At 56.6% G+C, this 69,824-nt stretch overlaps 1 protein-coding gene across 1 annotated transcript; it reads left to right on the top strand.

The window, feature by feature from the left end:
* The first annotated feature begins 19,625 nt into the window (after positions 1 to 19,625).
* Positions 19,626 to 29,337, top strand: ACKR3 (atypical chemokine receptor 3). Its single transcript, XM_040972352.1, has 2 exons — positions 19,626 to 19,655; positions 27,493 to 29,337. The coding sequence occupies exon 2, from the start codon at positions 27,518 to 27,520 to the stop codon at positions 28,604 to 28,606; it is 1,089 nt and encodes a 362-aa protein (XP_040828286.1). The 5' UTR covers positions 19,626 to 19,655; positions 27,493 to 27,517; the 3' UTR covers positions 28,607 to 29,337.
* The last annotated feature ends 40,487 nt before the right edge of the window (positions 29,338 to 69,824 follow it).

The raw sequence follows: 69,824 nt of genomic DNA on the forward strand, positions 1-69,824 counted from the left end.
TCTCCGTGGAGGTCAGGCCCAGAGGGGTGGTGGGGTTCTGTCGGTGGCCAACAGGAGGCCCCAGCTCTGGGGTTAGAGGGTCAGCGGTGACTTCCTGCCACGCACTCACCCCTGACCACAGACACACACCGTTGTCGCTTTGGTGGCAGTCACACCTCAGCAACATGTTTGAGAGAATGAGGAAGACGTCTCAAATGCCTGCGAGACAGCCGCTCGCGCTGAGACCACTGCGTGAAAATGTTAGCTTTTTATGGGTCCCACATTGCAAACCGTACAGTGTGAAAGGTTAAGCACGGGCACCAAATGCCTTGCATGCTTCACCCAGGAAGCTGTGCCCACCTCCTAAGGCAGGCTGCATTCCATGCCCACGGAACAGGCCCAGGGCTCCACCTTCAGCTCTGTGGCCTTGACCCCGGGTCACCCTTCCTTCTTATACACCAGGTCCCCTCCTCCCTGTCCCCCACACTGGGGTCACTTTTGTTTTCTCCACAAGTCGCACCTTTTAAGGGGCTCCTTGAAGAAAGGTTTAGTTGACAGAAGCCTCAACGTTTTTGGCAGTTGCTCACAATGACCGCTCTGCGCTCATCCTTAGAACTAACGCTTGCGGGCTCACAGTGCTGTGTGGACGCCTCTTGTGTCTCGCGTGACGTGGCTCCACTGACTTGCAGTGCCACGGGACAGCCAAATGTCGTCTCATTGCTGGTTCTGTCTTGCGTGTGCCTGGCTTCTTGTAAGATCTTCCCTCAGGGCTGGCTTTGCAGCACATCAGGGGAAGCCACCACTTGGGGTGCTGGCACCCCACAATGCAGTACCAGCCCCATGTGGGAAACTGATAAAGTTGTAGGCTACTGGCTTCTTCCTGGATCGGCCTTGGTTGTGGCTGCAGCCATCTGGGGAATGAACCAGCAAAGCCAAGACGTCTTCAAACAGATAAAATCCCTGCTTTGTCTCCAGTGCTCTGAGATCTGCCACAGTAGTGGGAAAGCTGTGCTCTCGCCAAGGGCTGTTTGAGTGTTTAAAGCATCATTCATGGGCCAGACAAAATTATCAGTTTAAGAATTCACCTGCTACAGGTTTACTGAATGTCAAGTCCTGCATGCATTGCCTGGGCAGAGTCAAAGTGGACAATTCTGCAGGCCTGTTAGGGTCCACAGACTGGCCGTTATCTCCTCCTGGGGCGACACGCCTGGACTTACCTCCTCCTGGGGTGACACGCCTGGCCGTTATCTCCTCCTGGGGCGATATGCCTGGACTTACCTCCTCCTGGGGTGACACGCCTGGCCGTTACCTCCTCCTGCGACACACACTCTGCATAAGCTTTGCTGTGCTGCTGACTCAGGATTTGAGTCTTTCACGAATTCTGGAGAATCCTGCATCATTGCCACTCACTAATGCGCCTTCCCTGTCTCCTTATCCTTTCTGGAGTCAGGCGCAGGTTACATTTATCTTTGGATTTCTGATTTTTCTCTTTTCTTCTTCATTTTCCATGTCTGCATTTCCCCACATCCTTTTAAAAGATCTGTTTATTTTTGTTTGAAAGGTAAAATTTACAGAGAGAAAAGGCATAGACACAAAGAAAGAGGTCTTCCATCTGCTGGTTCACTCCCCAAATGGCTGTAATGGCCAGAGCTGATGCTAAGCCAGGAGCCAGGAGCTTCCTCTGGTTCTCTTGTGGACGCAGGGACCCTCTGCTGCATTCCCAGGCCACAAGCAGGGAGCTGAGTGGAAAAGTGGAGCAGCCGGGACATGAAGCAACGCCCGCTTGGGATCCCGTACCACCACACCAGACTCACCTGCGTTCTGGTTTTACAGCCAGAGCTCACTGAGTCCAGAAACTGTGTTCCTGCAGTTTGAAGCTACTTTGTTGCTTCTGTTTGATGTTCGTGGGACCGTGGGTTTCCTTCCGGAGCTCAGGGAGTGATACGCAGGAAACCCAGGGTCTGGGTGCTGAGAGCTGCCTTTCAGGCAGTGTTTGTGTTTGCTTTGAGCTGGCTCCTTCTGCAGCCCTTTACTTTAAAGTCTCAGAACATTGCTTTTTGGGCCATTAAGGTGGTGGGAAACCAGGCCCTAAAGCTGCATCAGGCCAGGCCTATATTGTTCTGAATTCTCAGGATGGTCATTCCCCATTCACCCCAAACCAGGGTCAAGATGCTAACAATTCCACCGCCTCCCCCTGAGTCCTCCGTGGAGGGTTGGCCTGTGCACGGTGGTCTGCACTGACCCACGGACGCACTGTCTCCCAGTCCTTCCTGGATGAGTGGATTCAGCCGAGAAGCACACGGCCAAGGGGGACCCTGAGGGCCTCTCGGCAAGCGGTGCTGCTCTGCGTGGGAAGAGGCATGTGACTTCTGAGTCTAACAGAGCTGCACATGTTGCGTTCGTCTGACAAATAGCCAACAAAAACGCACACAAACGCAGGCCAGTGTTTGCTGAATAGTGATTTATACTTATGGGGCAAGATTCTTGCCAGCTGGCTTATTAGCTCATTCCCACGGACCTGAAAGAGGCTGTGTCAGCGGCGTGGGCCACGGCTGCTAAGAGCGCACAGGGCCACGTCATCAGTGTGGGCCACGGCTGCTAAGAGCGCACAGGGCCGCGTCATCAGTGTGGGCCACGGCTGCCAGGAGCGTACAGGACACGTCGCCGGCGTGGGCCATGGCTGCTAACAGCACACAGGCGTGCATCCTTGATGCTGATCCAGAGACTTGCACATTGAGCATGTTTTGGTCAGAACCGTAAGTCCTTTGTTTGCCTCTGGAAGGCAGCTCAGGGCGCTTTGGTGTGTCACTAAGAACCTGTCCCAAGCTCTTCTCTTTCTCAGTGGTGATGCCACCTTCCAGCGGGGGTCGGGGACAGGGGAGCTTCAGGCTGGCTTGCTCCCTGTCTGACGGAGGTGTGGTTGAGCCTGACTCCCCTGAGTCCAGTACCAACCCAGTCCCCTGCTTCTGCTCCATCTTTGCCTGCTTCAGGCTCCTGACACTTGGGGTTGTGGTATGGGAAGGGGATGGCTTCCCCCATATTTGGCCTACCCGTAACCCTTCCGTAGAGACCCTTTGCGAATGCTCCATGTGTCCTCTGGGCTGCCAGTGGGCTGCTTGTCCCCAGCCCCTGACCAGCGTCCTGCCTTCTTTGGGTCCTGCCCATGACACCCTGGCATGTCCATGTCCCTCCACCAGACTCCCGTCTATGGGTGGTCTGCTCACAGTCAAACAATTCAACACTAGTTACAGAGGGATTGAGGGGTGCGTCACGGCAGCACCCCGCTCCAGTGGCTGCATCTGTAGGCATGGGAACAAAGCAGACCACAGACGGTGCCCTGTGGCATGTGCCAGGAGCATGCGCCGCAGCTGAGAGGAACAGGTGACCCCTGCTGGGCCTTGCGTGGCTGTGACAGGAGCGACTCTCCTTGTGTGTGGCCTGTCCCCAGGGAGGGGGCCGCCCCAGGATGGACATTTCTTGCTCCGTGTTAGGTAGAAAAAAACTCAGCCGTGAGCTTGGCTCAGCCACTCACCAGGGTGCTTCTTAAAGTGTGTGGGGAAGCGGAGCTACAACGCGACCTGGGGTGTTTGCTGTGGCAGTGACGGCTTTCTTCAGGAGGCCCACCTGCCACGTCACAGTGCCACGGGGGGAGTTCTGCCCCGACTCCTGCTCGTGCTCATGCCGGGACACCTAGATTGGGTTCCTAGCTTGGATTCCCCAGCCACTGCAGGCGTTTGGAGAGTGAACTGGGGGGCGAGCTCTCTCTGCCTTTCTATCTGTAATCTGCAGGCTCTGTGGGCTCTTTGTAGACCCCTTCTGTCTCTGGAGTGACTGCTGACCAGTCACTGCTGACTCAGTGTCAGTTTCTCTGAGTGACTCAGCATCTGACTTTGTCCCCTGCTGTTTATCTGGGGTGACTATGCTGAAAAATGCTGTCCCTTGTACACAAGGCACCGTTTTCCCACAATATGCACTGTATTTTGCTTGGGTAAGAATTAGTTATTATTTGTGTGAAGGCAGAGAGAGGAACTTTCTTCCACGAAGTCACCCCCGAATGTCCAGGACAACCTAGGCTGGGTCCAAGATCTCCATGTAGGTCTCCCACGTGGGTGGCCAGAATCCAGCAGCCCGCACATCCTCTGCGGCCTCTCGGGTATCCTCGTGGGAAGCTGCATTGGAAGTGCAGAGGGAGTTGCTGGGACTCTAAGCACACACTTGGATATGGGAAGCATCTGTCCCAAGCAGTGGCTCAGCTGGCGGTGCCACAACACCCATGCTCTCTGGCCTTTGGCACAAGCACTTCTTGGGGTTCTCCACTCAACAGCAGTGTTTCACTGCCTCCCACCCAGTCCCTCTCTGTTGCCATGGTCCTAAGGAGGGGCCAGCCTGGCAGGAGAGAAGAGGGGCCGGGGGGTGTGCACCTGCTGCACCCAGGCCCTGGGGAGTGGGCAGGGAGGTACCGTGAGCCTGGAGCTTCTCTTTGCCAGGCAAGGTCCCTGTGGGAGATGTTGAAGGGGGTAGGCACCCTGCTGCCCACACATTTGTCAGGCCAGGATGCTGCCCACACAGCTAATAAAGGGGAGGATGCACAGGCCCTTGGGCTGTGAGATGCAAGCTTGCTTGGTGCTGGCCAGGCCTTTAGTGCACAGCTGAGCTCGTCCACTGCTCTCTGCTTGGCCAGGGTTGGGAGGCTGAGGGTGGCAGGCGACTGCACCTGCTGCAGACGACGCAGGCTCTCCAAGGGCTGGAGAATCCAGGGCTCCTGGAATGGCCAGAGAGTGATGTCGGAAGTGCCACGTGAGGGCTGGGCGAGGTTCTAGACAAGGCCTGCCCCTGTCTGGGCCTCGGGCTTCCAGCCTCGGCGCTCCCTGCAGGATCGTCACGAGGACATGTGTCCATTCACCGCGTTCTTGTTCTTGTTTTGGGCCTTAATCAAGCTGTTCCCATGGCGTATGCCTTTGTCAATGGCTGCCGTGGCTCGGGGGCTGCAGCATGCTCCCACGGCCCCTCTCCTCTCCAGGCACTGCTCACTGCCCCTGCCCCTCCCTTCTGATTTTCTGTCACTTACCTCCACTCTGCATGTCAGTCTTGGTGAGAGCACTGTCTCTTCTTCCATGTGGGAGTTTCTGCTTTGGTCCCCCTGCCTCAGTTTCCCTTCATGCCTCAGCCTGACCTCAATCCAGGAGTCCTTTCACGGGCGACATCCTGTGTCCAGTTTAAGGTGAGCACAAGACTCAAGGGTCCTGGTTTGCACAGGATGTGTGGAGAGGTGGTTGGCCTGCCTCTCCGTCAGCTTCTAAGCACCCAGGGCTGCCCCCATGGGTCCTCTACTGCCCTGCCCTGCAGCCCTGACACTTGCAGGCCCTTCCCGGGGCCTGGGTGATGTCCCCCCCCACCCCCGTGGACCTCAGCAGACAGCCTCGGGGTTGCAGTAGGGGCGTCTGGTCAGTGAGCACCGCCTTGCACGGCCCTGAGGCCTGGAAGTGCCAGAACACTGGGCAGGCTGCTCTCGGGCACTCCTTCCACCTGGCTCTGCAGAAAGGCATTGGCTGAGTCGGCTACCAACAGCCTCCAGTGCCCACAGCTTGAGCGAGCGTTCACCTTCCTTCCTCTGTGTGGCAGGAACAAAAGCATTTCAAAAGGCAGGCAGTAGAATGTGTCATGGCGGGTTGCAAACTGCACTGGCTTCCTTTACAGCATCCACGAGCGGTGATGGGTGCCCCGGCTCAGACCTCCCCACCATCTCCTGCTTGGTTGCCTGTGCCCTAAATTCCCCTATCTTGCAGCTGAGACCCCTGCAAAGGACCTAGTTGGCCTGACAAAGCTGTGCTATCGGCAGCGGAGGCTGTAAGTCGGAGGCTCAGCCACTGTGCCGTGGCCTTGACCTCGCTGCGTCTCTCTCCGCCTGCACACAAGTGGTTGGAATGTGGGCTCTGGCCTGGACTCCCTGTCTGAGCCTCGGATACAGAGCCTCGGTGCTGGCGGAGGCAGACCCAGCATCCCCAGAGCAGAATGTCGGTGAGCTGGGGTGATGTATGCAGGTGCAGTGAGACCCTGACTTGCAGGAGGGGTGGGGGGTGTGAGCTGTTAGGGACTGGCCCAGGACGGGCCCTGGCAGGCCACCAAGGGGACAGACTGGGCCCGTCACCTCCTTAGAGTGCTTCTTATTCATTTCTATTTCACGTGGGAAAATTTTTGAGAAAATTTAAAACCAAAAATTAGAATCAGGGGAACTATTAAGAGTCCCCCATCTAAGTTTGGGGTGTGTCTTTCCCATCAGTCCCTGATTCAGCGTCCTTGTAGCTGACCACTACTGCTGCAGGAACCCAGAACGAAGAAAGGAGCCTTTCCTTTGGAGGCGGGGAGGTGAACTGCTGTGAGTTTGCACAAAGTGGCAAATGCTTGCTATGATTAAAAAAACAAAACAAAACATGCAAACAATAAAACTAGAATGCATAGATGACTAAGATGTAACTGGGACAGTGTGGTTTGAGAAGTCTCGTAGGAAGGTGTGGGTGTTGGGAGCCAGCAGGGCGGTGCAACCCTGGAACCGAGACATCGGGGCGGTGGAGAAAGCTGCCGTTCATTTCCGCGCCTCCATAGCAGCCTGAGCTGGGCTAGACTGAAGCCAGGGACCAGGAACTCTACCCAGCTCTCCTCCATGGCTGGCAGGTCTCAAGGACTTGGGCCATCCCCTACTGGTTCCCAGGCACCTGAGCAGGGAGCTGGGCTGGACTCTCACCATTCACTTCCATGTGGGAATCCCACGTGGCTTGGACACCTGCTGTGCCACAAAGTTGCCCCTACAGGGTTTTTATGACAAGTGCCCCCTTGACTGCATGCTGGTAAACACCCCAGCATGCCAATAGCTTACCAATAGCTCAGGAAATCTGCAGGTTTACCCAGGATTGGGGTAGCCATGTTGGCTCCTTCTGATTGCCAAGTGCCCTGCCTGGTGGGTCACCCATGACCCTCTGTTCCTGATGGCTTGCTCACGAGCCTCCTGGGCGTGTTGGCCACAGACTGCCCAGCGCTGAGCGTGCCCTCATGGAGAAGTCCCTGGTGAGGGGCTGAGGTTCCAAGTGCTGTCTCCTCATCCTTGGGACCCAGCTAGAGCACAGAAGGTCACAGACCACAGGGGCTGGGTGGGGTGGGGGCTCCGGGATGCTGCTTGTGAACAGGGCAGTGCCAGCTTGTGCAAGGACAAGGGTGAGTTTGTAAGCAGCCAGTGCCATGCCAGGAGTGCCACATGTGCCCAGGAAGCTGGGCTCCGATCTCAGGGCTGTCAGTTTTGTGTTCAGCTCCTCTTTGCCAGAGCACCCTAGGAAGTGGAGCCTGCAGGGCTGTTTAGTAATCCCTTTGGTGTTGGGCTTTGCTCAAAAGGTTCCCTCCCCCATTGGTGGACAGGTGCAGGATGGAGGTGGCCACGGGACACCCGGTGACCCCAGCCGTGTCCATGCTCTGGACTGGATCCCCGCAGGGAGAAATGCCACAGCTGGTTCTGCTCTCTGCCCCCATCCCTTCCACAGTGCTGGGAAAACAATGGTGCCACACAGGCCCTGGCCTCTTCTGGGGCTCAGGAATCCTGTGTGCCCTTTGCATAGACGGCTGTGGCCAAGCAAGAACCAGGCCTGAGCTGGAGACACAACACCAGCCCTGCCCTGTGTTAGTCTGTCTTACTGGCCAATCAGAAATCCCCTCCCCTAGCCCAGCTGCCCCTTCCACCCTGGGCTCCACTCCGCTCCTCAGCCACGCCCTGTGTGTGTGTTTGCTTTCTCATCTTAAAGTCAATTTTGCCCGTATCTGTGTCTGCACTGAGGAGGCTTCTCTAAGCAGGAGGCAAGGACCTGGAATACACACTGGCCACCCCTCCCCCACCTCACCTGGATACAGGAGGCACCCTACTCAGCAGCCCACAGGGAGGCAGGGCGGGGATGGGCAATGTCTGACCAGAGACTCAACCCACCAACTGGGAGAGGCAGGACTGGCAGGCATGAAGCAGCCCTGGTCATGGGCTCAGCACCACAGAGAAGGCCACCCTGCCTGGGCCCTGCGGGTGCTCAGATGTACCCACAAACCACAGCCTCCATGCATCCAGGGGTCGCTGTGGCTGCCTCTCTTGTGGGGAAGTGGCCCAGAAGAGGCTATGAGCTGGCCAGGAACCTGCCCAGAGCCACATCCCTCCTGCCACGTCCCGTGGTGGAGATTCACAGCGGTCAGCTTTGGCAGGGACGTGCAGGGCCACCCTCTCATGGTGGGGTGTCTCCCCTCGCGTGCCCTGCCATGCATAGGGAGGCAGGAGGTGGTGACCTCTCACCTGTGCGTTCCTGGCTGACTCGGTTTCGTTGTCATGGTGACCGTTCTAAAGGGGACTGCTGCAGCAGGCTCTAACACCACACGGGACTTCACACTGCCTCCCAGGAAGGATGTGCATGACAAGGATCCAAGGACAGCTCTGGTACCAGCTCCAGGGAGAGGGAGGCAGAGAGGAGCCACATGGAGCAGGTGTCCCGATGCCCTCAGAGCCCACTACCTGTCACCTGTAACCGCAGCTCCGCCCCACTCTTGGATGTGCCCTGGTCGCCTGGGCCTTGTTTTGGTTCACATTGGTTCAAGTTGGGTTTTCCCAATAAAATCCACTGGGAGATCCTTACTGTGAAACAGAAGCAGGCTGAGAAGGCCCAGGTGCCGCTGGCCCATGCATCTGCCGTAGGATTCAAAGAACAAGCTCTAGGGTTCATTACTGTGCATTGCTCAAGGCCGTGTCGCTCTCTCCCTCCGGTCACAGCGGGATCAGGCCTGTGTCACACTCTCCCTCCGGTCACAGCAGGATCAGGCCTGTGTCACACTCTCCCTCCGGTCACAGGGGGATCAGGCCCGTGTCACACTCTCCCTCCGGTCACAGCGGGATCAGGCCCGTGTCACACTCTCTCCCTCCTGTCACAGCGGGATCAGGCCCGTGTCACACTCTCTCCCTCCTGTCACAGCGGGATCAGGCCCTCTGGTCACAGGGGGATCAGGCCCGTGTCGCTCTCTCCCTCCGGTCACAGCAGGATCAGGCCTGTGTCACACTCTCCCTCCGGTCACAGGGGGATCAGGCCCGTGTCACTCTCTACCTCTGGTCACAGGGGGATCAGGCCCGTGTCGCTCTCTCCCTCTGGTCACAGCGGGATCAGGCCCATGTCGCTCTCTCCCTCTGGTCACAGCGGGATCAGGCCCGTGTCTCACAGGGGGATCAGGCCCGTGTTGCTCTCTCCCTCTGGTCACAGTGGGATCAGGCCCGTGTTGCTCTCTCCCTCTGGTCACAGGGGTCCGCAGGGCTCAGAGCAGGATGAGGAGACATCCAGGGTCATCCAGGAGACCCAGTGAGGGGCCCAGGATGTGCATCGGAACCTGTGCAGGAAGCAGCAGGTGCATGATGGTGGTGGGTGAGGGACAAGCAGGGTCCCTCCCATCCTTAGGCCCCTCAAATATTGCTTTGCATGGCCAAAGGAGCTCTGTGGGGGAGAGTCCAGGGTCCTGCGCTTGGGGGGGCTCTGGAATTGTTTTGGTGTCATGACTGTGGGGTAATGGCGTGGGGGCGGGACGAGAGGGTCCCTCCCTAGGCAGGGAGGTGGGCAGCAACAGGAGTGGATGCTGATGGCAGGAAGGTTGGGGTGATGTGAGGAAGGGACTGGGCCAAGATATGGGGGGACCTCGGGAAGCTGGGGAGGCATGGACCCTGAGCTACCCCTGCCCCCAATCTCTAGGACTCAGGATACCCAGGACATAAGAAAAGAATTTTGTAGGGGGCCGGCACAGTGGCATGGCAAACTAATCCTCTACCAGTGATACCAGCATCCCATATGGGCACTGGTTTAAGTCCTGGCTGCTCCATCTCTAATCCAGCTCCCTGTTTGTGGGCTTGGAATGCAACAAAGGATGGCCAGCCCAATGCTTAGGCCATTTCATGGGAGACTCAGAAGTTCCTGGCCCCTGGCTCCGGATCAGCTCAGCTCCAGCCATTGCAGCCATTTTTAGGAATGAACCGGCAGATGGAAGATTCTCTGTCTCTCCTTATCTCTATAACTCTGTCTCATGGAAAATTTAAAATTTATTTATTTATTTATTTGGAAAGTCAGATCTACAGAGAAAAGGAGAGACAAAGAGAAAGAACTTCCATCTGCTGGTTCAATCCCCAAGTGGCCACAATGGCTGGAGCTGACCCGAAGCCAGGAGCCAGGGACTTCTGGGTCTCCCATGTGGATACAATGGCACAAGCACTTGGACCATCCTCTGTTGCATTCCCAGGCCACAAGCAGGGAGCTGGATGGGAAGTGCAGCTGCTGGGATTAGAACTGGTGCCTATATGGGATGCTGGCACTGTGAGAGGAAGATTAGCCAGTTGAGTCATTGTGCTGGCCCTAGGCCTTGGCTTCTAAACACGGTTTCCATTAAGTGTCCTTGGAAAGGCAGATTAAGGCTAGGTTAGAGAAAGTGCAAGAAGTGCCAGGAAGCAAGTGAATGCTAAGAGGGCACGGAAGCCAACTTTACAGCCACATCAGGGATGCCAAGCTGCCACGGAGCGGCCATGAATCAGGGATTCCAGCTCGCTGAAGGAAGCTGGCAACCACACAGTCGCATGATTGTAAGTAAACACATGAATAAACTGAGGGTTTGGCAAGAATGAGCTGTTTGTACAGAGGCAAAATATCCTCCCTCAAAATTCTTAGGACAGTATTGTGTGTGGCACACAGGTGCCTGCAGTCCCAGTGGACGCAGTTGGTGCCAGAGCCTGCACTATGCGTGTGGCACACAGGTGCCTGGAGTCCCAGTGGATGAAAGTGCCAAAGCCTGCACTATGTGCATGACACATAGGTACCTGGAGCCCCAGTGGACGCAGTTGGTGCCAGAGCCTGTGCTAGGTTCATCTCGCCGAGCACCTGCCATGCACAGTGGCTGCCACCTGCCTGAGGTGTGACAGCAAAACTGGCAGGGCTTTCTCCTGCTTCCCAAAAGTTTCATGGTCAGCAGAATAGTTTTTGTTTTTGTTTTTTTTAAAGATTTATTTTTATTTTTTTTTCATTGGAAAGGAGGATATACAGAGAGGAGAGACAGAGAGGAAGATCTTCCGTCCGATGATTCACTCCCCAAGTGAGCGCAACGGGCCGATACTATGCCGATCCGAAGCCAGGAGCCTCTTCCGGGTCTCCCACGCGGGTTCAGGTTCCCAAAGCTTTGGGCCGTCCTCGACTGCTTTCCCAGGCCACAGGCAGGGAGCTGGAAGGGAAGCGGGGCTGCCGGGATTAGAACCGGCGCCCATATGGGATCCCGGGGTGTGCAAGGCGAGGACCTTTAACCACTTGCGCCACCGCGCTGGGCCCCAGTATAGTTTTTTATCATTGATCTTGTTAATCTCAGCAGGATCTCACTTTTACTGAGTTGAGAACCTGCAAGTTTTCCTGTGACTTCTCTTGGGTGTGTCCCAGATTCCGACCTCAGCATGAGGCCATTATTGGCAAATACAAGAACTAACTCAAGACAAGCACCTGGACTCCACGACACTGGGTCAGCTCGAGAGTGACTTCTGGTGCAAAGCAGACGCAGCAGGGGCACAGCCAATTAATGCCGGATTGCATCAGACGCATCACGAAAGGGGTGGGCATTGTGGCATAGCAAGTTAAGCTTCCCCTGCACCACCAGCATTTCACACAGGTGCCAGTTCATGTCCTGCTTGTTCCACCTTTGATTCAGCTCTGCTGAATGACCTGGGAAAAGCAGTGGGAGTTGATCCATGAGTTTGGGCCTCTACAGCCAAGGAGGAGAATACGTGAGGCTGCTGGCCCCTGGGTTGCCCTAGTTTAGCCCTGGCCACTGTGGCCACTTGGGGGAAGGAACCAGCAAATGGAGGATCTCTCTCTCTTTTCCTCTTTCTGTGGCTCTTGCCTTTCTAGTAAATAAATCGTTTTTTAAGAAAAGATTGGTGTGCAGTTTCACAGCTGTCAATTATTTCACTTTGAAACTTTCCACTCAACACGACAAAGGGTAACTGAAGTAGAGGTGTGGGAGACCAAGGCAGTGCGTGGGAGCCCGAGTCCGTCCATGGACTGCGTGTCCTGGGGCGGACTGGCCCCGTGCATCATCTGTGGGGTTGTAAGGAGGACACACACTCATGTTAGAGTCCAGGCTAAAGCCCCCGGACGTCAGGGTGCGAGCTGGTCAACCCCCAGAGAACGACAAAGAGTCTCGCTGGTAATGCACACAGCAAACAGAGTTTACTGCGCCAGCATGCTGGGGCCAGACCGCACTTGGGGCACGCAGGCCAGCCAAGCTGGGCGGTCGGACCCCGAACAGCCCAAGACAGAAGCTTATATAGGCCCTTTAGGGCTGGGAAATACATCAAAAGTAACAACCTTAGACATGTTGATTTTTATGGCCTTCAGGCACAGGCAGCCTGTTCTGTTCCCATACCCATTATCTGTAAGGCTCATCCCATTCTCACACCCTGATCTTCCTCCTGTTCCTGGGACCGGAGAAGAATTGTGCCCCTGTCCCCTGCACCTGGGTTCACACAGTTGTAGGACAGCAAAGAACAGATTTATCACTAAAGCAGAATCCTCCCAAAGTCTGGCAAAGTAGCAGTTTTCTCTACACAAAGGAACCTCACCCTGCCCAGCAGTAGCATTTTACCCACACTCTAACACTCACACCTGTGGAACTCACACCCGAGAGTGACCCAGGCCGGAGGGCATGTGCCTGGCATCCGGACACAGGCGGTCATGAGAGTGGGGCAAGGACTGGCAGAAGCCCGAGAGGCAGGCAGCCGAGCTCCGGGCTGGGCAGGCTGCTGTGCACATGGCGGCCCTGTGTCTGTGGGCAGGCTGATGGTTGGAGACCCTGTTTTTGAGAAAGGCCCCTGACCTGCTAATGGTTCAGGAAACTGAGTTTTTGCCCTTTATTCAGAATTCTTTGGTAAGGTGACGACGATTTCAACAAAACAAAAAGGAAGGAAGGGAAGGTGTTTATCCCAGAGGTGACCCTGGGGTCTTGGTCTAAGTCTTTCCGAGCTATTTTCAAACTGAAGTGGACATGAAAACATGTACCTGTTAGCGTGTCTAAAAATCTGAAAGCCGAAAGCTCCCATCAGCTAAAATAGTTTTACCAGACACACTCTGCTAGCCATTCTTTGATGGCCTTCAGGTCTTAGATATTTTGGAACTAAATTGCTTGGAGGCTTTGAAGCTAAAATCTATATATTGAAGTTGGAGAAGTGTAAAATCACAACAGCCTAGAAGGCTGCTGAGCTTCGGAGCAGCGCGCCTGGGGCCTGACCCGGTGCGCCCGGAGCCTCATTAGGCCCTCGGCGCTTTGATGAGCCCTCCTGGCACCAGTTCTGCCAGCTCACTGAGAGATCAGATGGAAGCCCTGTCTTCTGGGGAAAAAACTTTACAGCGAAGTGAAACAGAAGGCAGGCTTCCCTCCAAACTTTCTCTTCAAGTTTTTCCCCCTCTTTTCTTAAAATCTGAAAGCCAAGACTGAAACACATCAGTCTTGAAACAAAGCCTTGTCCACGCGCCCACCAGTGAGAGCCAACACGCGTGGGCATGCAGCCCGATGAAATGACTGCGCAGGCCATAGGGAGGTTCTAGAACATTTCACCCCACCTCTGCACAGGGGCGGCCGTGATCTGAGCTGAATCACAGCCTTTCTTCCCCCCACAGCTTTGGTGTCATTGTGTACATGGCATGCGTCTGCTTTGAGCCCTTGAGGATGGCACAGAGCTGGTGACAGTTAAATGGCTGCTCCAACTCCCTCATTTTAAAGCTTTGCGAAAAGCATAGATTGTGAGTGAACAGCCTGGTGATCTGATTGTGAGCAGCCATGCAGCTGCCGGGAGGAATGGGAAACGGGCCTCCAGCCCCACGAGCACATTCCCACTTCAGCCGACGACTGCGTGATTCCATTACCACGAGCAAGTGCAGCAGGCCCTCAGCTCGACTGACTGCAACCTCAGCTCGACTGCCTGAGCTCCGAGTGTGTCAGGCTGTGCTGGGGGCGGGAGGGGGCCGCCTTCTCCCCTTGTCCATCGTCACACCGAAGCCACAGAGAACGAGTCACCCACCGCGGCACACAGGGAGATTTTTCCATTTTAAGATCGGTTTCCATCCTCAAGTAGTTTTAGGAGTCAGTTGCCAATTTCTGGAAAGGAAGCAGCTGGGGTTCTGATTAGAACCCCCGACTGTCCAGGCCAGTCCTGTGGGAGGTGTGTGCGGGGGCTGGCATACTAGCAATGCTTGATTTCAGAATTTTTGGATAAATACCCAGACATGAGACAGTGCATAATTTGATAGTTTTATTTATTTATATTTTTAGCAACTCTCTCGTTTCCCAGAGTGTCTATGTTCGTCTGCTTTGCCACCAACACTGGACGAGAGGTGTGACTTATTTGTTTGTTTCGATATTAGCCAATCTGACAGAAATGAGGTGGAGTTTTATTGTCACTTTCATTGGCATTTCCTTAATGACCAGTGACATGGAGCTATTCATTGTGAATCTGCTTTTTTTCCCCATAATGGCTTATTTCAAATATTATACTGGCCACTTGTATGTCTTCTGTGGAAACTTCTTGTTCAAGTCCTCAGCCCGCACGTAAACTGGAGGGGACTGTAGAAGCGCCTTGTGCACGCTGCAGGCTTATCTCTTATCAGACATGTGGTTTGCCAATGTTTTCTTCTGTTCCGTGGGTTGTCTTTTTAAAAAGATTTATGAATTTATTTGAAAGGCAGAGTTATAGAGAGAGAGATGGAGAGACAGAAGAGAGAGTCTTTGTATTCCTTAGCTCGCCCTCGTGGCTGCAGCGGCCACAGGTGGGCCATGCTGAGCCAGGAGCCAGGTGCCTCAGCCAGGTCTCCTGTGTGCGATGAGGGGCCCATCTTCCTCCCTTCCCCGGGTGTATCTGCAGAGCGCTGGAGCTGGAGCGGGCAGCTGGGAGGTGAGCAGGTGCCCAGGTGGGATGCTGGTGTGGCACCATTGTTGGCTCTTCGCTTGCCGGGTTGCCCCTCTGCTGAGTGGCATGTGCCTGCTCCCCACTGTGCGCGTGCTGCCTGTCACGTCTGTCCATCTGTCTTCCTAAGATCTGAGTCACAGAACTTCCCCTCTGTGGTTTCTCATAGTATTACAGTTTCAGTTGTGGGTATGTATCCAGGAGAACAGAAACCAGGATCCCGCAGAGGTGGGAGCCCAGCCAAGTCCATGGCAGCGCTAATTCCAGTAGCCACGATGTGGAAACAACCCAGGCGTCCTCCGGGAGATGAATGGGAGAGAGCACGTGGAGTACGTGTGGCTGGATATGATTCCCGCTCAATCACAGAGGGAACTGTGAAAGATGCCACCGCAGGAGTGAAACTGGAGCACACTGCAGCCGTCACGGAGTGGAGTGCCGTCTGAAACTCACGTTCTGCAGGTTCAGGGCCAGGGGGTCGGGGGCCAAGCGAGATGCCACTGCTGCCGAGGTGATCCGATGTAGTGCATCACGCCCAGCACTAGTGTGCACACACACCTAGCCGGCTGCTGAGCCCTGGGAGCTGTTCTAACCACAATAGAATCCAAAGGAAAGCAGCTAACAAGGTCAGAGAAGGAAGGCTACAGCACAGTGGCCCCCGGTCCATGAACACACACACCTGCTTCGGCCTTGGGGTTCTCACTGTCCAGATCGCCCGAGTCGTGTGTTAAGCTTCCTGTTTAGTCCATGTACTTGATCTGACCGGAAAGGCATCATTCAACCTTGGTTTTCTAACTGCTTGGTGGGGACACACAGACACCTTGCCGACGTTCGTATGCCGACTCAGCGCTATGCGGCCCTTTTAAATCCACTTGCTAGTCCCTCCAGCTGTTTGGAGTGGTCGGTGGGGTTTTGTGCATCGGTAACTGTCAGCTGCCTGGAAAGGGGGGGGCTTGCCATCTCCACACGTCCTTTCTTTTGCCTCTTTGTGGTCCTGCCCAGAGCCCCCAGTGCAAAGCTCAAAGGGACCCCCTGCTTGGCCCTCGATGTCAGAGCAGCGTGGTCAATTTGTCAACCACTCAGGCCCGACATGGCCTGCACACCCTGTGTCATGTTCAGGGAGGAGCTCAATGTCGCCTGGCATAGGATGTGCTCAACGTGATCCTGACTCGATCGGAGTGACTGGGAGCCTTTCTTTAAAATCGTTGGTTTCTGGATTTGTGCCTTGGGGCCTGATTTTTTTTTTTAAGGGAATTCAGCTAAGACATCCAATTGATGTTTCACAATGGTGTGTTTTTTTCCCCTTTCTTTTAAGGGCTGTGAGCTCAGGCAGGCCGAGTGTCCACCCAGCCTCTATGGTAGTTACCCCAGGGAGGGCAAGGCCTCAGTGTCCTCAGGAGACTGGGGACAAAAACGGTGCCCCTCGTGCCTGCTGTGAGGGTGGAATGAATGGGTGGGAGCCACACACCTGCGGGTGACAAGACAGTGGTGGACATTCTATGCACGCGACCTTGTTTCAAGGACAGAGAGGGGAGGAAGAAGGGAAGGGCCTGTGAGGGGCTTCCCGTTTCGTCCTGAGGAGCCCCTAGCCAGGACAGACAGTTCTACTAGAATGGGCAAAGATAAGGACCAAATACACAAAGAAGCTGAGCTGTCTGAGTCTGACACCTGTTGAGCTCCCAGCCAGCTTTGTCTGGCCAAACCCAGCTGGGGGAGCAAGCCCTTTGAGGGGGCCCCTGTCCTTTTTTTTCCCCAGAGATTTATTTACTCATTTGAAAGGCAGAGTGGCAGACAGAGAGGGAGAGGCAGACAGGGAGAGAGAATCTTGTGTTATCCAAATGCCTGCCACAGCTGGACCTGGGCCAGGCTGAAACCAGGAGCCAAAATCTCCAGGCAAGGCTCCTCTGTGGGCGGCAGGGACCCAGGCACCCAGGGCCATCCTCAGCAGCCATCCCAGCACACGAGCAGGGAGCTGGATGTCAAGGACAGCAGCCAGGACTCCCCACAGGGAATGCTGGCATTGTGAGCGGTGGCTTAACCCACAACTCCACCAGGTGGGCTCCAGCTCCTGTCTGGTCCAAAAGGGACTCCACCTGACAGCTTTGGGGAATGTGTGGTCGCAGCCACAACCGTGACTCTCATGCCTAGCCACCTGCAAGGCCTGACCCTTTCCAGAGGCACAGTAGGGCAACCCTGAGGTCACATTTGCAGTCCCTGTAGGATGGCCACTCCCACTGTACTGACAGGGAGCAAAGGTCAGGCCCTGGCAACTTTGTGCCCAGGCCAGCAGCTCCGCTAAGCTGTGTGGGGTTTAGACAGGGGCCTGCCGGCCTGCGAGTGTCCCAGCTGTGAGCATTATCAGACCTGGGGGCGGGGACAGCCTGTTCCACCAGGCATGAAGTTCCAGGTGCAGATAACAGCATGGAGAGGGGAGCTGCCTGAAAACCCTCACGGCTGGCAAGATGCCCCTTGGCCTCCGAAGCCCTGGGTGGGCGGGGACCTCGTGGGACTGCAGCAGCCGGCCCTACGTGCTCAAGCAGGGGCGGGGACCACGCTTGCCCTTCTGCACAGGCCCTACACGTGCCACAGGATCACGTCTTGCCAAGAAGCCGAGCCCCCCCCCCCCCCCCCCCCCCCGGGCGCCGATGATCTGTGACTATGGAATCTTAGTGGCTGGCCCATGCGGTCATTCTGCCCTGCGTCTGGCCCCAGGGACAAGGGGAGCAGGTCCCAGGGGGCATCCAGACCACCCAGGGGCTCTTCTCTACACGCATGGGCAAGCCGGGCTCCGGGTCCTGCCAGCGCTGCACCCCTGCTCGGCTGAACGCTTGGGGCCACTGGAGGGCGTTGGCCCCGGGGCCGGATCCTCGGATCCTTGCTAGGGCCGCGGTTGGATGGAAGGGGGCTGCCGCCTTGAGGCCCAAAGGGCTGGGGCCGGGGCTAGTGTCCACCTGCGAGGTAGGAGTTGGGTGCAAGTCCGGACTGGTGCAGGGAGGGGCTGGAAGCTGGGTTCTGGGTGGGGGCTGGGAGCGGGGCTGGAATGGGGGTCTCGCTCCGGGCTGCAGGGCTGGGGCCGCTGGGATCCCTCTGCCGGGCTTGGCCAAGCCCCAGACTCGGAATGGCGAGAGGCGCGACCCCTCCACCCCGTCCCCTCCCCCTGGCTCAGCTCCAGGCTCACCACAGCACTTGTTCAGATCTCGCTCGGGGCTGCGGGAGTCCAACCGCGCCTCCCCCGCGACCGAAGGACCCGCGCTGTTGCACCAGGCTCAGACTCGGCCCGGTATAGGCGGGGTGGAGGCGTGGGTCGCCCGCTTCTTGGCATGGGGAAAGGAGGCTCCACGTCCTCCCTCTCCCAGACACAGGGATCCCGCACCCTTCCCACCCCGACTCCCGCCGCCGAGGGCCCCGGAGCGCAGGTGCGCGCCTCCCTCCCCACGGCGGCGACTCCACCCCGGGCTGCCCTCGGTCAGGAGAAAAATGTGAAGCTTTTGTCTAAACAAAATATTTCTTTTGTGAGGGCTCTCTCCACACCCAGGCGTTCCAGCAGCGCGAGACTTCGACCCTGCGGGCTCCCCAGCCCCAGCAGCGTTAGGCGGGTTGCTGTTGTTCTTAGAGTAACGGGAGAGGCAGAAAGTTGGAGCTGCCCAGGAGGGGCGCACTCAGGTTTAGGGGACTGGAGCGCCCGGAGCAAATGCTGCCGTCCAGGTCCCGGTTGTTTTTCCTGAAGGCAGCCTCAGGGAGCGGCTTTTTGAAGTTGGATTCACCCAGGTACAGAAGTTGAGCAATACGGCACACGATAAGAAAGCAGAGTTCAGTGCTGCCACAACCAATGCCGACAACAAAAATCCGCGCTGGCCAGGCGCACGGGGGATGACGTGATCAAGAATCCCTGATGCTGCTTCTTGGGAACTGCAGGATTCCGGAGCCAGGGGCCTTCACCCACAGGACTGGGGTCCCCTCACAGTGCTGGCCCCCGGGACCGCTTTGGGGGTGCTGGCCCGGTGCTCAGAAACTAGCCTGTCCATTTTGTCGTGGAAGAATTAACGAAAAGGAAAGCCGAGGCTTTGGTAAACCCACACTGGGGTTCACAAGTTCAGAGTCATTTGTCTTGGGAACAATGTCTTCCCCAGAGCTAAGAAGGCATTCAAAGGAACTCCGGTGGTAATAGGATTATTAGAGACGTACCTGGGACCGGATAAATATTTGACCATTTTGCAAGACACCAGGGTTTCTCTGCAAGTTTGCCTTTTCTTTTTCTTTTCCCCGCTGACTTCCCATCCCTTTCTCCCCTCCTCCCAAAGGGGCCTGTTGGGGTGTTGTGGCTCCATTAGAGTTTGCAAATGAAGGAAGGGGGCTGGGGTTTCCCAGGTGTGCGGTTGTGCAGGAAGCAGCAGACTAGGAGAGGTTTACTGGAGAGGGAAGGGGATGTGTGTGTGTGTGTGTGTGTGTGTGTGAGAGAGAGAGAGAGAGAGAGAGAGAGAGAGAGAGAGAGAGAGAGAGAGAGAGAAGGGGGAGGTGCAGGGGCGGAGGGAGAGCAGCAGAGTCTCGGAGCTGCCACCTAGAGGCGCCTGTCCACAGTGTATAAAACGCCAGTTTGCAGGCAGCTGAGCTCAGTGAGTGCACACCGCTTAACCCCGAGCGAGCGCACAGCACCGCTCCACCAGGAAGGCGGCCGGAGCCCAGCCAGCTCCCCGAGGTAAGGAAACCGGCCTCCCCGATAGCGCACGAGGGGCGGCGGGCAGGGCAGCTCCCCGTGGACTTTTCCCTGGGCTTTCTTTGCAGTGGCGGGGATGCTGGCCTGAACAGCCGCACGCCTGCAGTGAGATCAGCCCGGAGTTGGCTGCATGTTGCCTGCCTGCCTGGGAACCATGTCTGCCCCTCCAGGGCGGCGTGGGGGCGGGCGTGTGCCCTGCTGAGAGCCGAGCCAGGCGCAGCGACGTTCTAGTCTCTCGTGGCATGGAGGTCTCCCTGTGCATCGGTCGGATTTCAGATTCTGGTGGTTCTTTGTGGGTAGCGGGTGTCTGAGCTCCAGAGAGCAAAGGAACTTTGCGAAGACTCCGAGTGTCGCCTCTGCCTGCCCGGAGTTGGTACGGGGTTAACGTGGCACTACGGTTGCCCGGCTTCCTTTGGGGTGGATGGGGAGGTAGCCTAACTCCTGAAGGTGGACCTTGTGGAAGAGTCTGCGGAGAAGAGAGCGGGGGTTCAGGGGGATTACCAACTCCCGTAAGCCCGGAAGCTATAAATGTGAGTGCTTAAGACTCTCTATTGAGTCCCGGCTAATCTAATTCAAGTATTTATCGTCTTCCCGGGAACGTGTTAAGCCCAGCTTCAGTTGGAAAAGAAAAAAGGAAAGGGTGCCCACAGAAGTCTAGGATTGTATAATTTCCATCCCCACTAGGTGAAGCCTGCGTATGGTGGGAGTCTGTGACATGCGTGGGGGCTCGGGTGACTGAGAGCAAGGACTCCGAGTGTGATCTGCCACGGGTTGTTAGCCAAGACTTGTAACTTGCAGGACAATGAGAAGTTATAAAAGTCAGACTGGCCGTCTCTCCCTCTCTCTCCCCTCTCTTGTCTTTCCTCCTTTTCTTTCTATTCATTGGATCACAACAGGGTTGATGCGTCTTTCCAAAGAGGGACAGAGCCCCCTGAAATGATTCCGAGTCCTTTGAAGGTATTTGGGACAGCGACACCCCCAGCCCCAGCCCCCCAGCCTCTGCCTGCAAACTCTCAATGTGGTAACGTGTTTTTTTTTTTTTCCTTTCTGAACACAGATGCTGCCTTTGTGTCCCTGTATTTATTCCGGGGAAATGTGGAGATCAAATAGGCATGCTTAGAAAGGAAAGTGGCGGCTGCGAGGTTTCTATAGATCCTAAATGGATAAACGACCTCTCTCTCCTTTCATCCGAATATGAGCTTTCTGCAGAGGCAAAGGCTTGCTCGGAGCAGAGCTGCGCTTGGGAGCAGCTACTCTGCAAGAAACAGTTTGCTCTGTTTTCCCCCACTTTGTGCTATAAACACTTGGTGTTCACACAGCAGGCTGGAGGGAGCTGCAGGGGAGCGGGCAGCCCGGGCAGCCCGGGCAGTGCAGGAGTGGCTGCCTTTGGCGGTCCGCCGGGTATGCCTATTGCAATCATGGCTTTACGAAGTTGCAAGGTGGCGTCTGGGGCTGAGCAGAGCAGGCTGGGAGGTGAGGTTGTTCCCCTCAGAGAGTAGAGGAAGGCTTGAGGACTTCCAATCAGGTCCCGGGGCTGGGCCAAGTGCAGGCTTTCTGAGCAGGGAAGAAAAAAAAAAACACAACAAAAAACAAAAACCCTACTTAATCGGGAACAGTGGCTTTTTGTGTGGCTGCGGCCGGCCCAGGGCCCCTGTTTTCCAGTGAATTTGGGGAGGCAAGGTGGGTTGCAGCTACTTAAACCCAGGAGGAACTGCCCCTCTGCTAACCAGGAGAAAGGTCTCCAAGGTTCCTCAGCTCCAGCTTCCTCTCTGTGTTGTCCCTGTTGTAGGAAAATCAATGGAATTTAGGGCCCGAGGCAGCGGTTCTTTTAAAGCAGCCAACACAGGAGTCTCACTGGAACCCTAGGCACAGGTGTTGTATGACAATGCCTTCTGACTGGGCTGCGAGTGTACAGGCAGAATTTAGGGGAAAAACAATCAGGTTTGTGTTGTGTGAGAGACTTCTGAAATCCAGAAGAGAAAAGCAACAGATACCTGCGGGGTATGTATTTTGGACTAACTAAAATCCAGCAGACATGTTAGCTAGATGTATTAGGAGGGGCTGGGGCCCCTGATTCCCAGGGCTGGCCTGGGGGTTTCTGCAGAGAATGCAGAAGGTGCTGGCTCCCCAGCACATGCTGCTTGATTACTGATGGGATTGAGGGCAGGGTGCTTTCCAGAGCCACAGGTGGGCCTGAATGCCCACAGGGCTGTGTACAGGCATGCAAGGGGCTGAGGACTACCCCCAGGCTGCCTTGGGCTGCTGCCGGCCTGGGGTGGATACACAGCCAGCTGTGGGCAAACCGGGAGAGTCTGTCAGCATCTGCGGCTGCTGTTTCCACGGTGACAGGTGTGTCTATAATGTCCGCCCAGGGTGGAGATCCCCCCAGGCCCGTTGACACCTCCAGCTGTACGCCCAGTTCCTGGGCTGGGTGGGAATTCTGGCTGATGCCAACAGCACCCAGGCCAGGCAGGACGCTGGATGTGCCCACCCTGCAGGGCTCCTGGATGGGGGACTTGCTTTGTTTCCCTTCTCTGTACTCATAAGTGGACAAGACTGTCACAGGTGTGAGTGCCAAGTGTGCCTAGGGCTCTGGGCCTCTGGGGTGCCCCACCCCGTTCTTTATTTTATTTACTAGTGCTCAAGTAATTCAGAGCTGTTCCTTTTGTAGGAGACTGTTGGTGGCTACTAAGGGACCTTTTTGGCCTGGCACAAGGGGACACTGCTCATTCTGCTGCCATCCTGGGAGTGGCCACACCACTGCCCAGGCCGGAACCTTGCTTGGTTTCTCCTCCTGCTTGGTTGGTCGGTTTCCAGCAAAGTGCAAACTCGCCCCGGCGATGTGCCATGGCCCAGTGGTTCTTTAGAGTCCATGCGGAGTCTACTGGTCACAACTGGACACTGTCTGTAAGCTGGAACCAGCCAAGGAGAAGGGACCACAGTGCCAGCCTTGGCAGTCGATAAAGTCTCTGCAGAAGTCAGAAACAGCTCTGCGCTGGCACCTGCTCTGACCTCGGCCCCTGGGAGGATGGAGAGGGAGCAGCTAAGGAAGGACTTGCCTTAGGGTGCAGGGCTTGTCTGGACATCCATGCTGGAGATTAGGGTGCAAAGTTGAGGTACAGGGTGCAGATTGCCAGCAAGGCGGTGACCCCAACACAGAGGGCCCTGGAGGGCAGAGAGTTCCATGGCTTGGCACTGTGTCAGGGGCCCCCTGGGCCTTGTCCCATTATCTTATCTGCACTGCTGTTGTGACAGCACCTGCCCCACCCCCAGCTTCCAGAGCCCCCGCCAGCCGCAGAGCTGTTCTGCCCCAAAGCCACAGTGTGGGTGTGGCTCCTGCATGGACACACCCAGACCCCACCTCCTTCTGAGCCCAACCCTGGCCTGAGCTGAGCAGGCAGAGTGGAAGGAGGTGAGGCAGACGGGTGCAGAGCCAGAGTGCCACAGGACCAGGGAGAAGGCAGAAGAGATGGCAAGTTAGAGGCAGCTTTGGAGGACGCCGGCCAGGTGGTGGACGCCTGGCAGCCTCTGGGAGGAAGTTTTGGTTGCTGCAGGCCAAGCCTGCAGCTCACATTGACTTTCAACTTGGAGACTCACCCTGGCTTCGCCCCAGCTGGCTGGGTGAGCTCAGGCAACTGAGTCAGTGCAGTCGGCCATCATCCAGGAGCCTCGGCGAAAGACACGGGCCTCCACTGGAAGCACCAGGAGTGCCTGACTATCAGGGCTGTGAGTACTGCACCGGCTCGCCTTCGTGGCTGTGGACAGAGGCTGTGTCCGTTGGTGGCCACGGGGACACTCCCTGCCTGCCCCTGAACAGGTGTAGGACCTGGATGATGACAAAGGAGTCCCCACAGACAGGGCTGAGTGAGATATGATGGTGTTGGGAGAGAGGCCTGGAAGCTGACCTTGACGGCTTTTGGCTCTCAGCCGCCTCTCTGGGCTGCAGGGAAGGCGGACTTGAACCCTGCCTGCTGGCTGGGAGCCTCTAGGTCATTCTGCAATCATACAGAGGCTGAGTGTAAAACTGCAGCCGTCCTTTGTTCCCTCGGCCCACTCTCCCGACCCAAGGCTTTGTGTAGCCTGGAGATCCCTGCCATGGCCTTGACTGAGATGCTTTCAGATGCAGGTGCACACAGGCCTGTTTTTCCTCCTCGGATGTGTGGATGTGTGCATCTCTGTGGCCCCTCCCTTCAAAACCTGTGCAAACCTTGCATGGTCCTGAGAGGAGGCGGCCCTCTTTGCTGCGGAGGCTGGGGTACATCAGAGTCCCTCCTGGCCTGGCTGGTGTCAGACGCGGCCAGGTGCCCAAATTCCCACCCAGCCCAGGACCTGGATGCACAGCTGGAGGTGTCAGGAATCTCTCTGCCCTGGGCTCCCAGCCAGGTGCGCGTGGGGGGCTGGGGGCATCCCGGATGCTGCCGAGTGTAGGCTCCCGAGGACGCTGCAAAGGTGTCTGTGCCGTGTTCCGCTTGCCTTAGGAAACCAGGCCTCTCCTGACCGCATGGCCGTGGGCTCTGGTTTCTGCTGGCAAAGACGCGTTGCTTCAGGCAACATCTGTGTGCACGCCGGGAGACGTGACGGCTTCAAGAAGGGAAATGTGTGAACGTGTGAAGTCACAGAGCTGGAACAGGCGTGGAGCCCGAGCCCCTTATGCTGACAGCTGGAATCTGTTATGTGGGCGCCTCGCAGCTCGGGGTGGGCCTGCGCAGACCCTGGGCCCGCGGAGAGGCAGGTGTGACGGACACCCACATGTGGCTTGGGAACCCTGTCCAGCAGAGGGTGGCCGGTCCAATGGGACAGTGCAGGGTTCCTGAGATGCCGGGGTTGGCGCCCCCAGCACACCCTGCGGCCTTGGCAGACCTGTGCACAGCGGTGTGGGGGACAGATAAGGAAGGCGGCCAGCTGGTGCCCTGTGCGGGGCGGACCCTTGCCCCCCGACTCGCAGTCTTTGCTGAAAGCTTAGTCTCTGGCCTTGAGCAGGCAGTTGAGAGTGTGCCTCATTGGGCGTTTGTGTCACCTGTGGAGACCTGAGCGGGTCACCCAGGCTGGAGAGTTGCTACTGCAGGTGGCTGGGCAGCCTGGGTGTCCCCTCAGCCCCCGTCCATGGTGGGGCATAGTGGTGCCCACTTAGAGTGAGGGGTGACTGTACCACGTAGCCTTCTGTGTGCTGGAGATAGCCCTGGTTGGCCTCCAGAGTGCCAGCACGAACGTCAGAGTGACACGCGGCTCTATTGGATGGGAGGCATTCTCATTGTCATCTCTGCTCCTTGCTGGAATCTGTGGGAGCCGTGACTGCTGCAGGTCAGCCCCATCTCCTTCCTCTTGGCTTCCCTTCCTCACATTGGCTGTTGCCACATTGTGAGTGTGTTTTGTGGAGAGTGTTGGGGGCAGGGGATGACAGATTTGTTCAGACCCTGGGGGGGCGGGGCTAGGGAGGGTGTGCAGTCTGGCTCCACCTCCTGGCCTGACTGAGCAGGGGCTGGCCCCCTCCCTGGGCCTATTGGCTATTGATTACTGATCAGTGATGGGTGATTGGTGGTGAGTGCTCTGCTCTGCCCTTGGGCAGTAGTAACCATGGCTTGTGGGCCATGTCCCCGTGCTACCTCGGAAGCAAGCAGAGGAGCCAGGGCAGCGATGCTTAGCTCAGAAACACAATTCCTCTGAGAGCATTGGTGATCAGACATGCCTTGCCTGGGGGCGGGACAGAGACCATAGGGCTAAATTCCTTCCCAATGCAGGGCTCTGAGTCCCTGGGGCTGGTGCTTAGGGGCATCTGGGAGAAGTTGTGGAGGGCTCAGGAAGGATGCATTTTTCAGGAGGCATGAGCAGTAGGTGTCTCCCTGTTGTGTGGTCCTGTCCAGGGCAGTCCAAGGATGCAGTCAGTCGCAGGCCGCGGCTGAACCCTGGAGGGTCACCTTGCATGGGCTCAGGATGCTGGCTGGGGCTAGCAGAGCTATGGAGTTCTCCCTTCTTCCTGGCCCAGGGGAGGGGCTGAGCAGGTGTCCAGCGAGCTTCCATCTGGTCCCCAGGGCTGGTCCCCAGGGCTGGGCTCTGGGGCTGTGGCCCACCCTCTCCACTCTAGGGCCTGGGGTCCGGTAAGGCAGCAGTTGGGTGACACACTATGTCTGGAGGCTGTGTGCTGCAGGTGCATTCATTTTAGGGACGTAGAGGAGAGGGCATGGAGCTGCCCTTGCTTCCTCCCTCTGAGTCAGGCACGAATAGTGGGGTCCACACCAGGTCTGGTCAGCCCTGGTAGACAGGCGGCCCGGCCGGTCAGAGAAGCTCCCAGTTCTTCCTAGGTGCCCTTGGCAGCCCCACTGGGCACAGGTTCTTATGGGAACAGAATCAGGTATGCCCAAAGCCCCGAGTTTATGTTTCCCAGCCAGGCTGCTGCTCAACCCCACAGCTGCCTTGCCAGGCTCACGCGTGACGGCAAGGGGTGCAGGGCAGGTGTCCGCCAGGAGGGTGCTCTGCGAGGCGAGTGGGTCCTGCCACAGAGGGTGGTCAACGTAGGCAGGGTGGCCATCTCGGGAGGCAACCACGTCTTGGGGAGGCTGGCACCCTGGGGGAGAAGCCCAGGGGCTCTCCAGTTCTGCGTGAGCCCAGGGGCCCCCATGGGGTATCTGTGACTGCCCAGTCTCCAAGGCAGAAAAAGAAGTAAGCTGAGGTTTGTGTTTTGCGCGCTGAGAAGCTCTGTTGTCCCTGGCTGGGGAAGCCACAGGTGCCTTCTGCCCAGAGCTGGAGTCTTGCTGAGCTTTTGCTGTTGCTGTGTTAGGTGTCTGCTGGGGCACTGCTGTCCTGGCCCCCTAACCAGATTTGGTTTAAACACTGAAAGCACAGGAGGTCCACCCTGTGGGCCAGGGCTGGCCTGGCGGTGACTTCCCACACGCTCAGGGCTGCCACAAGCGCTGGTCTCTGCCCCAGGACGTCCTGGCACAGGACTATTGGGACTCCCTTCCCTGGTTGGAGGGCTTTCATTTATCCCTCTCATGCAGCCCAGGTCTGTGGCCTGGGGCTCAAGGGACAGGTGTGCTATAGAAGATGGCTCCTGGCAGCTGTCGCTAGCTCCACTTGTAGACACAGAGGTACCTCGTAGAATGTCACAGGCTGACAGTTCACGGGGGCCCTGGCCTCACGGCGGATCAGCCCTCCAGAAGGGCAGCAGGTGGAGAGGGACCTTGTGCCTGGGGTCTTGGCCCTGTGATTCTTGCAGCACTTGTACAAATAAAGGGACAGGAGCACAGAGCTGAGGCAGCTGTGGGTTCCCGCCATCAAAAACCAAAGCTGGAGCCTGCAGACATGGGGTACAGATAGGCTGCCAGTGAGTTCCGCGTGCCCATGACCCAGGGCAGAGTCACCTTTGAAATGCAGGCCTGGAAGAGGATGTCCAGTGCGTTCCTGAAGATGACAAAGGCAGACACCTGCACTGGAGCAGGTGTGGCAAGCAGGCACGGCTGCTGTTCTTGGAGGGGAGGGGGTGGGGTGGCAGCACCCATGACCCCTGCGTGTGCAGGCACTCTGCCTAAGCTTTCTCTGGCCTGGGCACCTTGTTAATTTCCAGTCGTAGGCAGTAGCAGCAGGGTCTGGGGATGGCTGCCCTGAGAGGATACCAGGAGTAACACTTTCTCTCTGGAGTACTGGGCGGGGCTGATTGTTCAGATCTAGCTGTATCTTCGTCTGTGTTGCTGGGTCCCATTACGGCTGTTGTTTTCTCCTTTTGCAAAGACTGCACAGGGCTAAAGTAAAGCGGCTGAGCCTGAAAGGCCACGAGAAACACATTTTGCCTTGACACTTCTCCGTCTCTGCTGTCTCCCTGCAGGCGGTCCACCCACTCCTCTCCCACCATGGATATGCACCTCTTTGACTACGTGGAGCCAGGGAACTTCTCTGACGCGGTGTGGCCCTGCAACAGCAGCGACTGCATCGCAGTGGACACGGTGCAGTGCACTGGCCTGCCCAACAAGAGCGTCCTGCTCTACACGCTCGCCCTGGTCTACATCTTCATCTTCGTCATCGGCACGGTGGCCAACTCCGTGGTGGTCTGGGTGAACATCCAGGCCAAGACCACCGGCTACGACACGCACTGCTACCTGCTGAACCTGGCCATCGCTGACCTGTGGGTGGTCCTTACCATCCCCGTCTGGGTGGTCAGCCTGGTGCAGCACAATCAGTGGCCTATGGGCGAGCTCACGTGCAAGGTCACGCATCTCATCTTCTCCATCAATCTGTTTGGCAGCATCTTCTTCCTCACATGCATGAGCGTGGACCGCTACCTGTCCGTCACCTACTTCAGCAGCACGTCCAGTGCCAGGAAGAGGCTGGTGCGGCGCGTTGTCTGTGTCCTGGTGTGGCTGTTGGCCTTCTGCGTGTCGCTGCCCGACACCTACTACCTGAAGACCGTCACGTCCGCCTCCAACAACGAGACCTACTGCCGCTCCTTCTACCCCGAGCACAGCGTCAAGGAGTGGCTGATCGGCATGGAACTGGTCTCCGTCGTCCTGGGCTTTGTCGTCCCCTTCTCCATCATCGCCGTCTTCTACTTCCTGCTGGCCCGGGCCCTGGCGGCGTCTGGCGACCCCGAGAAACACAGCAGCCGCAAGATTATCTTCTCCTACGTGGTGGTCTTCCTGGTGTGCTGGCTGCCCTATCACGTGGTGGTGCTCCTGGACATCTTCTCCATCCTGCACTACATCCCTTTCACCTGCCACCTGGAGAACGCGCTCTTCACGGCGCTGCACGTGACGCAGTGCCTGTCCCTGGTGCACTGCTGTGTGAACCCCGTGCTCTACAGCTTCATCAGCCGCAACTACCGCTACGAGCTGATGAAGGCTTTCATCTTCAAGTACTCAGCCAAGACGGGGCTCACCAAGCTCATCGACGCCTCCAGAGTGTCAGAAGCCGAGTACTCGGTGCTGGAACAGGGCGCCAAGTGATGGCTCAGCTGGCGTGTGAGGACTGTGGGCTCATGGCCCCACGGGGGTTAGGCTGCGTGGGTTCCTATGAGGGAGGTGGAACGGCTTTGCTCTGGCTGTTTGAGGGGCCCAAGAGGGGAGCAGGTGTCACGGTGTGTCCAAGCTGCAGGCTATACATTCTGGCAGCTCCAGAGCAGGTGCGAGCTAAGTCAGCTCCAGGACTGGCCGGCCCGGGCGTATCTGTACAGTAAAATGTGATGTGTTCCTTGAAAATTTTTTATGTTGATTTGTATTTAAGTTTTCAGACTGTATTTTCTCACTATTGGTGTACCTTATCATAAGTGTATTTGGGAACTTAAAATATATTTTAAATATTGTACAGGAGAAATCAGACTGACGTATCTAAAGTGTGGTAGTTGAAAGGCTAGCTTGGCTTCAGTGCTAAGGACGACATTAATCGTTAGCTGATCTGAAAGTTTATATGTGTGTGTATATATATATATGAATATATAAATATATGCCAGTCCTGGCTGAAATGTTTTATTGACCATTTTTATATCCATGTGTGTGTGTCGGTGTGTGTGCACTAGCACAGGAAGTGGAACAAAAACTGCTGTGTAGGGCAGTGGTTGTAACCAGCATCGTAAAGTTAATGTTTTAAACAACTGTTCCTGGCTGCAGATCTGTACGTCACGGAACAGGGAGCGCTCTGGATTTGTAAGTTATTTTTTTTTTAATAAAAATTTTTGTTTCCTAAAGATGCACCTGCCTGTGTTTTAGCCTCACGAGCCTGTTGGGCATTTGGATGGCATGGGGGATGGCAGTGCAGGCATGCCATGGCTTGCACAGCTCAGCTGGGTGTATTGGATAAGGAAAAGAACCAAACTGCCATGGCGGTGGACCCGAGGAGTACCTCGGGCCAGATGACATTTGAGCACACTGAGCGTTCCCCTTCTGAAGGGCCGGACGGTGGTGTGCTTGGGCAGAAGGGATGGTTGGTAGGGCACAGCAAGGGGCTGGGCAGAGCAGGGCCTGGGTGCCCGGTGCCACTGTGTGTCCCTTCCCGGCTGGCGGTCTCGGCCCCCCTCTTTGCAGCCTTCTAGCCAGTGCTTTGCATTTGGAAGACACCATGCGGTTACCTCTCGAGGTCAGACGCATTGGGAGGGATCCCTGATCTGTGCATTTCCAAAAAAAGTCAAGCCAATCCTGGGAGCTTGGACGGGCACCCCCAGAGTGCCTGGCTCTGTCCGGAACAACAGCTAGGACTGGGGATCCCACGGGCAGGAGCCCGGGCGAGGGCCGGCCCCTGGTGCCAGTCTGACCACCTCCACCTGGAGTGACACCAAGCTGCCCCATGCTCTGCTTGCCAATATGAAGGAGTGCCAGGTGGACTTCTTAGTTTTGTCTGAGTTGAGGGACTGCTACTCCATCAGGTGGACTGGTCCCCACGCTCACCTGGGGGAATCCTGGTGTCCCCAGGGGCCCAGCCAGCCTCCTGCAAAGGGTTTCAAAGCCCAGCGCTCTGAAGCAGATGTCACGACCCACGTGGCGTACCCTCTGGATTCCCATGAGCACCCGCAGGTGTCCTTGCACCTTGCCTGGCTCCCGGCAGGGCTCTGGCTGCACGGTAGCTGTGTCTGCGAGGGGTTGACAGCACAGCCACGAGCAGAGATGCCAAGCAAGAACACTCGGAGGAGAGCAGGGCATGGTGACACCCCATGTGTCTCCTGCTGGTGAGAACGGACCCCGCAGTTAGCCTTCTGGTGGATCCGAGTTCAGACAGAAGCAGTGACTTCCAGGTGGGGTGTGTGTGTGTGTGTGTGTGTGTGTGTGTGTGGAGGGGCAGGCCTGGGAGCATGCACAGCTCAGTGGTGGGGTTGTTGACATGGCTGTTTCAGTTCAGTTGCTGCCTTTTCCCTGGAATTTCCAGGGCATGGTGCTGGTGCAGGCAGTGCTGGCGGTGCTAGCAGGGGACTTGATGGCCAGCTGACCCCACTGATGTCTGATCTGTCAGCCAGCTTGCTGCACAAGCAGGTCTCCTTTGTACCCCCAGGGTTGGGGGCTGCTCCAGCCCCACAGCTGCTTCCTCTGTGTGGCAGGCTGAACCATCTCCATCCCACAGCCTGGGGGGCTTGTGAGCTGGGGGGCTTTCTGTCTCTCCTGACCCAGGAGGAGTGCTTGGGCCCCAGGCTGCTGTGAGGGATCCAGGTTCACGGCCTCCAGGGAGCAGGTTCTGTGGGCCCTTGGGGGAAGCCCCTGTGAGTCAGCTTTCTCTGTTCCTTCTAGAAATCCCCTTCTGGGGAAGCTTGGGGCCGGAAGGCTTGCTCACCTGCACTGAGAGCCTTGACTTGGGTTTCTGATTTCCTGAGGTAACAAGTCACAGGTCTGCAGGGTGGGGGGCTGCAGAGAGACCAGGGAGGGCAGGGCGTCAGCGAACCCTGGGAACATGATTCTATTCTGTGGTTCTAGACTCTGCTTGACGGGTGGAGAGGAGTTGGGCAGACTCATCCCTTGGCGGTCATTCCTTTGCTGTCCTCTCCATCCACAGCCTTCTCAGGTGGCGAAAGTGACCTAGCTCCCCAGCAGGCCACGGCAGTTGTCGCTGACACCCAGGAAGGACACCTGAAGCCCTGCACTGGGTACAAAGCAACTTTTACACCGCAGAGACTGCCCTCCTGGTCCCCACCTGCCTCGCTGCATGGAGGGGGTAAGCTTTCTGCATGGAGGCGGTAAGCTTTCCTCCCTTCCCCCTCTGGCTTCTCATTCAGGTGCAAAGTCAGCCAAAGCCAAGGGCAGCCCTTGTGGGTGAGTCTCAGAGTTCCCTGCAAGTGAGGAAGGAAAAACAGGCTACGGAATGCGCTCTGTAAGAGCCTCTGGGCATGGAGGGGTGTGACTGGCTTGACCTTGGTCTTGCAGGAGCCCCTAGGGATGAGATACTGAGCACAAGTATGTCCAGGTCTGCAGGGAGAGAGACCACTAAGCCACTGCAGCTGGACTCTGCAGACAGGGGACCACTGCAGCTGGGCTCCGTGGACAGGGGACCACTGCAGCTGGGCTCTGTGGACAGGGGACCGCAGCAGCTGGGCTCTGCGGACAGGGGACCACTGCAGCTGGACTCCGTGGACAGGGGACCACTGCAGCTGGACTCTGCGGACAGGGGACCACTGCAGCTGGGCTCTGTGGACAGGGGACCGCTGCAGCTGGGCTCTGTGGACAGGGGACCACTGCAGCTGGGCTCCGTGGACAGGGGACCGCGGTGGCCAGGGCTTTGGGCTCTCAGGAAAATGGCAGCTGACTGTCACTGCCTGGAGGCTTGCCATCCGAGCTAAGCGTGGGCATCTCGGGCTCAGGGGAACAAGGGGAACTGTGGACACACACCAGGTGTGATGACAAAAGAGAGAGGGGCAGTTCCCATAGTTCCTCCTGGAAGCCCTGCGCTTCTCTGCTGAGTCCCATGGGAGCCGCTGTGTGGAGGAACAAGGGAACTTCAAATGGAATGAAACTTTGTTCTGGGGCAAAAGATTCTGAAATCTGTGCAACTGTGGGGGTCTTCAAAAAGGTCGTGGAAAATGTAAGTTATGAAGAAAACCTGTGTGGCTTGTGGGTTATGGAAGTCGTGGCATCCTCATGGGGCAGGCACTGGGTGCAGCAGTGCAGCTGTTGCTTAGGGCACCTGTGCCACCTGGTGCTGTGCCTGGGCTGGGCCTGGTTCACCTGTTGGAAAACAACATCCAGGAAGAGCACAGAACTCCCAGCGGGGTTTATCAAAAGTGATCTTCACCACGACACGTGATAATCAAGCTCTCTTCAATCGAACATAAGCAAAAGATCCTTAAATGTGCACATGAAAAAAACCAACTGACATATAAAGGAATGCCAATTAAACTCACAGGAGACCTCTCACAGGAAACTCTACAGACCAGAAGAGAATGGAGTGACATATTCCAGATTCTAAAAGCAAAAAACTGTTGGCCCAGGATAACATATCCAGCAAAGCTTTCTTTTGCCTTTGAAAATGAAATAAAATTCTTCCACAGTAAAGAAAAGTTAAAAGAATACGCCTCCTCCAAGCCTGCCCTACAAATTATACTTAAAGATGTTCTCTTGACAGAGAAAAGGAATAGCACCCACCAAAACCAAAGGCAAACGGGAAGAACATCCCAGTAAAATGACAATCCAAGACTAAATCAATGAACAACCCATTGCTAAATGACAGGATCAATTACCACCCATGTATATTTAACTCTGAATGTAAATTGCTTAAGCTCAATCAAACATCATAGATTAGTAGACTGGATTAAAAACAAAACCCATCTAATTGTTGCCTACAGGAGACATATCTCACCAACAAAGACCAGTGGAAACTACAGCTCATGGATTTTGCTGCTGTTTTTAGCTTCATCTCTTCAAAACACTTTTTTCTCATTGAATTCTTCAGTGACTCGTAGGTCATACAGTAGCATCATTTTCTTCAAGAAGGTTCTTGATTTTCTTTTTCATTCCTTCAGCGACACATTAAGCATTCAGTAGCATGTTACTTAACTTCATGGTGTTGTTAGTTTCTTTTTCCCCTTCCTTTTGTTGATTTTGTTTTGTGGCTTTTCATTTGAGGGGATGTATAGTAACTGTAACGGAGACTGTCATGTTCAGATGTGAGGATATAGTGCAGCGTGCATCTCTACTCAGGATCGCGCATGGACTCCCAGTGCGACTGTTGGACGCACCTTGTCAACGGGGCATTGGGCTGTCTGCCATTGTCCACGCCCGCGGTGATGGGCTTATGACTGTGTGTGAGGAGCTGTGCTGTTGTAATGTAGGGAGCTCAGTGTGTATGGGGAGGGATAAGGGAACTCCCAGCGCCTACGGAAGTGTACGTAAAATGATAATAATACGATAGTAGTAATGGAAAAAATATTTTTAAAATAAAAAAAGAAATAAATGATTGATTTTTCACATTAAAAAGTGTACCTTTTAATTCCATTTTCCACCCAATCCTTAGCATCACTGAGAGTTTAGTTCTTCAAGGTCTGGGAGTCTCAGGAAGTTGTTGCAAGATGTCCCTCGTGTTGTTGGCACTGCCCCTCGGGTTCTGTGGGGAGGGGATGGCCCGTCCATGTGGGCCTCGTGTTGTTGGCACTGCCCCTCGGGCTCTGTGGGGAGGGGACGGCCCGTCCATGTGGGCCTCGTGTTGTTGGCACTGCCCCTCGGGCTCTGTGGGGAGGGGACGGCCCGTCCATGTGGGCCTCGTGTTGTTGGCACTGCCCCACGGGCTCTGTGGGGAGGGGACGGCCCGACCATGTGTGCCCGGGAGGAGCCCTGCGTTGACACCGGTGATACTTGCAGTGCAGTGATGCGGGTTTGCTGAGGAATGATAGGAAATTCAATCGCAGGTATGGACAGGTGCGTGGTGGAGACAGGCAGTGGTCTGTCTGCTCTTAGGACGGCAGGGAGGCCTGGTCCTGCTTCACGCTCCTGTGGGGACGGACTGGCTCTTGTACACACACGCACATCCCTGGACTTGCTACCGTCTGTGTTACTGACACACAAACATGGAAACATGCTTTGGCATGCTGTGGTCCTGTGAGGGCTTGCGTCACAGAGTCGGAGGCCACTTGGTAGCAGTGCTGGGCCTCTGCTGTTGTAGGAAGAGCTGAGCCCAGGGGGCCAAGAAGCCTGGGGGAACAGGTCATCTTTGAGGGAATGGGTCAGGATTTTTGCTTTGCTCCACTTCAGTTTCTTCTTGTGAAGTCTGATGGAGAAGGCATTGACTCACGGGGCTGCCGCCACCCTCACATCACACAGTCGCCATGAAGCACCTGCCGTGGTGGTGCTGGGGCACACGGAGCAGTGGCTCAGAGGACAGCAGCTGTCCAGGTGCACTCGGGAGCTTTTCATTTCCATGTAATGCTTCCAAGATCAGGAAGAACACGGGTCGTGGACAGCCAAGAGCCAGGACTGGGTGGGGCCATGTGTGGGGCGGTGCCAGTCCCCTCTTCGCATTGGTGAATGATGTTAGCACTACTTCCTCTGCGAGTCTTCACAACCTCACTGTCCAGCTTCGTGGAGAGCTTGCTGAGATCAGGGGGGAAGGAATGAGTCATGGCGTGAGTGACGCGCTTTGAACCCTGCAAGAGCCCATGCAAATGTCTGCAAAGCTCACCGAGCTTTTGTTTTGCATAATTGCTTCTCACGGCACCCAGTACTGGTGGACGTGCTGCTTGGCTGAGACCTGGGCCTTGCAGGTGCACAAGGTCCATTGGACTGTCTGCTGCTGTGGGACACAGCACACGTGACCTGGGTCTCAGCTTGCGGAAGAGGAGTGTCTCAAGCTCCAAGGTAGACAACCCCAGCCGGGGCCCTGCACAGAGAGGAAGTGGTTATCTGCTCAGAGGGCAAGGAACCGTGCAGGGCTCTGCATTTTTTTCTGATTTTCAGAAGCTTCCTTTTTGCTGGCTTTTCATATGCTTATGCGCTCAAGTCATCCTGCCAATCATGTCCTTTGCATACATCAACCTCCCCGACGCCCCCGCCCCAGCGCCAGCTGACGGGATGAAAGTGGGGCCGTCTCAGCCATATAATGCACAGAAGTGGCAGAATGGAAAAATTAGAAAAATTTCCATAGTTATTTCCGGAACTAAACTGATTAAAAGCACTTCCTAGATGGGTCTGGATCTTCCCTGGAACGATTCTCAGAAGAAAAGGCCCAGGCAAAGTCCTCACGCCCTGGCATTATGTCTGCTTGGGTGACTCCCATTGTGCGTTGGCCCGGCAACACGTCCAGGGGCGCGCGGCAGACGCGGCTTGTCCCCATCCGGGACCTCCTGAAAGCGCCCTGGGCTTGCCGGGACTGTGCTGATCTTGCTTTTAGGTTTTTCACGGGAAAGGGCCTGGGCTGTGCATTGCTGGAAGGGTGCATGGAAGCTGCCTGCTGGGGCGTTTCTCACCGTGTAAGCCTGGGTTGTATTCCAGGCCGCGCTCGACGACACTTTGAGCTCCGTGCGCAGCATCCTGAAGGGAACACCAACAACCCCCAGCTGCCTCGTGGCACCACAGCCCGAGACGCATTTCACATGTGATCCCCGCGTTCAGAATCCATCACGCGCCAGTCGGCTCCATGCGGTGCCCATGGTGTAAACTCTCCCAAGTGGTCCGGACTTGGTTGTTTCTTGTGAGCTGTGACCAGCCAGGTAAAGTTGATGCACAATGGGGGCCAACATAGGGAGAAATTGCTCTGGGGGCACACCATGGGAGGAGGGATCCTGCAAACCTCCAGAGCCTAGGGCAGGTGTAGCCTGCCGGGTGGAGGCACTGGGAGCCCTTCTCTCCACCTGAGGATGGCCGGGGCCCCAGGGGGACAGGCCCTAGGGGACCAAGCATGCACATAGACCTCGTGGCTCTTACAAGCAGATGCCCTGGAACTCCTGGACTTGTTAGTCACTGTGTGGTGTGGTCAGAGCAGGCTGTGAGCCAGGAATCCCCGGGGGGAAAGGGCACTGCCACTTTGAGACCAGGAAATGAAGTGGATGGGACAAGGTGGGCGGCAAATGGACTGGTGTGGGTCGGTGATTGTGGCCTCCTCGGCTCCCCTGCACAGGCTGGGCCTCTTCCTCCCTGCTGACTCTGACATGGGCTCTGTTGGATGGGCTGTTTTTTGAGATTGTCTGACACCAGGCGGCCCCTTTGGCCTCAAACCTTCCCCAGGAGGGGCTCCAGGTTTGTAGTCCAGGCTGTGATCTCAGGAGTGGCATCCAGGAGCTCGAGCCCGGGCCTGACCCAGGATACCCAGGGTGACTGGGGTCCAGGATACTTCTCTACCTCCCAACGGGAGGGAGTGGATGGCAAAGTGCTGCCGCTCCTCACGGCGAGAGCCTGCACGCTGAGGTTAGCCACTGGTTGCAGAGACACCGCGTGGGTTAGCCACTGGTTGCAGAGACACCGCGTGGGTTAGCCACTGGTTGCAGAGGCACCACGTGGGTTATCCACTGGTTTCAGAGACACCGCGTGGGTTAGCCACTGGTTGCAGAGGTACCGCGTGGGTTAGTCACTGGTTGCAGAGGCACCACTGCGTGGGTTAGCCACTGGTTGCAGAGGCACCACTGCGTGGGTTAGTCACTGGTTGCAGAGGCACCACTGCGTGGGTTAGCCACTGGTTGCAGAGGCACCACTGCGTGGGTTAGCCACTGGTTGCAGAGGCACCACTGCGTGGGTTAGTCACTGGTTGCAGAGACACCGCGTGGGTTAGTCACTGGTTGCAGAGACACCGCGTGGGTTAGTCACTGGTTGCAGAGACACCGCGTGGGTTAGCCACTGGTTGTAGAGACACCACATGGGTTAGCCACTGGTTGCAGAGACACCGCGTGGGTTAGGCACTGGTTGCAGAGGCACCACTGCGTGGGTTAGGCACTGGTTGCAGAGGCACCACGTGCCTGCCTTTCCCATGGAAGCAGGTCCTGGGAGACCCTGCATACCCCTGGTGCGGAGTGGGGAGGAGACCTTTCCCAGGCGTACAGGGATAGCTGAGAAAGGCTCTGCCTCTGCCTCCCATCCTGTGGGTGTGTGCAGAGCTAGGGCCACTGCTGTACCATCCTCTTCCTCTGACTCTCGGACACATTTCCAGCCTTCCTCCGGTGAAGGGGTGATGTCTGCCAGGTACATGTCCCAAGGCCCCTTGTCATGGCCACTGGTACCCAGCCATGGCTGCCTCGCTCTCTGTTGCGCACAGCGTCTCTGGCAATGGCTGACCTGTGTGCCTGCCCTGGCCCTTGCCTCCCTGGGGGCTGGGGTAGCTCCCTCCCCAAGTCCTACTACTAACCTCAGAGGGGGCTGTACCTCCCCTCACTCTGACCTCTGGGGCCACCCAGGGTCCCCACACCACCCTCTCTCTCCCTAATGATGGGTGAGGCGTCGCCCTCTGCTCCTGAGGGGTCCCGGACTCACTCAGCAGGACCCTCTGCTGCTTGCTGTTCACTTGGCATTTGTCCCAGGCACTTCATCTCTGTTTCTGCTGTCCCCGGTGTAGTTCTGTGTTGTACTTCACCTCCTTGTCAGCGATGGGATGTCACCGCCCTGCCTGGCGGTGCCCCATGGCTGGCACCCGCTGGGGCCGGGGTCCTCCCAGGGGCCGTCTGACGTGTGAGCGACAGCAGGAAACACCCTGGCGGTGAGTGAGTCATGGACGTGGAATGTGCAGGCAGGCCCCCCGTGGCCAGTGAGTAATGAGGTGTGGTTACTGGTGGCCGGCCTCGGGGCCGCCTGGAAGCATCCATCACTCCTGGGCTGCCAGCGCCCAGCCCCCTGTGTGGACTCCCAGCATTTATCTTCCTGGTCAGAGTCTATGTGGGGATCAACCAATCACAGCAGGGTCTGCCTTCCTGGCCCACCCGGAATCCCCACTCAGTGCTCCCAGCTTGCATAGATGGTGCAGTGCAGCCCAGGCTGAGCGCAGCAGGCAGGACCAGATGCAGCTCGAGTGAGTGCCTAGGGTGAACAATGGCTAGCAAGGGCGCTGGGGTTGTTGTGGAGTGGAGCAGTGTCAGCTCTACAAAGTGCTTCCCAGCACTTTCGCAGTCAGATGTTGCACGGAATTGTGGGAAACTCCTGTAGCATCCTGGCTTGGTCTTGCTGACTGAGCCTGCCCTGGTTGAAGAAGGGTGGCTGCCAGCAGAGTCAGCACAGCTAGTGCTGGTTGCTGACCACAGCTGGGCAGCAAGGAGACCCAAGAGGTTTGGGAGCCAAAGGGGTTCTGGGAGTCCGTGGATGATATGTTAGTGTGGGCGCTGCAGGATGGGCCCCACCATCCACACGGTTTGTGGCCTGCTAGGTGACTCTAATTATCACCCAGGTTCCCACGTGGGCACAGGGCCCAAACAGCCCAAGGGGCAGATAGAGAAGGGTTGGGTGGGGCAATCCTCTTAGCCCCACCCTGCGGGTGTGCTGCTTAGAAAACCCCATTCCAGAGGATATTTTGCTGGCACAATTGCATCTTTTGGAGGGTGGGAGAGTTGGCTGAGAGTCAGGTCGTCTCACAGGAGAGCAGCCACCTCCAGGGCATCTTACCTGGGCACCTTGGGCAGGGGGACGGAGGGAGGAAGTGAGCCCCTGTAGAAGAGCTCGTTTGTTCCTGGGCCGGGCAGTGTCCAGGCAAACACCTGCAGTGAGACATGTGTGAAATGAGAAGTGTATGCAACAGGATGCAGAGCAGGCGGGTCTCAGGGGACATCAGCTAGGCCTGTGGACCCTGCTAAACTCACTGTGGGAAGGGCCTGGGGTCCTGGATCAGAACCCATGCACAGAGCTAGGGTGGGAGGCATCTGAGCCCTGCACACGGCTCCTCCCTGGTGGGCTCAAAACAGAGGGAGTGCCAACAGTGGGGAGCAAACAGGGGAACTGGGCTGTGTCACCCTCACGCAGCCGTGCCGGTACGCAGGGCAAGGTGGGGAGGCCATGCCCTCCTGCACCTGCCCATCTGGGTCCCATCATAAGCGCCCTGTTCTTAGTGGACCTGACCATAAAATGAAGGTCCAAGAGTTAATGAGGCTGGGCACGCCCTGGCTGGGGACCCTGGGGTGGCCAAGCTTAGCCACACCAAGGAACCTGCCGTTCAGGGAAGTGAGTTGTACTCAGTGAGTGTAAGTGGCAGGTTGTTCACTTGCAGCACCATCTCACTCAGTGTACAGAGGACTTCCAAGGACTTAGGAGCAGGCCATTGCTTGTGTGCAGCGTCTTTACCCATCAACCTCTTCGCCTTGAGGTTGTCCATGGGAGACAGCCAAGACGGGGGAGGCCTCAAGCCTTCAGCGAGAGGAACAGTGCGCGCAGCACAGCCGGGGCTTGTACTTGGAGTTCAGGCAAGTCTGCGTTTGCTCCTTGCTGTACTTGGCTTGACATGGAGAAAGTCATTTCATGTCTCAGGGTCTTGACAGCTGCATTTGAAAAACGGGGATACTCGTGGTGTCTCATGCGTGGGTTGGTGGGAGAATTTAGCCAGATGCGGAGAGCAAAGCTGGCAGTGTCATCCCTGCCAACCACACAGCCCAGGCAGAGTTCGTCCGAGCAGCTGTGGCACCCTTCTGGGCTTCCATGGCACTTGCCACCTCACACACACACATCCCCACTGCTTGCTAGCTGAACCAGGAGCCCAGCTGTCCCCACATGCCACGGGGACAGTTGATTAGGAGTCCCAGATCGGACTCAGACTGGGTGGATTTGAAGTCACTTCCCTGCGCTAGTCTAGACAGAAAAATCAGCCTCCCCACCCCAGGGGCCCATGGGCATTTGGAGACCCCATCCCATTTGCACAAGAGTTTTCTTTCTCTCTCTCTCTCTTTCTTTCTTTCTTTCTTTCTTTCTTTCTTTCTTTCTTTCTTTCTTTCTTTCTTTCTTTCTTTCTTTCATTCTTTCTTTCTTTCTTTCTTTCTTTCTTTCTTTCTTTCTTTCTTCTTTCTTTCTTTCCTTCTTTCCTTCTTTCCTTCTTTTTTTTTTCTTTTTCTCTTCCGAGTCCTGAGCTTGGGTGTGAGTCCTTGAGTCATTGCTGTGCAATGCAGGCACACCTGATGAAATATAGATTTGTTTCACTGAATTCTCCGGAGCCAGAAGTCAGCCACTGGGCAAGGGAGATTGCATGCCAGGAGCAACCTGAAAATAGAAAGTACAGCCTTCAGGGTTTCAGGGCAAACGAGCCAAGATGAGCAGGAAGGCTGAGAACTATGCAAGATACACCCACGTCTTACCCCGAGCTCATCTCCCCCTCCTTTCTTCATCACTGCTAAACTTGGCCTTGGATGATGACCCCGAGGTGTGGAGCTGCCCATTTGTTACGTTCTGTGACAGTTTGTAAAAGCAGTGCGGGCCGCCTGCTGCATACCGGGCTTCTTGGTCCAAGCTGGAGCCTGGCAAAATGTGGAGCGGTGTTTAAGATGGAAGACCCCAGACAACGTGCCTTGTTTTGGTGTTGAATTCTGAAATGTCTGAACGCAGATCAGCCCTCAGCGGAGGCTTTGTGAAGATGCTTTATTCGGGAAGTGAGACTTTATGTGTTTTAAGGTTTATTTATTAACATAACTGAAAAGACACACACGCGTACACACACACATGCACACACGCGCATGCACACACAGCTCCCATCCCCAGCTCACATCTCAAGCGCCCACAACACCTAGTTCTTGGAAGAGGCCAAAGCTAGGAGCTGAGAATGCCATCCGGGCTTCCTGAGTGGGTGGCAGGAGCCAGGAAGTTGGAGCCAGAGCCAGTGCCTGGTACTGAACATGGGTGTTTGAATTGCTATACCAAGACACCCCCTCTGTCTGCTGGGTTTCCAGGCTCACACTAAGGCTTTGCTTTAGACAAATCTTCCTGAAACAAGATGCTCTCTTGGTCCTGGGCCACCTTTGGGTGTTTGGTACAGAACATGCATGTGGATTGGGATGCCAACTAACAGTGTCTTTTGGGGTTAGAACCTTAGTCAAAGCTGTTCCAAGTGAAGGGCACTTGGGGTGCCCCTTCAGCATCCCTAGATCTGCAGGTGCATAGCGCCTGGAAACACACATCTGCCAGGCGCTCCTTAGCTCCATAAGCAAGTAAGCGACTGCTGGAATGGCTGCTCTCTTTGGCAACACTTCCCGCAATTAGGGAGTGGCCGACAGAGCAGATGCATCTGGGTTTCAATTCAGCTCCAAAAATTCGGCCAAGGCTGACACCATAAGATCAGGAGGGTCAGTTGTGGCGTTTGGCTCAGAGTGACCCAGAGCTCACTCTGCCTGGGGAGCTGTTCCGCAGGATGTCTCCCCCGCTGGACTGGGACCGCTTCTGGCCTGACCCCACCAGTTCGGCTCTGTGCAACGAGGCTCTCAGGAACACAACCCCAGACTGCCCTGGGGCAGGCATCTCGGCTCATGTTCTGATGCCAGAGGCAAGCATAGCGGCCAGTCGTGCTGTTGTCTGTTTGCAGCTCGTTGGGGCAGGGATGGTGTTGGGGGCTGGGATAGTTCTCACCCTAGAAAAGGCATCAAGTCGCTCGGATTTTTGGTCCTTCAGAATGCAGACTCGGTCCTGTGCTGTGCAGCTGGAGACAGCTTTCCTAACTGCCGGCCATGTGCAGTGTGTGTTGTGTCATTCCCGGCTCCCTGCCCGCCTGGCTCCTCCCTCCAGCTCTGTCCCAGGCCTGTGCCTTCAGGGACAGGACGCGCAGTGAAGCCTGAAGCCTCGGGTCCCTGTGTAGTCATCAGCAGCGTGCTGGACGCAGGCTCCGCAGTCTCGTGGCCGGCTCCGGAGGATCCGTCCCACGGTGCCATCTTCTCTCATGGAATTTGGGGGAGCTGCTTGTGCCCCTGGTTCCAGGAGAAGTGCCATCTGCAATCTGCTTTCCAGATCTCACCCTGCCGCTGTCCAAGTGCTTATTTCTGGAAATCGGTGACAGTGGAAAAAGACCAAGCCAATTCTCCTGACTCCGTGCATACGGCCCACTGTCTTCGCCAGGCCCTTTGTAAGCAGTGGTCAGGCCTCACTCCCTGATGTCCATTAACTCAGCTTTATTGGAACAGTCCAGGGGCAGTGGGGTTGCTGTTGGCTTTACCAGCCCCTGATGGCTACCAGGAGGAGGAGGCATTCCTCCAGGCCTAGGGTCAAAATCACCTCCATGTTCTAAGCTGACCGCCCCGGAGCAGCGAGCTGTCCCAGCTGCCTGGCCACTGTGCTGCCTGCCGGGAAATTGCAGGGGCAGCTGGGGGAAGGAGAGGGACGAGGGGGCAGCGAGTCCGTGTGAGAGCGCCCTGCTGTGTGAGAGATCTGGCCAGGACTTTGCATCCAACTGTGACCTCAGGGATGCTCCCCAAGTTACAAAGGATTGACTTGGATTGTGTTACACTGTGATGAAAACGATAGGCATGCTTTGAACTTGGAGTTTGTCCTGGGCAGGCCGTGTCCCACCTGTTCCTCTCTGCCCAACACGGGGCGGTGAGCACAGCTCCCGGGCAGCCCTGGCACTCGCTGAGCGGGGCTCCCACCTCAGGTGTCTGTGGCGCATATGTGACCATTTGGGGGTATTTTCAACTTGCAACAGGCTCATCGGATGTAGCTCCACAGCAAGTCTGTACTTTGACCTGTCTGGAGTGGGGGGAGGTTGAGGCCCCAGCCTGCAGGAAGCCAGCTGCATCTCCATCTTCCACGCTTGGATGTTGCTGGACAGTGCCGATCCAGGAACACCAGAGTGGACCAGTGAGGCACAGCCGCTCCCCTTGTCCCCTGCCAGCTGACCCCTCCCTGCGCGTGTCCAGGCAACTCCCGCACATGCGGCCAAGCCCTACTACAGCAATCCTCGGGCAGGCTGGGGTTTGAAAGCAGTTATCTGTGGGTTCCTTAGCGAAAACCAAACAACATTAATCCTGCCAAGACACACAGGCCACTGCCCTGGGAAGCCAGGCCCTGCTCTGATTACCTGCTGGGCACTCACAGGGGGCTGGCGCTGAAGCCGGGGGCGTGGCTGGGTTTGCAAATGGTATGGGTCACCCCAGCCAACCCCAGAGTCACTGCAGCATCCCAGGTCCTGGGGGCTGTGGGGGTGGGAATGAATTCTCCCCACCTCTCGGTCTCTGCCATTGCAGGACCTGGCATGGGATTTTCGGAAGATGCAAGGACCAGGAACAATAATTTCTAAGGCTTTCCTTGCTTGTAGAAGCCAGAGCCAAGGTGACATCTGTTTATCTAGCTTGGAGCTCACAATGGATGTGAGCCAAGCTTGACATCCGAAGGTCTGCGTTTCACGGCCGTGATAGGACGAACCTTTACCTGCAATGGCCAAAGGCGAGCTTCTTAGAGCAGCCCTGTGTGTCCTGTGACCTCATGGATGGCTGCGGAGAGCTGGCGTCCTCATGTTCACCTGCATGCCGGCTTGCCCTTGCCTCCCCCTCCAGAACATCCCCGGGGAAAGCTCATTTCACCGAGATTCCAAAAGGGACTCCAACTTCATGAGCTACGAAGGAAAAAAAAAATAAAGCTGTGTTTGAAATCCTCGCATCATAGCCACAGCTGCAAAGTGCACGCTCTGGCTTGCGAGACGGCAGCGTTCCCTCCCCGATCGTTATGTTAGGTTTGAAGGAACAGGGAGAAATCTGCCCGAAGAGCACGCAGTGGTCCAGTGGGACCCCATGCCCAGGGCTGGCACCTTCCGGAGCGGCCACGCCCAGGGCTGGCACCTTCCGGAGCGGCCGCGGGGGTGTTCCCGTCACTGTCGCGTGCATATGCAGCCCCCTCTTGGCTCTTCGTCTCTGCTCAGAGCTCTCTCGTGAGGCTGGCCACAGGACCATTTATTTATTTGTTTGCTTTTTTCTTCCTGGCATCTGAATGTTGGGAACCCCACAGCCCCCGCAGGAGAGGGGGTGATGTGGCACGTTTATGTTTTGTTCAAAGTCAAGGATGCCACAGCCGAGAGTTGGGGATTGCTGATGGACCCAAGGCCACGTGCGGGCTGCTTCTCTGCATGATCCTACACAGGGAGCACGCCCCTGGCCGGCGGCAGGAACACGGAGGGCTCATGGAGAGAGCTCGAGACAGTCCATGGATGAGCAGTGTGATTATAAGGTTTTCTCCCTCCCACAGTGCCTCCAGGGGCCCCTTTGCAGGGCAGCGATGCCTCCAGGGGCCCCTTTGCAGGGCAGCGATGCCTCCAAGGGCCCTTTGCAGGGCAGCGGTGCCTCCAGGGGCCCCTTTGCAGGGCAGCGGTGGCTCCAGGGGCCCCTTTGCAGGGCAGCGATGCCTCCAGGGGCCCTTTGCAGGGCAGCGGTGCCTCCAGGGGCCCCTTTGCAGGGCAGCGGTGGCTCCAGGGGCCCCTTTGCAGGGCAGCGGTGGCTCCAGGGGCCCCTTTGCAGGGCAGCGGTGCCTCCAGGGGCCCCTTTGCAGGGCAGCGATGCCTCCAGGGGCCCTTTGCAGGGCAGCGGTGCCTCCAGGGGCCCCTTTGCAGGGCAGCGGTGGCTCCAGGGGCCCCTTTGCAGGGCAGCGGTGGCTCCAGGGGCCCCTTTGCAGGGCAGCGGTGCCTCCAGGGGCCCCTTTGCAGGGCAGCGATGCCTCCAGGGGCCCTTTGCAGGGCAGTGGTGGCTCCAGGGACCTTTTGCAGGGCAGCGGTGGCTCCAGGGGCCCCTTTGCAGGGCAGCGGTGGCTCCAGGGACCCCTTTGCAGGGCAGCGGTGGCTCCAGGGGCCCTTTGCAGGGCAGCGATGCCTCCAGGGACCCCTTTGCAGGGCAGCGGTGGCTCCAGGGCCCCTTTGCAGGGAAGCGGTGGCTCCAGGGGCCCCAGGGGAGGGCCACAGGTGTACTCTAGATCCACAGGCAGCTGATTCTCACCACGGCATTTTGCCAACCCCCTGGAAGGCACAGACTGAACTCAGCAGAAGACCAGGGCGTCAGGTGGCCGCCCACCGCCGGGCACCACTGGGCTGTTCAACATCCTGTGTCAGGAGACCATGACTCTGCCTGCTTATGAAAAACAACCGGGTTGGTTAGTGATTTTGGAAGAGACACACGAGGGGGCTGGGCAGGGAGCGCTTGCCCATCTTCCGGTTCACTCCCTAGGTCTCTGTAACAGGCCGAACTGGGCCAGACAGGAGCCAGGAGCTTCATTTGGTCTCCCAGGTGGTGGCAGGGGCACGGGGATTGGGCCGCCCTTCGCTGTTCTTCCAGGCATGTTAGCAGGGAGCTGGATTGGAAGTGGAGCAGCCGGGACATGCACCTGTACCCATAAGAGTTGCTGGCATGGCAGGTGCTGGCTTACTCCAGCTAACCACAATGTTGGCCAAGACTGTGTTAATTTTATGTTGGTACCTGTTCACCCAGTGGCATGAGCTGCTCACACAGTGAGGGGCAGTGCTGGGACAGACCCTGCACACGCAGGCTGCTCCCTCGCGGCTCATTTGCCGTCACATGCTCTTCCTTGCTGATACTCCTCCCGCAAACCAAGTCCAGCTCTCCCTGTCCGCCCGTGAGTCCTTGTCATTCATTCCCTGCAGTGACACCAGCAAGACAGAATTAGACAGTATCCACCAGTATCTTCAGAGAATTTGAAAGGTGGAGGTGAAGGCTTGTGTTCTGCTGGAGGCTGGGGTGTGAGCTGCCCAATGGTGAGGTGTCCATCCCGTGTGGGTGTCCAATCCTGTCACCCACGTGGGGGGCTTGGATGGAGCTCCTGGGAGAGCAGCCCAGACGGGCCCCTGTCACCCACGTGGGGGGCTTGGATGAAGCTCCTGGGTTCACGCTGACCCGGTCTTGGATGTCACAGCCATCTGGGGAATGGACAGTAGATGGAAGATCTCGCTCCTTCTACTCATCTGACTTTCCAATAAATACATCTTTAATAAAGCAGGCGAGGCTGACTGAGGAGTAGCTGCTTCTGGGCCCTCTCTAAGGGTCTCCTTACCCTCTCATTGTTCCTGGCCATTTTTTAAAACAACAACAAAATCAAATTATGGTTTAAATTTGTAACCCGTCTTGACTACGTCATAGCAGAAATGGGAGAAATACAGCGGTGAATCTGTTGGTGTTGGACTCCACTTTCAAAATAAGGCAAGGTTTCGAAGTGACAGTTCCTTGGTGAGCCATTGCTGAAAGAGAGCTGGCCTGTGGCTGGTGTGGTGGCATAGTAGGCTAAGCTTCCACCTTCAGCACCAGCATTCCCTGTGGGTGCCAGTTTGAGTCCTGCCTGCTCCACTTCTGATCCAGCTTCCTGCTTGTGGCCTGGGAAAGCAGCATGGAGCTTCCAGTGGACTCCGCACCTCTGCCTTCTGGCTTCAGAACGGCTCGGCTCCAGCTGCTGCAACTATCTGGGGAGTGGAACAAACAGATGAAACATCTCTCTCTTTTTCTCCCTCCCTCCCATGCTTCTCTTTCTCTCTGGAATTCTGCTTTTCAAGTAAAAAACAAGACAAAACAAAAGCTTGAGAGAGAGAGACACACAGAGAGAGAGAGAGAGAGGCTGGCCTCGGGAATGGCCAGGGAAGCCACACGTCGGAGGAGGTGTGCACACTGAGTGAAGGAAGTGCTGCTTCCTTCTGCCCCCGCCCCGACCCCCCAGGACAAAGCCCACCGAGCCCACCCTGCTGGCACGACTACCTCAGGGCTTCCTGCATGTGACCTCACCACCTCCCAAGGTCACGGCCACATGTGTGCCAATGACCTCAGGCCCTTCCTGACCAGCAAGGTTGGGGGCTGGGGTGTGAGACCCTCACTCCCGGCTCTCATTCTTTCTTTCTTTCTTTTTTTTTTTTTAAAGATTTATTTAGCTTTATTGCAAAGTCAGATATATATATATATATATATATAGGGAGAGAGAGAGAGAGAGAGAGAGAGAGAGAGAGAGAGGAGAGACAGAGAGGAAGATCTTCTGTCTGATGATTTATTCTCCAAGTGACTGCAACAGCCAGTGCTATGCCGATCCAAAGCCAGGAGCCAGGAGCTTCTTCCTGGTCTCCCACACTGGTGCAGGGTCCCAAGGCTTTGGGCCGTCCTCGGCTGCTTTCCCAGGCCACAAGCTGGGGAGCTGGATGGGAAGTGGAGCTGGCAGGATTAGAACCAATGCCCATATGGGATCCTAGTACATGCAAGGCGAGGACTTTAGCCACTAGGCTACCACGCTGGGCCCCAGCCCTCATTCTTCCTGCAGTGCAGAGGGTGTTGCTTTTGAGGTGACCCAGGACAGACCAGAAAGACGCCATGGGGGGCCGGCTGACGGATGTGACGACCCGGCACATGCGTGTTCACAGTCGGGTGCACACCTGGGGCTCCTGGAGCTGACAGATGCAGCGTCGCCAGGCACGCCAAGTGCGCCTCTCCCCGGGACACACCACGCACCTGTATGGCTTCGTTTAGAGATGCGGAGAGCCAGGAGGGTACAGGGTGTCGACTGTCACTCCGTCCATGCTGACCAGGCCCTTGTAAACAGCAGTCCATGACCACCCACGGTCTTAAAGAGGTAGCCCTCCCAGGCCAAGGTCCCCTCAGGTCAGCAGCAGCTGCCACAGTAGCTCCCTGGCAAGTGGAGCTGTGTGGCGTGTCAGCCGTGACAGCAGCAAAATGGAGCTAGAAGCCATCCTTTGAACAGGGAGCGGCGGGGACAGCTGCTGCCGGAGTACCCCACTGGGGGGGGGGCGGGGCAAGCAGCCAAGGCCGCGTGTACCACCCAGGTCCTGCAGCCGCAGCTGAGACCCGTGTGTGTGCACGTGTGCGCCAGCTCCCCACGTGTGTCTGAAGCAACGTGAAGTCGATGGTGTGTCTTCGGCATCCGAGAGGCACACACACAGAAGTTCTGTTAGTCGTAGCACACTTTAACAACTCCTCCTGCGGTCCCGTCCTGTGTGCTCAGCCGAGTCCCGGCTCCGTGGCTCAGAATTACGTAACTGATTCCATTCCGCTTGGGTAACCATGGTTAATCAAGTCAGAATCTTCTAGATTGCATCTCAGTGGTGGGTGACTACAGAGTGCCAACCGGGCCCGGCTTCATCTGGCAACCTCAGTGTGTGCCCTGCGCTGGCAGGTTTCCAGCCATGTGATGTGTCACTCAGGGCTAAGCTGCAAAGGATGGCAGCTGCCCCTAGACAGGTGGGTGGGTGGGCCGGGGTGCCCGCAGGAGCCTGCAGCTGCGGGGTCTTCGAGTCAGCTGGGGGGGGAGGAGCGAGTGCCAGCTAGCTCAGCTCACGCCTGCTGAGTGCTGCCTTGGCACCCAGTCTTGGGTGTGGGGTTGGAGCTCATTGCTATGCAGCTGTGTCTGACCATGACAAACACATACAGGGACCCTCCCACAGTCCTCAATGGGGGGATTGTGCCTCAGCCGCTCACGCTCAGCCAGGACACCTTACATGGGCTGGCAAGCCCAGGAAATGCCTGCTGTGTGCCAGTACAGGCTGCCCGGGTGTGCAGGTGAACAGGTGGAAAGTACTGCAAGGTGGGTCTTTCTGCTGAAGTCCAGGACTCCTGCTAACCCTTGAGCTGGGACAATGGTGGCCTTGGCTGTCAGTGGCCCCAGGCACAGGTGCTGAGGGTCTGTTGCCTTTTACCTCCCCAAGAACAAAAGGTGAAAAACATTGTCATAGCCAAGCATCTGGCTCTGAATTTCCTGGTTGGTTAGAGCAGAAAGCAAGTGTGGGTCCCCTGCCCGGCTTGCACAGGGCTCAGGGTGGCGGCTGAGGGCGAGTGTGGGTCCCGTGCCCGGCCTGCGCAGGGCTCGGGGTGGCGGCTGAGGGCGAGTGTGGGTCCCGTGCCCGGCTTGCACAGGGCTCAGGGTGGCGGCTGAGGGAATGTGGGTCCCGTGCCTGGCTTGCGCAGGGCTCGGGCTGGCGGATGACCTGGAGCTTGCCTGCTGGCCTATCCAGCTAGTTCTGGGAAACCTCTTGTCTCTCTGCTTCTCTGGCTTCGGCTCCAGGCTCCGTCGAGCGGGGCCTCTGGGCCCGCAGCTGCCTGATGCCCCGTGGACAGTGGACAAGCACAAGGCCTCGCTGTCCCTCCAACCCATGTGTTCAGAGCAGGTGGTGGGGTGTCATCGTTCCTCTCCAGGGTCTTCTCTGCCGTGGCCTCGTGGCACATGGACTTCCGGGCTGCTTGCCCATGTGGGGAGCACTATACAGTCCTGTCTGGCTTGGAGGCCGACTCGGCCAGCAGGGCTCATGGGTGTCCCATTGTAATTCCGGTACTGCGTGTGGCCCCTGCTGTTTTTTGTTTGCTTGCTTGTTTGTTTGTTTTTTGTGGGAGCTGTGTGATTTAAGCAACAGGAGGAAGGCACACAGCCCTGGTCTCTGCCCTAGGAACAGGTCTCCGTCTGAGCTATGGTCGTGGAAACCCCAGGCGCAGGTGCTGCCCCAGGCCACGGGGATGGCTGAGGGTCAGACACCTCACCTGCTGGGCTTGTCTCTACCTCCCAAGAGCCTCAGGTGGCTGCTCTGTGGGCATGTGCAGGTGGCACAGGTGGCGCAGGTGGCACAGGTGGCACAGGTGGCAGCTGCCAGGCCCTGTGCTGGTGTGTTCTCTTCTGGGCTCCTGCCCTCCTGCTGGCCCTGTTCAGAGACAAGGAGGAGTTGCCCGCTGGGGTGCCTGGCTGGTCTGCAGTGGACAGGCAAGGAGGCCAGCCTGGGGAGCCTCTTTCGGGTCTCTGTGTGAGGCCACTCCCCCTGTGACGCCCCCTGTCCTTGTCTGCGCCACGCGGGCCTGCGAGGTCTCCCAGTCCATGGTACCATCGCTGGGTGTGGTCCGCCCCTTGAAGCCTCTCCATGGCTGATGCTTGCCCAGGCCACCGATGACACATTTCTCATGGCCACGAAACTGATTGTGTCAGATACAAACATTTCTTAAAACAACAAAAACCCGAACATTCTCTGGCTCCTGTCACTGTTAGCTTTACTTAGAAGGATGTGTGTGGCGGCACGGATGAGGCCAGTGGAGGTCGGAGTGCCATCTTGCCAGTCCCATCTCAGCGCCCAGGGCTCTACTCGTTCTGTTCGAGGGCTGAACCTGCCCTCCTGCCAAGCTTGCCCTCCACCACGCCCTTGGTGTTCGCAGCAGCCATCACCGAGTGAAACAGCCAGACCTGCGGGGTCTGCAGGCTTTTCTAAAACTGCTCTCCCAGCGGCACTGTGGGGTAACAGCTTAAGCTACCACCTGCTGTGCCAGCATTCTGCGGGTACTAGAGTGTGCCTTGGCTGCTCCACTTCTGATCCAGCTGCCTTCCAATGTGCCTGGGAAAACAGCACAAGATGGCCCAAGTGTTTGGGTTTCTTCCTGGCTCCTGGCTCCTGGCTTCAGCCTGGTTCAGCCCTGGCTGTTGTGGCCACTTGCTTGCTGCCTCTCCACCTGGCAAGCAGGGTCCCCCATCCTGGCAGGTGCCATTTTTGGGGAGCAGAGCAGGGTCCGATCGCGTCCTCTCTGTCTCAGCTGCCAGGAGCTCAGGGCTGAGCCCGGTGCAGTGGCAGAGCTCATTCATCTCCGCCGAGCTTTTCTGCTAAGATTTGCCTCTCCCACTTTATTTTTGGGCTCATGTCTTTCCTTTCGCTTCAGTGGCTCTGGGAGTTATTGCATCTTTCTTAGTGTAAATTGCCCCAAACCTTCGCTGGAAAGGGGCCACCTGCTCCCCTCCCCTTCTCCCCTCAGCCGGACTGTGGCACGGGCTGCAGACTGGCCGTCATGTGGAGCTGAAGGTGGAAGGAACGAGGCTGCCAGAGAGCAGACAGCAGCGGCAGGGAGTGAGCCCCAGGCTCGCCCAGCTCCCGTCCCCGGGCCTTACCCTTCTCGTCTGAGAAAAAAGGACTGGCCGTGCCGTTCTGTCCAGGGCTTGGTGGAACTCAGTCAGCGAGGGGGCCTCCTGGGTGTGTGGCTCCGGGAGTGGTCACAGAGTCCATGCGGGGGCTGGACCAGCACCAGCTCGGATTCCTTAGCTGGGTCATCTGTGGGATGTGAGGTCGGAGGGGCCAGGAGCCTGTCCTCACAGGACCTCTTGCTCCATCGCTCGGCGTTGCTGGAGGGCAGGCCGGAGTGGGAATGTGCTGAGTTCAAGGCAGGACCTTGGCGTCTGGCATGGTCTACAGTCACCCTGTTGCTCTTGCTGTGTCCTCGGAAGGGGCTGGTGTTGTGGCACAGCGAGTTAAGCAGCTGCTGCAAGGCCAACATCCCTTGCTGCACTTCTGATCCAGCTCCCTGCTTATGCTCCCAAGTGGGGGGTGGTCCAAGTACTTGGGCCCCTACCACCCACGTGGAAGGCCCCAGTGGGGTTCCAGGACCTGCTTCAGCCTGCTCCAGCCCTGGTCACTGTGGATATTTGAGAAGTGAACAAGCAGATGAGCGGTCTCTCTGTTTCTCTCTTCCTCTCCATTCCTTTCTGTTACTCTGCCTTTAAAATAAGTCAGCAGATCTTGAAGAAGAAGGAGAGCATGTACAGACTGACAGTGAGAGAAAGGTCGGGGAAGGCAGGAATGAGTGTTGGGATGGTAGCGGCAGTGCAGGCTGCGTGGCTGACACCCCTGACCTCTCCAGGACACTGGGCCTGTGAGAACACCAGAGCGCCTGATGGAAGGGGGATGGGAGAGGGGGCTGTGGGAACAAGGAGCCACCAACCAGGCTGCCAGCGCAGCCGAGTGTGTCCAGCCACGCTGCGGAGGCCACTGTAGACCTGCAAGGTGGCCGTGATGTTTCAGGTAGCTGGGTTCTTGGCGTTCATGTAGGAGACCCGGATTGAGGCCCTGGTTTCCAGCTTCGCCAGTCCACACCATGGCTTTCCAGTCCGCACCATGGCTGGCGTGACATCTGATGGGAGCAAAGCCCATAAAAGCCCTCTCCTTTTGTCTCTGTGTGTCAAATCAATACGCAAGGACTTTGAGGAAGTATCATTAACAACAAGAAATAGTTGGAGTCGACTCATGTATCTGTTGAAGAGAATGACTGGGGACCCCCAAGCAGAGTACTCGTCATGTGCAGTCCTGCCCTCCCGCTGTGTTGTGGGCTAAGGAGTTGACCGGCACTCCATAAGCCGAGCACTACAGGCTTGGGCTAGAAGCACCTGGTCTACTTGGACTCAGCTGTATCCCACATGCGCTAATGAGGCTGTCGGGGAAAGAGTAAACAAGTAGAGGTGAGAGGGCGAAGGGGAGGCGATAAAGGGAGGCCTCGGAGAGACTGGGAGAGACTTCCACCATCACTGGTCTCCTGTCGGTGCCTCATCCCCAAGACCTTCGCCGTGACCGCGCTACTGGCTCTGTTGGCCGGCACACTGGTGACCGGAAATCCATATACAATGCACTCCGTCTCAAGCCTCTCTCTGCATTTTAAAGGTATTGCGTGTCCCTGTTGGATCCATGTGTGAATGTGCTGAGCAAAGTTCCAGAAAGACAAGGGACACAGGCTTCCTGCAGTTCCTTCTGGGTGGGATGAAGCCCACGGCAGGGTGAGCCTGAGTCTTTCCTGATAACATGAAGGCTGCAGCTCCTTAACCTGCAGTCATTGAGAGCGGGGAGAGTGGTGCTTGTCGGGGGCAGTCCTGGGGGGCTGGGAAAGCCCCCCAGAGGCCCCCTCTGGCCACCACCCAGGCTGCACGCCACTGGTTCTCTCCATCCTTCCAGACTCATGGCCCCCAGTCGCATTGCTGCTTGCCTCTAATCAGCAACGTGCTCCTAACTGCCAGGTCTGTTTTCTGCACCTGGATTAGCAGGCGTCTCAGCTGGCTTGCTTCAATCCCCGCCACGCTGCACGCTGAGGAAGACTTCACAGATCTCGGCTGGGGCCTGCGTCCTGATTAACATGCCCTTGGCCCGCAGGCATCCTGCTGAAATCCTTCTGGGACAGTTCTGCCTGGTACCCTAATGCCAGTGGAATGCGCATGCAGAGGGCGGCGGGGAGCAGGGGGCTCCTTAACCGCTTCTTGCCTGGCAAGAAGCCGATGCGGTCCTGAGAGAGTAGGCAGGGTGGGTGATCTAGACCTGGGGTGCTGGCCTTGGAGAATGAGTCCCGTGGTTCAGGAACAGCAGGCCTGGACATCAGGGGACAAGGTCTTGGGGAGACCTGCATGGAGATCTTAGTTCAACATTACACTTCGTAGAACAAATAGAAGGGGGCTGGTGCTGGTTCAGGAGGCCGAGCTGCCGCTTGATGCACCTGTGTTCAATTTTAGGCTACTGGCCTGAGACCCAGCACTCGGCTCTGATCCAGCTCTGAGCCTGCTGGGAAAGCAACGGAAACGCTCGAGTCCCTGCTACCCATGTGGGTGACCAGAATGGAGCTTGTGGTCCAGCCCTGGCTACTGTGGTGAGCTGGAGCAGTGAGCCAGTAGACGGAACATCTCTGTCTTGTCATTCTGCCTTTCACATAAACAGATGAACAGATCTTAAGAAGAAATACGTTCCTGGCTACAGAAGGTGGAAACATTTGTGATTTTGTTGGGTGACATCATTGTAAGACAGTCCCAGATCTTAGCTAAAAGATGCAGTTTCGTGGGCAAAGGCTCCAAACACCTGCCCAGCCACTGAGCCTTGGGTGGCCCAGGTACAAGCACTGTGATCGCCTGCACTCCACCACTTGTGTGGGTGACTGTGGCTCACAGCACGGGAGGTCAGGGGTCAGAAGGTGTATTCCATTGGGCTGGGCCCCCTGAGGATTTTCTGGGGAGAATCTGGCTCCTGCCCTGTTGGCTTCCCCCATGCTTGGCAGGCGGTCACTTGCTGTGTTTTTTTCCATCTCTGCTCTGTCTGCACATGGCCTGGGACTGAGCTGGCATGCAGTGGGCACCTGGGATGCACACGGTGAGGGAATGAACAAGTGGATGAACGAATGGGTGAGGATGCCAGGAGGTCTCTGTGAGCATCGTCGCGTCGTGGAAGCTGATCCAGGGGCGGACGAGGCTGAGTGATCATGCCGCTCCTTGTGAAGGTTCTGGGCCTTCACCATGTGAGCATGGAGCAGCAGCTGGTGTCAGAGCCAGAGTGCTTTGCATCCTCAGCCCCAGATGTGGGGGCCTCCCGTGAAGGCTTAGCTGTTGGGTGTCTTAGAATTCAGAGGAGGCTGTTAGCACTCCGGAGGTCATGAGTTCTTGCACAATGAACTGTGACCCGTGTGTTTACTGTCAGAGGAGACCCAGGGGCGCAGATTGGTTCAATCACTCATTCACTTAGGCCTGTTGCCTTCCGTGCAGATGAGCGAGGCTGGCAGAGACACTGAAGGGTGTGGGAGAAGCAGGTCCCAGTACCTCAGGGCCTGGGGTGGTGGATCACAGAAGAGGATGAGGGGTTTCCTGGGTAAGGAAGTCGGGCTCTTGTTGAGAACTGGGCCCAGGGGGCAGGGCAGATCCAGCCCTGAGACAGCCCGACTAGTTGACACAGGTGAACTGTGGACAGGGCAGATCTGACAGGTGAGAGCCCCTGGGGCCTGCGATGGAGAGGAAGTGATGCAGAAGCACTGGAACATGAGGGCAGTGTGGCAGGTGACAGCTGGAGGCTGGGGGCCTTGAAGAGAATGGCCCAGCTGTTAGTCCCCGCAGCGTGACCTCGTGCAGCAAATTCCACATGTGGAAATGAGGGCCTGTCCGGCACCTCTATTCTCCAAGGGGAGGCCAGACAGCCCCTCACTCTGTCTTATCCGAAATTCCAGCCTGAGGACCCAGCCTGTGTTGGGTACCTTTGTGGCCAGTCAGGTTAGGCCGCTGCCTGCAGTGCTGACATCCCATGTGGGCACTGGTTTGGTTCTCAGTGGCGCTGCTTTTGATCCGGCTTCTGCAAATGCCGCTGAAAGGCCCAGCAGACGGAAGTGCTCACTCTCTCCTCATTTCTCTTTTTTTGTAACACTGCCTTCTAAATAAGGATGCCATTCTTGGCTTTTTTCCCTGAAGAGTCCCCACAGCGGCTGACATTGGCCACAAATGGAACTTAAGTGGCCGCAACACCTAGAGCTGGCCCAGACCAAAGCCAGGATCCTGGAGCTCCACGCAGGCCTCCCATGTGGATGGGCCATCCTCTGCTGATTCCCAGGCCACAGACAGGGAGCTGGATCAGAAGTGGAGCAGCCAAACTCACTAACCAGCACCTGTACGGGATGCCAACATCACGGGCACTGGATTCACCTGCATGGGCCTTGAGAGGGTGCATAGTGAAGCTGGGCCTTTGAGGAGCCCCAGTGAGCGATGCACAGAGGGATGGAAAGCAGTTGATGTAATGAGAGGAGAGTCAAGCCTGCCCCGGGGAGTCGCTGGCTGTAAGTGTGGGTGAGTCAGGATGATGGTTCCGCTAGCCAGCTGCACCCCTCATTCCTGTATTCCACTCCATGCTTCAGATGTTGCAGGAATCAAAGATTTCCCTTAAGTCCTGAGCAAGCCAGCTCTCCAATGTTCAGACACCAAGCCGCTGCCTCCCAGGCCCCTTGGCTGCACCCTGAGCCCATCACGGAGGGCGCCTGGGTGCATGGACAAAGGCCTGGCCCGGGGGGCCCAGGCGACTCCTCTTTCCCAGGCCCCTGCTAGCGTGCACGGCCTGGGTGCTCACCATTGTGCACATGTGCTCCTTTTAGACGGGGCCATTTGTCACCGTCACCCGTCCCCAGCTCACTCCCCGCATGAGAGGGCCAAGTTCTCAGGGTCTCCCCATGGGGGAGTTGAGCCAGGCCCCATGGTGCCGCTGCGGAATGTCCGGCTCCCGGAGGTGGGGGCCCCACAGCCTGGTGGGTCCCAGGCACTGCCAGTCCTGGCTCAGCTGGACTGGCCTTTCCGAAGGGCAGCATTTGAAGGCTTCCAGGAGTGGAGCTCATGTCAGCCGTGGTTTGGTTTAGGCAGATAGGCAGATAGCAGTGAATGGTCTGCAGGCAGAGCTGGGGGACCATATTTCCCTCTGGGACTCATAGGTCTTGGGGTTCTACAGATGAGCCCAGGAGATGCCTGGCTGGAGTATGGTGGGCACTCGCACGGCCTTCCCTGCTTCACGTCAGCTTGTCATGCTGTCACTCAGTGTGTGACTTGGGAAAAGGGCAGGGAAACTTCTGTCACTTGAGAGATCCCTGAGCCCATCAAGGTCCCTGGGGTTTGCTTCTGTCTGGGCCTGACCTCACCATCTGCTTTCCCCGGGGTGTTGGCTGCTTGTGTGTCTTCCTCCTGGTTGTAAATTTCTGGGGCTGGTATAGTGGCACAGTAGGTTAAGCCATCAATTGCGATGCCAGCATCCCATATGAGCCCTGGTTCGAGTCCTGACTGCTCCACTTCTGATTCAGCTCCCAGCTAATGAGCCTGGGAAGGCTGCAGAGATGACCCCAGTACATGGACTCCTGCTACCCACATGGGATTACCTCACTCTTGTCAAGACACCTAGATGCTGAGGCTCAGGATAGACCAGGGTACAGCCCCTGTAAGAAAGAGGATCCCTACCCTGGCAGGTGGGGTGGACAGGCTGTACCCTCTCTGATGCTCCAGGATGAGATCTTCCTGGTGTCCCAGCCTTCGACAGCTCAGGTGGAAGTGGTCAGTAGGCACAGCCCTGACCCCATCAGACCCTGTGGTTGCCAGGCCCGTGTGCCCCTGAGCCCCTGGAGCTGGGACTGGCTTCTCACCGGTGCTTTAGCAGCTTATGGGATCCCTTGCATGGCTGGTGACACCTGAAAGGAGGCTTGGCCAGCCTGGGCACAGTTCTGGACTGTTCTCAGGCTCCTGGGATGCTCTGGGCTCTCCATCTCTTTGGGGAGGTTATAGCCTGAACCAAGGGGGTGCCCTTCCTAAGTGTACAGGTGAGGAGGGAACAGACATGCCATGGCAATCCCTGGGCAGACGAATCCAGAGTCCTGGCACACAGAGTCCCTGCTGGGGCACACTTGAGGTCAAGAGCATCTCAGCTTGGAAATGGACTGTCCATGCTGTGAGGCCTAGGAAGGGAGGAAGATGAGGAGCACTGGGGTTCGTACAGGAGCAGGTCTGGGGTCAGCTCAGCCCTGGGGGCCCCAGGTGCTCCTCATCACGGCCTTGCCTTGGGCTGCCCTTCCAGCCGGTCTCCCCAGCAGTAGGAAGCTTGTTGATATTGCTGCCAAGTTCTGACCACGTGGAGACCGCTGAGCAGTCCCTGGCCCTCTCCCCGCGTGTGCTGGGATTCCAGGCCCAGCCCAGGGTGTGCAGCAGCAGGACAGGGCTGGCTGCAGTGGCGGGGCCCCGGGCCCTCCCCCCTCCTCTGTTGGGGGACAGTGGGCCTTCCAGGCGGAGAGATGGCTGTTGTTTCCTAGCACCATGCATGTGAAGGGCTTAGCACCATGGCAATCAACATGGCAATATGATCAATATGATGGTGATTATTGTTTTCTAGAAGCAAATAAAATTTGACCTCTACCAGCCTCAAAACTTGAGTAAGTTTGGCCTAGAATTGTTAGTGAATTGTACCCCACCCAGGCGTACGTGTAAACACATTGTAACCTGAGAGTTCATCCTGTAACCAAGCACTGGAGTGCAGCCAATGAGTCGGCCGGCTTGGGCCAGTCACGGGCTGCCAAGCGATCAGACCGTGGGGCAGAAGGCAGGTAGCAGTGCGGGCAGGCAGGTGGCTTCTCCGGGGGCCCTTTTCTCTGGCTCTCGGTAGAATCCGCACAGGTGGTGGGCCGGGGCTCTGGAGGCTGCCCCGTTGCAGAGCCTTCTCTTGCTCCAGCCAACTTGGTTGGACTGAAAAGGTGCTGTTAGCAGCTCATTCCTCCCCATCCCATTTCCTGAGTCTCGCTGTCATCCTCCACTCTGGAGAATGGCCACAGTGGGCAGATGGGCACCCCTCTGCTTCCTCCGCACTCAGGCTGCTTGTCTGTCATGGAGAAGGCTCGCTGGGTCCCTTGGGGTCACCCCGCTCCAGGGTTCTCCTGGTACCTGCTGGGTGAGACTGGAGTGAGCAGATGTTCCTGGCGCCAGCTTTTAGCTTGTCATGTGTTTTTGAACTTGACCTTGACAAAACTGAGCCTGTTCATTTCCTGGAACTTCCCTGGAAACATGACCGTGATCCCAGGAAGGTTTTGCACAGAAGTCTCCCCTCACAGCTCGGTGTCTCGGGGTCTGAAGTCAGTCAGGCCTGCTTCGCCCTTGGGGATCCAGGGAGGAATCCCCCTGTCTTTCACTATGTCCTTGGCTTGTGGCTTCGTCCCTTACAGCTGGGCTTGTTTTCTTGCAGGAGGTAGATGTCTTCTGTAGGGGGCGAAGGGGTGTTACTGTTCACCCACAGGGCTCAGCCTGAAATAGAGGGGGTCCCCCAGCCCCCAGGGAACCCCAGGTTCACCTGCGTCCTGTGTGTCATCTTCATTCCCGGGCCTGCTGCAGCCAGCTGTCCTGGACACTGCGGTCAACACGCTTAGCCACCGTCTTACCAAGACAGTGTCATCAGGCCACCGTCAGGAGGCTTGACGTTGCAGCAGATCACCTGAAATTTGATCCTCAAGCTCCTGTTCTTACCTGCAGCAGGATGGGTTAGTGCAAAGGGCCACTGTGAGCCTTCTGGCTGCTTCTTTGGGCTGCCGGTTCCTGCCATGCTCAGGGCCCAGGGCTCAGATCTGATCAGCTGATGAGGCCGTGCCATCCTCAGTGGTACCACGCTGGCCTGTGGCAGTAGCCAGTGTCCTTGACATGTCGGCTGTCGGGGTGGGCAGGCGCTGGATGGGTCTTGACAGCCCCACACAGTGTCGGGCTCCCAGGCTGCTGCAGCAGAGCCACGTTGACCTGTCCCTCCGAGCCGCTCTCAGGGCCCTCGCCGCTCTCGGGGGGCCCTCGCCGCTCTTGGGGGACCCTTGCTGCTCTCAGGGGGCCCTCGCCCCTCTTGGGACCCTTGCCGTGGCGACCCACTGGTTTTAGGGTTGCCATCTCTGATGCTTTCTGTTGTTACATAATTGTGTTTCCTCACAGCTTTTAAAAGTTTTTTCTTTCTGGTGAGTTGTATAAATATTAATTAGAGGTTTGAACTTTTTTTTTTGGACCAGAGGAAGCTTTTAAAAGCCCAGCTCTGCTTTGCCATTTTGTCTTCTGTTCTGATTGCCCAGACCACAGCACACACACGTGACGCGTCCCTGATCTTCATCTTGAAGCTGCGCCTTCAAACGCACTCGCCTTTCGTTTTCTGCCAGCCGAGGAAGGTATGTTTCTTTAACGCATCTCTGTATAATTTTTATGAAACTCAGGATACGTGGGAAAGGTAGAAGCTTTTATTTTTTAATGGCTGTTTTTGTCTGACTTGTGGATGAGAGAAGGCACGAGGCCTCTGCACACGTGGAAGGAGGATTCAGATGGGATTTAAACAAGGCCCACTGTCGGTGGCTTCACTAGATCTTTAAAAATTTAGAGGACAACGGACAACTGGTGGAACAGACGCTGCCCTGGGCTCATGCTGGGCGCCGTCTAATTCGATCCTGACAGCCTGAGGAGGCAGAGTCTCCCAGCTGCAGTGGGGGGTTTTGAAGTGGTCCCCACTGCAGACCCTGTCTGTGTGGCGTTGGGGTCTTCATGTCCGTCGGTAGTACCAGCTGTGACAGCGTCATCCTTCAGTCCTACATCTGTTCAGGGATGCCCCAGCATGGCCAGTCACGGTGTGCACAGGGTGGGCACGCAGCACGGCAGAGGGCAGAAAGTAAGCAGTCCTGCCCCCTCCCCTCCCAGATCTGGGAGGATTCCTTCTGGGACAAAAGCCCAGGTCCTGACAGACAATGGGCAGGGAGATAGCTGACACTGGAGGTGGCAGGCAGACCAGATAAGGGGAAGGAGCAGACCAGAGGCAGCCTGGGGAGGCAGTATTAGGGTTGGCTAGTGAGCCTGGGGAGGGCACGGGCAGGTGGGGACTGCACGGTGTGCAGTGTGGGGTTGGCAGGGGGCTGAGAGTCCTGGACGAAAGAGCAGGACACGATGATGATGGAAGACTTGTCAAAAGGCCCACACATACAACCACATCACCAGTGCTGAGGGGTTACGGAGCAATTTCATCCCTGTGTCTGACACTCTGGAATGTTCACTGGGCGTCATCAGAGGCTGCCTGTCTCTAAGCAAGCACCACACCGAGGCCTGGCTTGCTTTGGGATCTGGAAGAAAGTCCCCAGTTGGGCCTGGCACGATGACTGAGTGGCTAAATTTTCGCCTAGCACATGCCAGCTGGTTCATGTCCTAGGTGCTCTGCTTCCTCCCCAGCTCCCTGTCTGTGGCCTGGGAAAGCAGCAGAGGATGGTCCAAAGCCTTGGGACCCTGCACCTGCCTGGGAGACTGGGAAGAAGATTTTGGCTTTTGGCTTTGCATAAGCTCGGTCCTGGCCATTGCGGCCACTTAGGGAGTGAATCAGTGGATGGAAGATCTTCCTCTTTGTAAATTTGCCTTTTTAATAGAAATAAATAAATCTTTAAAAGAAAGAAAGAAGTCTCCAGTTGGTGTTGAGTATACTTGGAAGGAGACTCAGTGGCTCTCTCAACGGGGAACCCTCCCTGGGATGGCCCACTGGTCACAGCAGCCTGGATGGAGGAGAGGGGTGATGCACGGTTCCAGCCCAGCATTGTCAGGACTGGAGGCGCAGCTAAGCCTGAGTCCTGTCATTTTCTTCCTTGATCTAAAGTGAAGGGAAGTAACCTGGTTCTCTGTGTCTCTGCCCGTCTCCCTCTCCTGGGAGATGACACCAGCCTGTGATTTATTCCCATCTTGGCTTGTCACGTTCCTAGGGTAATTCCTTCTGTTCTGGGCCAGTGATCCTGTGTTTGCTGCCGGGTTCCTGGGCTTGGTTTTCCTGCCTGTTCTCCGGGAGCATCAGCTCAGCTCCCTGGAGGCAGTGGCAGCTCCTCCCCGACACGCATGTGACAGCTGACGGGCCCTGGGTGATTGGCATCCAATGAGGATTTATGAGCAATCTTCATCCATTAAGGCTGCCTCCCGAGTTCAAGGTGAGTCCTGAGCCAGCGAGGCTTGGCTGATGATCACAGCGGGAACCCGGGAGTGTGTCTGTCAGAACTGTGTCGCTGTCGTGCTTGTCCTCCTGGGGTCAGTGCCACAGACCCCGGTAGCTGTGGCTGCTGTGTGCCAACCTCTGGTAGGGTACTCCGAATTCTGTCAATACACGGAGATCACCCATGTGCTCTGGACCTGTCAGGGTCAAACCCAAGGCCATAGGTGGACGTTGTCAGGGTCAAACCCAAGGCCATAGGTGGATCTTGACTAGCGCTCTGGGCTGAGTCTGTGTTATTGCAATTCACCTTTCTTGCTCTGTTTCTCACACACCTGCACCTCACAGCCCTGCCAGCTGCATCTTTTTCTGTCATTGCATTTTTCTTCCCTTGTTTTCATCTGCAAAACAGGGATTATCTGATAAGAGCTTCGTTTCAAGGGGGTTGAGTAGCGCCCCTCTCCCCTGTATATCTATTCTCACTGCTTAGTAACTGTTGACTCTGTTTGGAAATGGGGTCTTTGAAGATGTATTTAGTTACAAATCTCCAGATGGGATCATCCTGGATTAAGGTTAGCCCTAAATCCAGCAGTGCATGGATGAGCAGACCAAGGGAGGCTCACAGAGCCTGGGTGGCGGCCAGAGGGACCCAGCACAAGGCTGGGGAGGCTGAGGATGCAGGAGCCACTGGACCTGAGTTGTTCCAGGGAGGACTTTGGGCCTCCTGAGTCCAAGCTGCTAGGTGTGTGTTCTGCAGCCACTGGGAGCGAACACGCTCTCTCCTCTTACTTATTCAGACTGTGAAGACGAAGCAAGGCCATGAGGCTTAGTACTGGCACCCGCTCGGCACTGGATGTGCTGAGCCATTCTACTCCTGGAGGGAGGCCCAGGAGGCAGGGTTGGGGCGCCCCTCTGGCATCTTCCCTCGAGCCCTGCTGGCTCTGTCTCAGAACTCCACACGGGCAAGAGGCCCTCCAAGCCAGGAAGGAGAACGCTTGCAATTCCTCATTATTTTGCCATTTTCTTGTTAAATTTCTTGAGTGGTGGTAAGCCATGCCAACTGTTGTGGAGCGAACTGGGAGATGCATAAGTTCACAACATAATTAATTCCACTCTAGGATGAGTGTTCGCCTTACCGTAATCGGCTGTGCTGGCAAACACACGGCAGCCTCGGGGGGGATGCTGATGCTGGGATGGGGGACAGTGGGTTCTGAGGCGGACCAGAGGCCCCAATCAGCCCCTCATCGCTGCATGACCAGCACGTTGCCCCTGGCATTGGACAAATGTGGAGTTCTCCTGAGTCTCTCTGAAACAACTGAGTCGGAATCTTCTGGAAAGTGCTCTTCCTCAGTAGCTCCTGGGTTGGCCAAAATGAGTTTGGCCAGCTGGGGTCACAGAACTCCTTCCGGGCTGCTGCGCCAAGGTGGCCGGTGCCCGCCCTGGCCAGGGGACACCCATGGCCTCTCCCTGGTTCTCCTTGTTCCCGGAGGACTCCACTCGGACACCTGTGCTGCTGCCGCCACCCGGACAGCAGCTGAGCAGGCCGCTCATTCACAGCAAACAAATCTCTTTTTGAGACATTCTCTGGCAGATTCGAAGCTTCTGGAGCCCCAGGAATGAAGATGGCATTTACGTGGGCATCTGAGCTGTTGAGATCAGGGTCCCACCTCAGACAGCAAGGAGGACCTGGGCAGGGTGTCTGACTCCATGGGAGGGCATGGGGAGGGGAGAAGGCGGGGCTGTCTCAAGGCCAGCCAGTGTGGGCCACCTACCATTCATTGCCTGGCCAGGTGCCTCAGTAGGGAGCTGGAGGGGACTCGAACCAGCACTCCCATGGCATGATGCCATTGCAGATGACAGCGTAGCATGCTGCACCACAATGCCAGCTCCCGGTAGCTTCTAATCACAACATGGTGGACATCTGAGGTAAGCCAAGGAGAGCCACAAGAATGAACAGTTTTTAAATCTTTGACTTCCAGTATAAGTTACATAAGACATGCTGGTGCCACAGACAGCTCCAGTTTGGCTGGGCACCCTCATGCACGGGGGTCTGGTGGAGCCGTTGTGCCCCTGAGCTGTTCTCTGCAGGGTTGAGAGCTGAGAAGCACAGAGGCAGCTAAGTGACAGCGCCCTGGAGAGTGTAGGGTTTCAGGATTGATTACAGGCACGTAGCATCCGTGCTTTCCCCTACAACAATCTGATGGAAAATCCCATCTGGGCTGGGCCACGCACCAGATTTGAAACACAAGGATATCCTTAAGAGGGGATGTTTGGTTATTAAGTATTGGGAAACATATCCAGCCTCCAGTGGGGGACCGTGGAAAAAGACCAACTTTATGAAAAAATGCAGTCGAATGAATGGAATCGCATTCTACTGCACCAATTTCGGATCAGCGGATTCTTTCTGTTTGTTCTTAATCGTGTTCCCATCGGACACTTCAGGACCGGCTGTGCAGTGCGCTGGCTGGCGGCTGTGTTCACGAGGGCTCTTGTGGGCAGCCCTGTGACCAGCAGAGGAACTGCCCCACCGTGGGTGTGTCCTGTGACGGGTCAGAAGGCATGCGAGTGGATCCGCTCTCATTCGGCCTTTGGAACTCATTTCTTACTGGCACACGCGGTGCATTCCTGTAGAAAGAGCTCACTTCGGAGCCTTTTGTTAGCATCTCATGCAGCAAGCGACACTCTGCAGGTGCTCTTGGAAGCAGCAGCCCCAGCTGGAGGCTCCAGGAGGAATTCCATGAGGAGGGAAGCAGGTCATGTCCAGAGGACATGGGGTCCCGCAGAGTCATGCAGGAGAGGGAGCGAGAATCAGGGCTGGCGGTGGAGACACTGGATATAGCTGCCTGGCTGTGAACTGGCAGGTGGGACAAGGTCCATCCCCGGGCACTGGGAAGAGCAGCCAGCAGAGGCAGCCTGGTCTGTGCTGGGGACTCAGCTTCCATCAGAGAATGCGGGGTATGGCCTGAGCCCTCGGATGCTGGAGCTCAGCTGGCCTGAGCAGGCGGTGGAAGGACTGACTGGACCAAGTGGCAGTGAACTCTAGGGACATTGGGGCCCAACTTGCCAGGAAAGGCACCAACTCTTTGTGTAGTCAGGAGAGCCAACTCTGCCAAGTTTGGCCTATGGCCTCCGGAGCAAAGCAGGTGAGGGTCTGAGCCCCCGGCTTGCCCACGGACAAGTGCTGTGGTCTTGGGACTGCTGCGGCCTCTGCCCTGGTGGGGAATAAGGCCTAATTTTGGATGCCTGAACTTGTGTGTGCAAAAGCAGCAGTGGACGAAGCCCATCTTGCTGACCACGTTAGCTTCGTGCAGTTGACACTGGGGACGTAACCACCTGCTCACACGTTCACACCCTGCCTCCCACATCCGTGTTCCCCACATCCGTGTTCCTTAGCGATGCTTTGAGTCATGAACCCCTTTAGAACTTGGCTGGAAAGCACTTCTTGTTCCTTCCACAGATGCAGGGTCTTCTCCCACATGGGTGCAGGGTCCCAAGGCTTTGGGCCATTCTCTACTGTTTTCCCAAGCCACAGACAGGGAGCTGGATGCGAAGTGAACAGCCGGGACATGACATGAATCAACACCCATATGGGACCCCGATACTTGAAGGGGAAGCTGACTGAACTGTTGGGCCTGGCTCAACAAATTATATATAATTATAAACAAATATATATAAAACAAATCATATATCTATAACCCCAAGGAACTGAAAATTGCAAAGCTGACTTGTGAGACCTGGCATCTGAGAGCTGCACCCTTGGCCTGGGTTGAGCTCTGTTTTTGGCTTGGCAGGTGGCAGGCGCCTGGCCCAAAGCACCCCGGTCACATTCCCAACTCCCGTAACACAAGCCCTTCGCACAGCCGTGGCCCTCCTCTGGAAGTTCTGCCTCCATAGGGTCTCACCTAACTGGAGTCTGGGTGAAGGCCTAAAACCTCAACGAGCAGCAGGACAGCAGGGGAGCTGAGTTGTGGAGGGCAGAGGGGATGGGTCTGGGATGCTCCCATCCCTGTCAGGGCCTGGCTGTCTACGCCACTGGGGTCAGGAAGCCTTGGAGCCTTTTCAAGCCGTGTTACTTCTTTGAGGGGTCACATGCTTGGCCTGGCTCCTGAGGAGGGTCCCATGGAAAGCCTCTTCCTTCACCGTGCCCTTCTTCTGTGACCCCAATCCCTACCCTCTGCAGAAGATGTCACTCCTCCTTGACAGGTAGCAGTGGGGTGTCCCCAGGCCCTCCTGCTTCCTGAGCTGGTGAGGTTCCAGCCTCCCAGTGGGTGGTCCTCTCCTCTCTTCCAGAACCAGTGCTCGTGGGAGTTGGACTGGGCAAAGCAGGACGAGAGAGCACGGGGCTGGTTCTCTGGAAGCAGCCTGCGGAGCTGCGAGGATGGGGTCCTAACAGCTGTAAACTCGGGGCAAAGCGGTGGTCCCCGTGTCCTTGACTGTCTCCTAAGGTCAGTGTGTAATCCCACGCCTGGCTCCCCATCCTCTGACTCAGCAGGTCTTGGGTGGGGCCTGAACACATCTCAGATGGCCTTGGCGCACATGCCTGGCAGAGGACCCCTGGCCAAGAACGACAGCCAGTAGGGCTCTGTCCAGAGGAGGGGCTGGATGTGGCTTCTAGAACATCTCCAGGAAAAACAACTCAAGGAGGTTGAGTCAGGGTTTGGGTCGTGCACACTCTGCCTGAGAGAGGCTGAGTCATGGACTATGTCCTCCAGCTGTGAGATGCTGGCTCCCACTGACCAAGAAGGCCAGGGAGATTGGCCACTGGCCCTGGGCTTTCCAGAGGTGTGTTTGAACCTGGTGGTGGACCCAAGGGAAGTGACACACTTGCCCAGGGGACTTGGGTTGGGGGCAGTGGATGGGCTGGGATTCAGGGCAGAGGAGGGGCTGGCCTGGTTGCCCTGGTGTCCCTGCTCTAACTGACTCACATGGGCCTGGGTTGGCTTGAGTCGTGTTCTTTCTAAGCAGTAACTGGGGCAGGACCCAGAAATGTGCTTCCCTTTGCAGGAAACACAGGGCCAACACCCTTGGAGTATGTCATAGGCTGGTGTCCCAAACCATTGGCTGGCTGAGAACATATGTGTTAATCCCAGTTGTCCCTGCCCAGGGTCTTAAGCAAACACCTAAGGTTTTTTGTTTGGCCATTTGCTCTGCAAAGTGACACCAGTGACAGCTCACGGACAGGGTCCATCCGGAGCCATGGTCCCCTCAACTCTGCCCTCCAGGCTCAGCGCTCCCCAGCGGTGCCCACTGCACCCTCCGTTCACTGCTGAGAAAACGAACCATATGCTTTGCTGAAACGACATGCGGGCATTCCTCAGCCCACGAGGGGTGGACTCATGCCACACACACCAGCGGAGATGCACTGGGGATGTGGGTGTCCATCTCCCTGAGCTAGTGGTGCTGCCCACCTCGCCTGCCCAGGGGCAGCCCCGGGATCCCAGGGAACCCCTGTGTGTGACAGCATGCTGTGCAGCTGAGTGAGGGTGTGCAGGAAGTCACTTCCGGTGAGTTGATGGGTTCATGGACTTGGCGTGTGTTGAGAGTGTCTGCCTTTGCAGTTGGCTTGCGGCAGCCTCTCCTGAAGCAGACGTCCACGTGGTTGGCCCTGGTCTCCAGGAGGGGTCTGCAGGCACACTGCAGTATAAGGGTCTTAATGACAACGGACATCCAGTGGGCAAGGCCATGTCCATGGATGGTAGAGAGTAGAGTGACAGGACACCATTGCAAGAAGGGCTGGAAATAGCAGCAGCTGCGGAGAGCAGGAGGGGTGCTCCCTGGAGCCCTGTGGGGAGCACAGCCCACAGCCACCTTGCTTCACAGTTGGACCTTCCAAATGGGGAGACATTCTGTTGGAGTCAATCACCCCATTTGTTACTGCACCTGTAAGAGATGAATCCAGCCTGCGAGCATACCCACTGGTGTGCACACACAGTCCCACAGGCACACACACAGGTATACACACATGTGTGCACACACGAGCACATGCCTGCCCTAATGCAGGAGCTGTGAGCCTCTGGAGGCCTGCAGGAGAGCAGTGCTCAGCGTGAGGAGCCGCTCCAGCTGGTGCAGCACACGTGCTGAGCCCCCCTGAGGCTCCTGGCACCCTCTCCTTGGCTCTCGGTCCCCACCCAGTAGCATCCACCCTCCATCCTTCCACAGCGTGCACCTGCCGAGGGGCATCTGCTCCATTGCTGCTCTCAGCTCTGCACTCCTCCAGAGTCAGGTTGCAAGAAGGTTGCCAGCAGACCTCCCATGGTCGGTCCTACCTACTGGCTGTCCTCCCGCCCTCCCTGCGGCTGCTCACCGAGCTCCACGTGAGAGCTTCACCTTGGTAAACCAGGCCTGTGCAACCGTGCTGCTTGTCCAGCGGTCTCAGGCTAGGTCCTGGCTGCCCAGCTCCGGTGCGCTTTGTCATCTGCCTCTAACTCCCGTCACAGGCACCTTGAGCTGAGACTTCCCAGTTCCTCCTGAAAACGTGGGGTCTCTGGCTCTCACCTCTCAGGGGGCGCCTCTCACGACTGTCTTGATTTTAGAGATAATTTGTGCCATTTGGGATCCAACTGAGAAAACTTGGTAATATTTTTTCCTTGTACTTTTTTTTTTAAAGATTTATTTTTATTATTTTTTCATTGGAAAGGCGGATATACAGAGAGGAGAGACAGAGAGGAAGATCTTCCGTCCGATGATTCACTCCCCAAGTGAGCGCAACGGGCCGATACTATGCCGATCCGAAGCCAGGAGCCTCTTCCAGGTCTCCCACGCGGGTGCAGGGTCCCAAAGCTTTGGGCCGTCCTTGACTGCTTTCCCAGGCCACAGGCAGGGAGCTGGAAGGGAAGTGGGGCTGCCAGGATTAGAACCGGTGCCCATATGGGATTCCGGGCGTGCAAGGTGAGGACCTTTAACCACTTGCGCCACCGCGCTGGGCCCTTTCCTTGTACTTTTTAAACAATTTTTATTTGAGAAGCAGAGAGAAATGGGTGCAGAGAAAGAGAGAGAGAGAGGAGACAGAGAGAGATTGCTTCTATACCATGGTTCACTTGCCAAATGCCTGCAATAATGGGGGGTTGGGCAGGTTGGCCAGGGTTGAAGTCCAGGACTGGGAATTCAACCCAGGTCCCCTACGTGGGTGGCGGGGCCCAAGGCCTTGAGCTGTCACCACTGCCTCCCAGGGTTCTTACTTGCAAGAAGCTGCAGTCAGGAGCCAGAGGCAGGAACTGAACCCAGATTCTGCAGCGAGGGGCCCAGGCGTCGTAGCCACTGGGCTCCAAGCCTGCTCCCATCACACACTTTGTCCCTGTGTGTGTGTGTGCCATCTTTGGCTATTTTAGGAAGTAGACTGATGCCAGTTTTTTCTTGCTCCCATAAAGGCTTTCAGCAGAATCTAGTAATATATTAACATTCCTCTGTGAGTAACAATTCTAAATTTATTCTGTGCCCGTGGCCACAGAGACTGTGTCTGGAATACTGCTTCGAGATATGCACAGGCCGGGTATTTGTGGCTGACTCGGTCTCTCAGTGTGCAGCAACAGGCACGCCCTGAGATGAAATTTTCTATTGCTTTAGCTTTCAGTCAGCGAATCCTGTATAAACAAACATCTGCACAAAGGGAATTAGCGTGAGACTCCACGTGGGCGGAGCAGCCGTGCCCCTTGCTCTTCCTCTTCTCACTAACCTGTCTCAGAGAGAAGGCTGCAGGAGGGTGCCTCTGCTGGGCTGCCTGCTGTGGCCAGGCTGGATCAGAGCAGGCTCGCCGCGCCCCTGGAGTCTTCAGGAGCACGGCGCATTCCTCCCATTCCAGGCTGGACTTCTCCTGATGGCAGCATCTGGTGACTCATGCTCCCTTCATCTCTTAGCCGTCCACTGCAGTGGGCTGCTGGAGGCATGGGCGTGGACACCTGCTGGATGCTGTCCTTTCGTCAAATCAGAACCTGAGAAAGGTGGTCCACTGCACAGCGCTGGTTGTGGAAGAGGGCCGTGTTGGCTTTGGATACAGTGTACAAACTAAGTATAAATAGGAACTAAGTAGAACTAAAAAAGGAAAAAAGTGTGTGCTAGACATAACCCACGTGGTGTGCCACTTGCTCCAGAGTTGAGAGTCGTCAGGGAGTTGCTACAAAACACCAAAATAATTGCCCCGTGGGTAACTTTGCTCTCAGAATAAAGCCTTCCCACTTATGATGCCATTTAGCTGCTAATTAAAGCAATTATAGCCTTGTCTTGCAATGTGCTACAAAAAAAAGTTATGACTGGAACACCAAAGCTGATGGAATGTACTGGATGGCTTTGAGCTGACGGCAGGTTCCCGAGAGCCACAGTCAAAACAAGCATTGGAGGCCCACGGATGTCAGCAGCGGCCACTCCGCCTCGGGCGGCTGAGCCGGTGGCCTGGGGACAGGTGATGGATGGTTTGTGACAGCACCTCCTCCAGCCTCCTCGCCCGCTCCCGGGGTCTCCCTGCCCAGCGCCCATGTCTGTTGCATGGTTTCCTTCTTTAGTTTTCCACCATAGACTTTAGGTAACTTGGCCGAGTCTTGCGTTCTAGGGTACTACTTTTCCACGTGCGTGTTGTCTGCTCTTGTAAGACCGTCTCCTGTGCTTTAGCCTTGTCACTGCTTTGGGAAGTGTGCACGGACACCAAGGCCCATGTGGGAACTCCCTTAGTACTCTGACATTGAGAATAAGGGGAAAGCAGGAGCAGAGAGGGTGGTGGGGAAACTTCTAGAAGCGGAAAGTGATTCTTCAGGGGGTGGTGTTGGCAAGTCCTCCCAGATACCTCTGGTTCTGCCAATGTGCCTCCCCATGCCACCCACCGGAAGGTAGCTAGCCACTGTCTGCCCTGAGAGCGGTGAACTGCCTCGCCAATGAACCCCGACTGAGATGTGAGACTGT

The sequence above is a fragment of the Ochotona curzoniae genome, unplaced genomic scaffold (assembly GCF_017591425.1).
Source record: "Ochotona curzoniae isolate NIBS_2020 unplaced genomic scaffold, NIBS_Ocur_1.0 contig_2294, whole genome shotgun sequence".
NCBI classification, from domain to species: Eukaryota; Metazoa; Chordata; class Mammalia; order Lagomorpha; family Ochotonidae; genus Ochotona; species Ochotona curzoniae.

Coding starts and splice junctions, on each gene's coding strand:
- ACKR3 (XM_040972352.1), top strand. CDS start 27,518: ATGGATATGCACCTCTTTGACTACGTGGAGCCAGGGAACTTCTCTGAC.